The sequence below is a fragment of the Camelus ferus genome, chromosome 14 (assembly GCF_009834535.1).
Source record: "Camelus ferus isolate YT-003-E chromosome 14, BCGSAC_Cfer_1.0, whole genome shotgun sequence".
Taxonomy (NCBI): Eukaryota; Metazoa; Chordata; class Mammalia; order Artiodactyla; family Camelidae; genus Camelus; species Camelus ferus.
Window position 1 is genome coordinate 63,196,300 of NC_045709.1, and position 72,089 is coordinate 63,268,388.

Genomic DNA, 72,089 nt, shown 5'->3' on the forward strand with positions numbered 1-72,089 from the left:
AGCTTGGTGTATCCAATGTGGAAAACAGTATAGAGATTCCTCAAAAGACTAGGAATAGACTTACCACATGACCCAGGAATCCTGCTCCTGGGCCTATATCCAGAAGGAACCCTACTTCAGGATAACACCTGCAGCCCAATGTTCATAGCAGCACTATTTACAATAGCCAAAACATGGAAACAGCCTAAATGTCCATCAACAGGTGACTGGATAAAGAAGATGTGGTATATTTATACAATGGAATACTACTCAGACATAAAAACTGACAACATAACACCATTTGCAGCAACATGTATGCTCCTGGAGAATGTCATTCTAAGTGAAGTAAGCCAGAAAGATAAAGAAAAATAGCATATGAGATCTCTCATATTTGGAATCTAAAAAAAAAAAAAAAAGAAAAACCAAAAACAAAGCATAAATACAAAACAGAAATAGACTCATAGGCATAGAATACAAACTTGTGGTTGCCAAGGGGACAGAGGGTGGGACGTTATAGACTGGGATTTCAAAATTGTAGAATAGATAAACAAGATTATACTGTATAGTGAAGGGAAATATATACAAAATCTTACAGTAGCTCACAGAGAAAAAATGTGACAATGAATATATACATGTTCATGTATAACTGAAAAATTGTGCTCTACACTGGAATACGATACAACATTGTAAAATGATTATAAATCAATAAAAAATTAAAAAAAAAAGTAAATATAAATGAAGAAGCAGAGGAACAGCTTCTAATTAAAAGAACAAAAGTCCTCTGAAAGAATGATCAATGAAAAATACTTTAAGAGTTGCTAGACTGTGAGTACAAAATGGAGGTGTTAAAAGTATTGAAGGAAATAAAAGAGACTATCCACATAAATGCAGAATATTGTAAAAAGGAAATAGAAGCTATAAAGTGGAAGGAATTAAAATCTGAAAACTGAATTGTTGTGATAAAACCCAAGCTAAAGGCAGTCTAAAGCAGACTAAACAATGTAGAAGAATGAATAAGTGATTTATAAGACAGAATGATAGAAATCACCTAATCAGGACAGCTGATGTAAAAGCAAGTGAAAACCAAGGAAAGTACTAGAAGAGACCTATAGGATAATATAAAGAGTGCCAATCTATGCATAAGGTTCCCAGAAGGAGAAAAAAGAGAAAAGGAGCTCAAAAATGTATTTGAAGAAACCATGACAGAAAACTTCCCAAACTTAAAGAAGGAAATAGATATCCAAGTACAGGAAGCACAGAAGGTCCCAACTAAGATTAACCCAAACAAATCTACATCAAGATATGTTATAGTTAAGATGGCCAAAGTTAAAGAAAAGATTGTAAATGAAGCAAGAGTAAAACAAAGAGTTAGTTACAAGAGAACTCCCATAATATTATCAACTGATTTCTCTACACAAACATTGCAGGCCAGAAGGGTGTGTCAAGATATGTTCAAAGTCCTGAAAGAGAAAACCTGCAACCTTGGATTTTCTACCCTGCAAAAATATCCTTTAGAATAAAAGGAGAGATAGAGAATTTCTAAGGCAAGCAAAAACTAAAAGAATACAGTAGTACTAAACCTATCCTAAAATAATTATTGAAAGTTCTTTTCTAAGAAGAAGAGATGGAGGAATCTATAGAAAAAAGAAGATTATAATTAGAAATGTGATAACTACAACTAACAGTAAGAGAATAAACATGAACAGGTAAAAGAGGACATCAATATGATAAAACATGGGAGGGGCAAGGAAATGGAGATTTTTTTGTTGTTGTTCTATTTAGGATATATTTGAGCCTATAGGATTATCAATCTAAAGCAAATAAATATAATAATGGGTTAACATACTTGAAAAACAGGATAACCACAAATCAAAAGCATAAAGTAGAATCACAAAAATCTAAAAGAAACCAAGCTTATACCAAAGAGAATTATCAAACCACAAAAGAAAAAAGAAAACAAAGGAAAAAAAAAAACGAGGAAGAAATTCAAAGTCAGCTGGAAGACAATCGTGATAAACATATATCTATCAATAATTACTTAAATGTCAATAGACAAAATGCTCTAATCTAAGATATAGAGTGGCAGATTGGATAATAAAACAAGAGCCTAGAATACGCTGCCTACCAGAGATACACTTCAGGGTGAAGGACACACATAGATTGAAAGTGAGAGGATGAAAAATGATATTTGATACAAATCGAAATTTCAAGAAAGCATGAGTAGCAACACTCATATTGGACAAAATAGATTTTAACACAAAGGCCATAGAAAAACATAAACAAGGACATTATCTAAGAAAAAGGAAGCAATATAAGAAGAGATTTCACACTCATTAATATATATTTATTGCATGTCAGAACCCCAAATTATGTAAAACAAATACTAACATACATAAAATGGAAAACAGATCAAAATACAATATGAGTAGGAGAATTTAACACCCCAGTAACATGAATGGACAGATCTAGACATAAAATCAATGAGGTGATGGGCATATTAAATGACACAGTAGAACAGTTGGACTTGGTATTTTTAGGACATTTCATGCCAAAAAAACTGAATATACATTCTTTTCAAGAGCACATGAAACATTCTGTAAGGTAGGTCACATACTCAGACACAGAAGAATCTTAAATTTAGGGGAATAGAAATTATTTCAAGCATCTTTTCTGAACACATTAAACTAGAAATCAGCCATATAAAAATGAAAAAAAAAAAACTACTGCATGGAGAGTAAACAACAAGTTTCTAAAAATCTAATAGATCAAGGATGAAATCAAAGAAGTTAAAGAATATCTAGAGACAAATGATAATGCAACAACCACACACAATCTATAGAATACAGCAAAAGCAGTACTAATAGGAAAATTCATAGCAATACAGGCCTTTCTCCAAAAAACAAAAGCAAAAGCAAAAACAAAACTATCCTACTACCTAAAAGAATTAGGAAAAGCACAAACAAAACCTAAAAAAAAATGAAGAAAGAAAGAAAGAACAACAGAGAGAGGAAGAAAGAAAGAAAGAAAGAAAGAAAGAAAGAAAGAAAGAAAGAAAGAAAGAAAGAAAGAAAGAAAGAGAGAAAGAAAGAGAGAAAGAAAGAGAGAAAGAAAGAGAGAAAGAAAGAGAGAAAGAAAGAAAGAAAAGACCAGCCTCACCAAAAAGGAAAGAGAAGACACAACTACACAAAATAAGAAATGAAATTGAAGAAATTACAACAAACACCACAGAAATACAAAATAATAAAAAAAGAGAATTTATGAACAATTATATGGCAACAAATTGGACAACCTGGGAGAAATGGGCAATTTCTAGAAACATATGTTCCACCAAAAACTAAATCAAGAAGAAATAGATAATGTGAACAGACCAATCAATAGAAGTCAAATACTACCAGCAATAAAAAATCTCCTGGAAAATGGAAGTCCAGGACCAGCTGGCTTTTCTGGGGAATTCTACCAAACACAAAAGAAAACTCATATCAATTCTTCTCAAAGTCTTGCAAAAGATCAAAGAGGAGAAAATATTCCCAAACTCATTCTATAAAACCACCATCAACCTGACACCAAACCAGACACTATCAAAAAAGAAAGTTGTAGGCCAATGTCATTGATGAGCATAGATGTAAAAATCCTCAACAAAATTGTAGCAAACAGAATCCAACAACACATAAAAAAGTTCATACACTATGATCAAATTGGATTCATCCCAGGGACACAAGTATGGTTCAACATATGCAAATTAATCTACATGATACACCTCATCAAAAAAAGAAAGGACAAAAAACATGATCATCTCAATAGTTGCAAAAAAAATCATTAGATAATATTCAAAACCCATTTATGATAAAAACTCATACCAAAGTGGGTACGGAGGGAACATATCTCAACATATTTATGACAAACTTACAACCATCATAATACCCAATGGTGAAAAGCTGAAAGTCTTTCCCCTAAAATCTAGAACAAGGCAAGGCTTCCCACTCTCACCACTTCTACTCAAGATAGTATTGGAAGTTCAAAGCATAGCATTCAGACTAGAAAAAGAAAAAAAAAAAGTAAAAGAATTCAAATTGGAAGAGAAGAGTTTAAACTGTGACTATATTCAGATGACATGATATCATATATAGAAAACCCTAAAGGCTCCACACAAAAACTACTAGAGCTGATGAAATAATTTGGCAAGGTGGCAGGATGCAAGATTAATATATAGAAATCAGTTGTATTTCTCTACACTAACTATGAAATATAAGGAAAGGAAAGAAACAATCCCTTTTGAAATTGCATTCAAAAAATAAAACACATAGAAATAAGCCTGATCAAAGAGGTGAAAGACTTATGTGCAGGGAACTATAAAACACTAATTAAGGAAGTGAAAGATGATTTGAAGGAATCAAAACGTATCTTATGATCTTGAATTGGATGAATTAATATTCTTAAAAGAGCCATACTACCCAAAACAATCTATAGATTTAATGTGATCTCTATCAAATTACCCAGGACATTTTTTACAGGACAAAAACAAATAATCCTAAAATTTACATGGAATCACAAAAGACTCAGAATTGGCAAAGCAATACTGAAGAAAAAGAATGAATCTGGAGGAATAACCCTCCCAGACTTCAGACAATACTAGAGCTACAGTAATCAAAACAGCATGATATTGGCACAAAACAGACATATGGATCAATGGAATAGAATAGAGAGCCCAGAAATGAACCCACACATTGTCAATTAATCTTCAACAAAGGAGGAAAGAAAATACAATGGAGAAAAGACAGTCTCTTTAACAAATGGTGTTAGGAAAGCTGGACACCTGCATGTAAATGAATGAAGTTAGGACGCTCCCTCACACCATACACAAGAATAAACTCAAAATGGCTTAAAGTCATAAAACTAAGACAAGATACTATAAGCCTACTAGAAGAAAACATGAGCAAAATATTTTCTGACATAATTCCTAGCAATGTTCTCCAGGCATTAGAAATAAAAGCAAAAATAAGCAAGTTGGTCCTAATTAAACTTAAAAGCATTTGCACAACAAAGGAAACCATAAACAAAACAAAAAAGACAACCTATGAAATGGGAGAATGTATTTGCAAATGATGCAACTGACAAGGGGTTAATCTCCAGAATACACAAATAGCTCATACAATTTAATAATGACAATAACACACACAAAAATACCCATACAACCCAATCCAAAAATGGGCAGAAGACCGACAAAAGCAATTCACCAGTGAAAACATACAAATGGACAATAGGCACATAAAAAAGTGCTCAATATTGCTAATTGTCAGAGGAATGTAAATTAAAAGTACAATTATATATCACCTCATACCAGCGAGGCTGGCTATCAGTAAAAAAAATCCACAAATGATAAATGTTGGAGAGTATGTGTAGAAAAGGGAACTCTTCTACACTGTTGGTGGGGATTTAGTTTGGTGCAGCCATTATGGAAAACAATATGGAGATTCTTCAAAAAATTGAAAATAGACTTACCATATAATCCAGCAATCCCACTCTGGGGCATATATCTGGGGGGAACTCTAATTTGAAAAGATATATGTACCTCAACATTCACAGCAGCACTATTTACAATAGCCAAAATATGAAAAAAAAAAACCTGAATGTCCATTGACAGATGACTGGATAAAGAAATTGTGATGTATATGTACAATGGAATACTACTCAGCCCTAAATAAGAATAAAATAATGCCATTTGCAGCAACATGGATGGACCTGGAGACTGTCATTCGAAGTGAAGTAAGCCCAAAAGATAAAGAAAAATACCATATGATATTATTTATATATGGAACAAACAAACAAAAAAAAAGAAAGACACAAATGAACTTATTTACAATATAGTAACAGACTCACAGACTTAGACAACAAACTATGGGAAAAAGGGTGAGAAGGGCTAAATTTGGAGTTCAAGATTTTCAGATACTAAATGCTATACATAAAATAGGTAAACAACAAATTCATAATGTATAGCACAGGGAGCTACATTCAATATCTCATAGTAACTTACAATGAAAAATAATATAGAAAGAAATATATGTATGTATATGTATGAGTGAAATATTATGCTGTACACCAGAAATTGAGACATTATAAAGTGTATTTCAATAAAAAATAAAATAAAATAAAATAAAATAAAATAAAATAAAATAAAATAAAACAAAATAAAACAAAATAAAGCACTTATTTCTCTGAATAATGCATCTTTAATGGTTGCCTTTCAGTTAGTCTGGAATGATTAATGGAAGATAATTGTGAATAAGGAAATATTGCTGCTTCATCCACAGGAAAGACAGTAGCACCAGGCTGGTGGATGCATGATGTATAGATTAACTTGGTGCTTCATTTTCTTGTTCTTATATGTAATCTCTTTTTCTGAGATATAAAGGTTTTTAGAGAAACCCAACTTAAGACCCTTACAAAAAATTGCATCATTTTTTGGAGTAAATGAAGGATCCCAGGGAATATAATTTCTGTGGTTATAAGGTAAGGCATATTTTAGATACATATTTTGAAAATGGAATGCTTATTATAATCCCTAATATTGAAATTCTGCTTATAAATTGCAAGTGATCATGACTTGTAGTTTAGAAATGTTGCCTTTATTGTAACTATAATATGTATCTATTATAACTGTATGTTATATATATTATAGACAATATATAAATATTATAACTATATTGTATAACTAGAGTAAAACAAACTAGTACATTTGACATGGGAGAAATTCGCTGTATGGTAATCAGATAATGGATAGAAAATATCTTGATACTATTTCTTTTCACAGCTTAAATTGTCATCTCAAGTATCTGAATAGAAGTTAAAGGGTCAGAATAAATTTTTAACCCCACCATCAATAAAGATGTTTTAGGCTTTCCCATAGATCTTTATTATTTCAGTAATTAGTATGGTATTTTTAACCATTGTTTCAAGGCTCAATACATAAAACGAAAATATTATTCTCACTGAAAACATTCTTTGCAGTTTTTAGTGTTTGTTCTATTTTGTTTTGTTTTAATCCTAAAATTCCTGGGGTTACATAGCCAAACCCACTGTTTCATTTTCTGGTGCTATAATGACAGAGTAAAGAACTATAATCCACTTTTAACAGCAAACTTTAAAAATGCATCAAAGATCTAAAGGGAAAGTATGCTGATAATTTTAAGTTCTACTCAGTGTTGTCTCACTTGCAGGGTAACATTTATGTGCATACTTACATCATATCATTCCTCAAGAGAAGGAGACACCATGGATTGCTTTAGAGTCAACAGTGACTCACACACTAAAACCAGCATCAGGAAAGCATTAATATTACTTTTTAGAGTAGTTTTGCCAGATTTTAAAATTTGACCTTCAAAAGTGGCAGGTATTTTCACCATTCAGATATAAAATGAAATATTCATTAACTTTATAAGACTAAAATTTTATAAATTTGCCTGGAAGAAATACAGCACAGATTATCTAAAATTTAGGTAAACATTAAACTTATTTTTGTTTGTTTGTTTTTTGATCTTCCTCTCTCTCCTTCTTTCTTTAAATGTTCTCTTGAGCTAAGTATTCCTTGTTAGTGAGGCTAAGTCTACACAAGGGATGGAAAGCATGGCATTTGAAAAAGGCTGTCTTTTTCATCCCATATCTACTGATAACATGATGAGAAGCTAATAGGCCAGATACACTTGCCATTTACAGGTGTATGAGCCTCAATAGTGATTTCTTTTCACAGCTGTCACTCTGTGCCCCAAGATACACCCATTGTCACAACCTGTTTATTTAGTAAGTTTAACCTCTTCAGAATCCAAGCTTGAAATTTCAATCCATAAAGAGCAAGATTTTTAAGTGACAAGGATTTAACATCTGAAACTTGTCAGATATTTCCATAAGGCAGGGACATAATCAAGAAAAAATAGAACAAATGTACTAGAATCCTGGAGAGATCTAGTGAATGGACTGACTGACTTGACACAGCTCGTGTAGTTCTTCCGAAGATCAGTCCCTGTTGGGGTACACCAGTGTTATCAAACTTGCCTAATTATGAGGATTGAGTAGCTTGTGGTTAAAGATACAGATTTTCACTACTCAGCCATAAAAAATAAAATAAAATAAAATAAAATAATGCCACTTGCAGAAACATTGATGGTCCTGGAGATAGTCATTGTAAGTGAAGTAAGCTGGAAAGAGAAAGAAAAATACATGTTGAGTAATATAGCTTCTCTCTTCCAGACTCCCTATATAGACTGATTTGTGTTACATTTTAAATTTCTAATTATACTCTTAATGTGTTTAATTTTTGAACTTTAGTTTAAATAAATAAATGGTAGAGGTTTCAATCATATTAAAAGTCCAGAAATGAAGGTAGTTAAACATTAGGTATTTGTTTGCTCTTTATTTTTGTATTGGAAAGCTTTTGAAAATGCAACCTCTTTTTATGTATGTGTGTATGTATGTATGAATGTATTTATTTATTGTTCAAAGCCTTAACTTAGTGCAATTGTTTAAACAAAAAAACATTGAGCTTTAATCCTCTGAGGACAAAAAGAGATTACTTTTTCCTTTCACACAGAGAAATAAAAAGGAGCCAATCCCCTAGCACATGTGAAGCATCATTGTCAAAATACAAAATACGCTCAGAAAGAAGGCTGCCCACACACAGCACTAGTAACATTTGTTTTTCTTATTAAATCTATAGAAATACAACACAATTTTTATTTCCCTTTTCCAAAGTTTAATTTTAGAGCCATATATCCATATCATGATATTCAAGGTAGCTATTTAATACTTGGATTCTTCATTCAGATAAAGTACATTAGTGATCCTGAAGAAAATATAGTGACAGTTGTTTGCCTTTTCTCTGAAAATAAACTGGAATCACATATAAACAATACTTAAAAGTTATTTTCACAGGTTTCAAGACTCTTTGAGACAATCCACAAACAATAGACATTTTAGGTCTAACCTCAATAATTTTTGATTCAAGGTGGAAAACTAAACAAGAATAATAATTTTAAGACTTTGTAGAATGCATGAAACTAAAGGTAAAATTTTGCAGAAATAACAGGTAATCAATGTGTTCCAGCAATGTTAGCATACATCTCTTGTTTGCATTTAGTGCCATTTCTCTATTCCCACAATAATTGAGGGTATTCTTCCCACATACAGTGCTTGAAGAAAATAAATCATTACTTCATAACTTCCAGAAATAAGGCCAAGTTTATATCAAAATTTCTCTCTTGTAGCTATCTGATTTTCCAAATTGTGTACTTTTTTCTACAAATCCTTTTAAGAGAAAAAAAGTTACAGTTTTTTGTTTTTTTGCTACAGTTCCCCTGATTGAACAATTTTAACAACGATTTTTTCAGTCAACGTTAATCATTTTGACATTCTGACTGTCCTATTCTTGGGAAGGTTGATTGCTTTTTACTCTTTGAACTAGAAGTGATACATTGCTATATTTTTATACATTCATATCTCAGATTTTCTAAATTTTTCCCAGTGCTGTCTTTTTTGTTTTGTGCATTTCAATATGTAATTAGGAAAAAAATTAGCAGTCCTCAAAACACATTAATGAACCATTCATTATGATGATTTCTGTATTCAGCAAAAATTGGGAACAAAATATGTTCATAAATTTGGGCATCTATCTTATTGCAGTGGAATCTAGATTTGTTTATAAAAGTGGTGTGTGTGTATGTATGTATACGTGTGAGTGTACATAAATATGTGTTTTTTTCCCATTGCTGCCATAACAAATTATCACAAACTTAAAGACTTAAAACAATGAAAATTTATTAATTTGCAGTTATGTATGTCTGATTTGAGGCTGAAAACAAGATGTGGGCAGGGCCATGTTCTTTTCTGGAGGCTCTAGGGGAGCCTTTTACAACTTCTAGAAGCTGCCTATATTCTCCATCTTTCATCTTTAAAGCAAACAGAATTATAGATCCCTGACCCTTTGGTATTAGTTCTTTCTCAGACCACAATTGGGAAATGTTCTCCACTTTTAAGGACCCATAAGACTTGACTAGGCCCACTGTATTGCTCCTAGATAATCCCCCAATCTCTAGGTCTTTAGCCTTAATCACAACAGCTACATTCTTTTTGTCATTAGAAATTACTTACTCACAGGTTTTGTGCAATAAGGTACAGACATTTTACGTTTTGTTGATCTATCTGCTGTAATATGATATTTTATTATCTATGACATCTATTTATATATAATATGTGTATTACTTTTTTATTTTGAAGTATATCATATATATATATATATATAATATATATATATATATATCTTAAATAAAAATAATCAAATGAAATTACAGTTACCAACTACCTATACTAGAAAAGGAATATTTCTGATAGCTTAGAAGACTCCTCTCCCTGGTTTGCTCTCCTCCTATATACATACTCTTTACTTCTTCCCTACTTCTTCTAGAGGATGTTTATACTGGATTTTCTGTTAATTGCTCTGGTAGACATTAATAATGCTCACAAATTATTTGTGTAACTTTTTTTCCTGGACATATGAGAGACATAATTTCTAGTCCCTCCCCACACTGAATAAGTAGGCAAGGCTATGTACTACTAAAAATTAAAATATGGCTGGAAATGAAATTTCTTACTTCTCTATGAAGCAATGTAAAGCAGTAGTCACTCAAGTCTCTCTGGTCTTCTGTTAGGAAAAAGTGGTAGGGCACTAGATCAAGCAGCATGAATTGATGTTTCACCCCACAGAGGACCTAATTTTCATTGAACTTCACATTAGCAAAAATGAAACAAATTCTGAAGAGATATTTTTGCAAGTGAAGCACCTTACATATTTGACTAATATAATTATTACTTAATTTTCCTCAGAATTCTCCTAACTCTGCAAAAAGACCCTAAACAATAGGTTTAGTTTTCTTGTTTCTCAAATTAATACAAATGGCATGAAATTTATTTCTGTGGTTGCATCTTTTCCTCATTTAAAAAATATTTTCATGTAAAATGTGTGCAGATTTTTCATTATTCTTTACACATTTATAATATATCATTAGATTAATATATCATATTTAATATTTTCCATTGCAATTAATAGACATTTGTGTTATACTAGAAGTTTTTCTGGTATGAATTATTTTGTATAATCTTTTTACAAATATCTCCTGGTACATATGTAACATGATTTCTTTAGAATATAGATAAAAATAAATATATAGATAAAAAGGAATTGGAGGGTATAAAGAGATAACAACATTTTAGAATTTTTTTAACTTCTACCAGTTGGTAGTTCCCTCAGTTTTAGTGAGAAATGTCATTCCTACACATCTTTGACAATATTTTGTATTGAGAAAACTTTGAATTGTACCTAGTTTTGTAGACCTAATTTTTTTGTTATGGTCATCCTAATTTACATTTCTTAACTGGTAATGAGATTGAATATCCTTTAAATGTTATAAACCACTGAGGTGATAATTTATGTTAATTCTAGTCTTTTGACCATTTCCAAATAGCTTGCTTATTTATTATTGATTTATTAGAGTTATTTATACATTATAAATAAAAATATTTTGTCAATTACATATGTTATAAATATTTTTTCCATTTTTTGGAAGTTCTTATTGTCATTAAAGTGCTTTTTAATTTACAGAATTTATTAATTTTAAGGTGATGAGATGATTTGAGCTTTTTCATATGTATACCAACTTTGTGTGTTGTTACAAAGATTGTTGCCCATATCATGTTCATAACGATATTATTTCATATTTTCTCTAAAAGCCTTGTCTAATCTATCTGTAATGCATTTTCCATATAACGTAGAAATCCAATTTCACTCTTTCTCCTTTTTTGTATCCAGATGTCTTATCATTGTTTACTGAAAAATTTCTATGTAAATATAGATCTCTTTCTGGTCTTTCTATTCCATTGGTTTGTCTTCTTGCATTATGTACCACATTAACTTTATTTCTCGGTTTTCCTTTTCAGAAATGTCTTGCTTTGTCTCATTTTGGCTTTTAGTTCCTACATACAAATTTTAGAACTATTTCATTGAATTTCACATAACATCCCATACCTCTCACCCAGGGTTTGAGTTTCAAAAATTACCTATGAGCAATCCATTGAATACTTCCACTGTGGAGAATACAGTCATATGACAATGCCACGTAGACAGAAGTCTGATTATTGCATTTTGAAAAAAGAGTAAATGATTTATGTGAACAGCCAGCCAATTTATGCCACAATATTCTCTTCTTGATACCAAATCTTTATTTTGACATTTTTCCTGTACATAAAATTCTCATCACTTCTCCAAGGGAGACTATTTAAGTCCCCATGTAATCATTGCATTAAGTTTAATCTCATGCTTTCCATCTGATGTGTAGTCTTCTCTTTTATAGCTGAAACTGTTTCCCTTGCCCTGGAATCAAATGAAATTTAAAGAGAAAGTTTTCATTTCTCCTTGACCAATTAACAGTAGTGGCAGAGTCAATGACACTTATAATAAAGACTCTTATTCAGAAAAGGGAACCATTTGAGAGAAAAAGCAATCATTGGCCACAGTGATTATGAGATCAGGCTTGACCGGCCTTGTGTGTTCCTCCGCTCTCTTACTTTAAAGCGCCAATTTCTTTATTCAGCAGCTAGAAAAAACAAACCTTGCACTCTGTAAAAACTTGTCCTGTTTACATAAAGCCCAAAACATATGTTCTTATTTGATGGAGGACTCTTCTCCAAATAGATTCCTTCTATCTTATAATTTCACCACTTTTTCATATGAATTCCAGATTTGCTGTTTTATATCAAACTTACAACTATAATGAGAACATGGAGGATAATGAATGGGAGAATTTAATTGACTTGGCCCTAGAAAGAAATCACATAAATTCTGCTCAATTTCCAGTGAACTAGAACTTAGTTATATGGTAGTTTTAATTTCATGAGAAGCAGAGAAATTTAGTCAAGCTGTTGCTCAAAAAGAAAAGAAATTGATTTTACAAACATGTGCTTATACTTGCTTATATTTATTCATACATATAATTTTCCTTGGAGAACAAATCTTTGCTGCATCTCACAGAGAAGCAAAAATGTGAAGACAGAATCAAATAATTAAAAATATTAATAATTATACCGTACATTTTCTTCAGTTGATTGTCCCTGTGTGCCAAAGGCTATAAGATATTTAAATACATAACATTTAATTCTCATGACATCTGAAATAAGTACCTTTGTTATTTACATTTACAAATGAGGAAACCAAAGAGAAAGAAGGTATCTTGCCCAAACTCACATGGCCCAAAACATGATATTTTGTGTCTTGAACACTGTTTATCTGATTCTATAATTCTCACTGCTAAGTATTGAACATTACATCCAACAGTCAAGCACAGATGAAGGCATCTGCTGAGTATCAAGGAAGGAATTAAATGGGAGAAAGGATGATATCTTTTATGTTAGGAGTTGAGGTGAGCAAGTATCTGCTAAAACATGTAAAAATAATGTTTAAGGTTTCAGCACATGTAAAATGAAAGTATTATATTGTGCATGATATATCTTCAATAAACATAAATTGAGGTTAATGTGAGGTTTTCCTTTTATATTTTGATAAACATTCATAACTAAAACTTATTATTAACCATTTAAGTTTAGAAGGATTAAGTATATTCATAGAGTTGTTAAATAAATCCCCAGAACTTTTTCATCTTGCAAACTAAAACTCTAAGCCCATCAAACAACTCCCTTCACCACTCCCCACCCCCTAGTAACCACCATTCTACTTACAATGTTTTCAAAGCACTGTAATTTTGGAATGTAAGAGAAATGAAATGGTCAATAGGAAATAATCTTCCTTTATATATGGAAATCAATTCTGTCAATATATTTTCCATCTATATTCAAAAATCCTCAGTGTATCCTTGTGTATGAGAAACCACAAGTATCTACATAGGTTGGAAAAAAGTGTGATATAAAAATGTATTTTATAGTTAGTAAGAACTGAGTTCAAATCTGGTTTCTACTATATAACAATTATTGTCCTTAAATAAGCAACTTTACCTCTCTGAATCTGTTTCCTTTTCATAAAATGAGGTAAATTACAGTACCAGTCTAATAGAGTTATTATTATTAGGAAAACTCACTCTGTTACTTCCAAAGAAGTTGTTGTTTATTGCTTCCAGTAGCTGGTTAGCTAGAGGTGTTAGTTACTTGAGGTGGGAGTGGAAGGGGGCCTACAGATGTAAGATGTACAAGCAGAGCAAGGAATAGGGAAAAAATATAAAATAACATGAAAGTTGCAATTCACCTTAAGCCTAGTTCAATAAAATCTGTTTCCCTGATGCTTTCACACAAGGAAATATCCTTGTCTCCCTACAAAAATCCTTCCAAAGAATATTATGTCACCACATGCAATTCTATTTTGAAATGTTGAAATATAGAAAGAGCAGTATAAGTCACTGAAATCTTATCTATATCTTATCATAGACAAGTATGTCCATACAAATTAATAAAGTTAAATTGTCACTGTTTCCAATGTTACCTCTGTTTGTATTAAAATTCTTTCAGTTAAAATGATATATGACATATTTATAATTATTTGGCAAAATGTTAAAAAGATTTTTCCTTCAGAGGTTTCATTCAGAATTTAAGTTAACCGATCAAAATATTGACTATATTCTTCAATCTTGCTTTTAAATATTCTTACTTGTTACTTACCATGGGGTGAAGAAAGGGAAAATAGTATCTGTTCAAGAGGAAACTTTTGAATAATATACAATATATAAATATGTTATACATATTTAAAATAAAATTATATATAAAATTAATATATTAAATGCATATGAAATTTTATAATTATGTAATACATTGCATATTATGTTAGATAATATACACACAAAATTATATTTAGTGTAAAGAAATGCCACAGATTTCTGTATGGTAATCTTGTATCCTGCTACCTTGCTGAATTATTTTATCAGGTCTAGTAGTATTTGTGTGGAGCCTTTAGGTTTTTCTGTACATAGTATCATGTCATCTGCATATAATGACAATTTTACTTCTTCTTTTTCCAATATGGATCCCTTTATTTCTTTTTCTTGTCCAATTTCTATGGCTAGAACTTCCAATACTATATTGAATAGAAGTGGTGAGAGTGGGCATCCTTGTCTTGTTCCAGATTTCAGCAGAAAAACTCATCTTTTCACCATTGAGTACTAAGCTGGCTGTAGGTTTGTCATAAATAGCTTCAATTATGTTGAGATATGTTCCCTCTATGCCCACTTTTGTAAGAGTTTTTATCATAAATGGGTGTTGAATTTTATCAAATTTTTTTTTCTCATCTATCGGGATAATCATATGACTTTTGCCTTTTCTCTTGTTGATGTGGTATATTATGTTGGTTGATTTGCATATGTTGAACCATCCTTGTGTCCCTAGGATGAGTCCAACTTGATCATGGTGCATGATCTTTTTTTTTATGTGTTATTGTATTCTGTCTGCTAATATTTTGTTGAGGATTTTTACATCTATGTTCATCAATGATTTGGCTTATAGCTTTATTTTTGGTAGTGTCTTTGGCTTTGGTATCAAGGTGATGGTGGTTTCACAGATAAGTGTATAAAGATGTCATATATTTATACAATGGAATATTATTCAGCCATAAAAATAATAAAATAATGCCATTTGCAGCAACATGGATGGACCTGAAGAATGTCATTCTAAGAGAAGTTAGCTAGAAAGAGAAAGAAAAATATCATATGATATCACTTATATGTGGAATCTTAAAAAAAAAAGGCAAATGAACTTTTCTGCAAAAGAGAAGCAGACTCACAGACATAGAAAGCAAACATTGTTACTGGAGAGAGGAAGGATGTGGGAAGGGATAAATTGGGAGTTCAAGATTTGCAGTTACTATTTTACTATAAATAAAATAGATAAACAGCAAGTTTATACTGTTTAGCACACAGAACTATATTCAATATATTGTAGTAACTTGAATATGAAAATGAATATACGTATGTTCCTATATGACTGAAGTATTGTGCTGTACACCAGAAATTGATGCAACATTGTAAACTGACTATACTTCAATAAAATATATATTAAAATTATATTTAAGTTAAACATATAATTGTAAAATTGTGGAGCATATGTCTGCATAATTATGTAACTATAAACACATGATAAAGAAATAAATATATGTCACTTCTGGCTCAAGAGTTAGTGTATATAAAAAAAGATTTAAAAAAAGAGGGACAAATCAAAATAAAGAGGTAATATAAAAAAAGAATTAGTGTATATATAAATGATACATATAAACAAATACAGGTTCAAAAATTTTTTTTTGCAATTTGAGATTGTATTTTTGAGCAATTTTGAAGAAATTCCCTTTCTTCCCCAAACCGTCTTCTTTTGATAGCTGGGAACTGTTTGAACCTATAGAAGAATAGAGCTTACAGTACTGATATAATTCTTTTTCATATTGGATTATGGAAAAGACAGAAATATCTGTGAGGATTTTAAGATAAAATGACTAAGAAGATTTTCTTCTACAGGGAGATTATATATTTGGTTTCTTAATAATACTTAAGCTCACAGGTACTCAAACCTTTGTTATCTAGGAATGACTTAAGCAATATTCCCTACCAGATTGAATTTCTGCTGAATAGGGCATTCAGGAATTATTTGAGAAACATGCTAGTTGTCAAAGATAAAAGCAGAATTAAACAAAGTATTCTATCCTAGTGTTAGGGGAAAGAAGTCATCACTGACACTTTAAAGATACATATTGGTGAAAACCAGTAACTTAAGTTTGACAACTTTAGGGAACATTCTCTCTGCTTAAAATGCATGCACTAGTCTTAGTCTTGAGTTCAAATCCAGTTTCTACTATATAATAATTGTCTTATTCATTTTTTCATTGTTTGTAAGTTTACTTTCAACATCAAGAAGACAGTTGCTACATCAGTTTCTTCTCCATAAAAATGTAACATGTGATTATATTTAAAATGCATAATGAGTAGCACATTATCAAATGATATCCCCTGCAACTCCTGCTATATCTCAAAGCATCATTTTGGGAAGATAACACCTTGATTAACAACATTGAATGGACAAATATTCTTTTTTTTTTTTTTCTGGAGTGAACTTATAACTTCATGGTAGAATCCTTATCTTTAAGGGATTTTAGTTATAAATTAGAAAATCATGTCTTTTTCTGTAATAATAAAATTTTCATTGATCCTTGAATATGTGCTTAGAAATTTGGCTGCTGCATGAACTTGGCTCTGGACTGTATCAGTAATTTTCAGAATACAGAGTTGTCAGAGACCAAGGAGATAAACGTGTAGCAACAACTTCTTTGAAACAACTGGAATTGGCATAAAAATCAGCCTGTTGTTGCAACTTACAACTCTTTGTTTTCTGTGGCTCCACTGTCTTTTGAACTCCACTTCATGGTCGGGGAAACTTTCCTGAAAACCACCAAGAGGACTTCTCAAGGCATAAGACTTGAGCATCAGACTTTGCAGAGCTTTTTATCACAAATGGTTCTGAACACCTAAGGCATGAACTTGTTTACCCATAAGTAGCTTCAGTCTTTATGAGTCCCACTCTTGCTTTGTTCAGATACTGTCTTTCCAGGTGTTCCTCTCCTTCACACATATTTTAATATAAGAAAGTAACCAATTCTTCCACTATTTGGGGTTATTATTTGATGATAAATTTCAGAACCCAACCCACAAGGCATGGTTCTTCTGTGTAGGGTCGGGTTTGCCTTGCTTAAGTAGGACTTTCAGCTTAATAGTCATTATGTTTCAAAGTTTTATTTATCTATTACTAAAGTCTTCTACATATTGAAAAAATACCTATAAATGCAAGAAAAATCACAAGAAAGACCCACAGTTTACAGGGACCTCCAAAATATTAGCTCAATAAGGAATAAGGTGCTGGATGTGGAAAAAAATGTTATTCTCTAGTGACTTAAGGAGCAATTCCTGTTTTGGGGATGTGTTTGTCATATCTCCAGAAGCTAGATCTGGGCACATCACCATCCATCAGAGAATGGTTTGGAAGAAGGGCTTCAGCAGAATTTATGGTATATTTATGTCTTTATAATTTGGGAAAGACAGATTCTGAATAAAGGACAAAGTATTTTTAGGTTAAGTTAGTGAATTTTTCCATGTTTAAAATTGAGGAATTTATATCAGACTGAAATGTTATTGGGGGTATTATTGTTTCTCTGATCTTTCTTTTCTTGATACCTGAGCTAAAAGTTATCCTTTGAGTAACCCCTCATATTTCTATCTGAAAGGGAAATTTTCAGAGCCAAGAAAATATCCTACTTTTTCAGTTGTTGGGAATTTGGAAACATGGACCAGGAAAGGGATGAAAGCTGATACCCAAACTGGTGCTTACTGAAGAGCCAAGACCTAAAGGACGTGAGAACCTCAGTTTTAAATACAGTAGTTTCTCCCTCCCTCACTTTTAAATTTATGAAACTTGCATTGCTAGATTGCACTATTCTCTGTTACCTAAAAATTCACAGAAAATAAAATCTGAAAGTATCAGTACTTGCCACAATCAGAGAGCGTTGATTGAGCACTTTTTAAAATAGTATATAACACCAGTGGCATAAGATTTTTAAATTAATAAAAATAAAAATATTTAAACACTGTCAGGAACACAACTTACACGTGATTATACCAGCACATCGGTTTATCTGATTTACACTTTGCTAAACACTATCGTCTCATTTGTACCTCACAGAAGAAATTACCTGCCTTTTATGCATACAATTATGCAACCTTAGACAAATCAGTTAACCTCTTGGTGCCAGGCCCATTCTCTATAGAATAGTGACTGTGTGTCTATTACTTAGGATTATTCCTTCTATTACATTTTTATAATTTATTTGGCTACTAGAATTCTCAGGCTATAAAAACCAAAATGACAAACTCTGTAAAGCAAAATCTTACTTCCAAATTATGCACAACTACTCTTCTGTCACAGGTAAAACTGTAGAAATGCTCCCCAGTACTTGAATCTTATAAAAGCTACAATCCACTTCTCCATTCCACCTAGGAATTGAGACTTTAAAAGTGCTATACATTTTAGAGGTAATTGTTAATAGAACAAGTCACAGATTTGGGGGGAGTGGATTTATATCTCCTTGATATTCAGTGTCCTACAGGAAATATGCTCATGATCTGAAATAATAAATTTTAAATGTTAAACCCAAGCCACACAGTCATTGTCCACCAAGTTTGCACACACTCTTCTTTATTTTTCTTGCTTACTGCTCTATTTCTAAGTAGACCTGACATGTAAAAATAGTTCCAACAGTAAACCTTTGGTCTCAAAGTGCCTACCATTCCTCATGAGTGCTTTTATAACTATATCTTACTTTGTAGTAAAGTTGTAATGACAGCTGTCATCAAAAGGCTTTCATGAAGAATTTGCTGACCTTTAGATGCCTCACATAACAGGTGCTGTTCCAAAGTATTCAGGAGGCTCTTCAACACATTTTTTGCATGGTTAACCCTTAATATACTAAACAGAATCTGATGTATTTTATTTCCCTTATGATTCACTGAATTGAGTTCCTCTTATGAATCTCTCCTCTAACCAATAAATTCCAGAAAATATACTAGGTCCTAGATATGTAATGATGAATAACACAGTCATGCCCATAGCTACTTGGAAATTACCACCTAGTAAGGGTGCTAGACAGTAAATAAGCAAGCATACATGTGAAATATTATTATATTTTTGATAAACATCATAAAAATGTGGAAGGCATTGGGGGAAATAAAGGGGAGGACACTAATTGAGGCCTCAAATATAAATGAGGCTAAGACCTCTTGGAGAAGTAGATGCCTTAAGGAGGCAAAGAGGCTATCAAGATAAAAGGCAGGCAAGACCACTTCTTCTGAGCAACATAAATGGCCAGATGCAGAAACCCCAAAGTGGGCAACATGAGGTATTTTATAAAATTCAAAATTTTATAGGCTTCAGAAATTTTGGACTGACTAAATTGCATTCTTACTGATACTGCTGAAATAAACCTTAACTTTGGTGTTTTTAGATGTTTCAATTCTAAAGATTTTGTCAGATAAATTTTAAAAGAGAAGGTTCAGTTCTATTGACTATCTCAAATTTTAATGTTGAGAACTAATAAATTCTAAACATTTACCTCTGAGAAAAGAATCTGCATTTTTCTACAACAGTGTGTAGCTCTCCATTCCAGTATTGTAAGGAATAAATACATTCTCCAATAGGCAGAGTAATGCCCTCCATTAACACGTTATATTTGATGTTACAAGACAGTTTACTGTTAAGATCATGAAGACCTCGAGAGTAGGTAACAGTCAAGAAGGAAAATTTAATTCCTCTCCTCTGAGCAGCTGTTTCTGTTTGCTGTTTCTCCCACCCCTTCTTTATCAATTCATGACCTTGACTATATGATATTCCCATACTTCATAGCATGTAGTGATTTTCAGAATGTATTTAGATCATATTAATTCATTTCTCATAGCAATAAAATAGTGGTAAGAGGAATAGTATCCCATGGTTGGTAGGTGAGTTTACAGAAGATCTATAGAAGTTAATTTCTATCATATTCCTTAGAGAGCTGGGAAATTTCTTCCCAATTCCTATATCATTATACTGGTATTGCTTTCATCCACTTCAAAAATGTATAACTTCTCAAGTACCCCAGAGTAATTGGCAACTGATGTCCATTGAGGGTAGGAGAAACACTGACATATTAAAGGCTATGGATAAGAAGATCTCAAACAGTTGTTACCAAAATCCTGAGTGGACTGATAGAAAATTACATTATTTTAACAATTTTAAATTTATGATATCTGTAATTTTGCAAAAAGTTTAGACAACTTGATAATCTTGATGTCTGTAATCTAAGGAAGAGTGTGAGGATTATTTCAAAGTGCACTTTTATGTTTGAGCTTATGCCTGTGTTTTTGTATTTGCTCTGTGGAATGGCAATCACATAAAGTGTTGACCTTTAAGAATAAATTTAGTGTTTTCTAAATTGAGATATCATCATGTATTATTTGGTACTCAGACTATACTAAATTTAAATTCATTTACAAGTCTTCCCTTTTAATTTCATAAGGTAGAAATTAATATATCAATAGTAACTGTTGAGGAGGGTATTTTATTTCCATTTTTATAAACTAGTTTTCCCCTGAGAAGAGATTTTTACCCCTGACCACACAAAAAGTTTTTCACAGTAAAGAAAATAATTGTAGAAGAAGCAAACAAGTCAGAAAAGCCTTAGAAACTTCTGTCCCAAACTAGGAAATATAAATGCATAACCTACGTTAAGCTTGTAATAGAAGAATTAGCCCAGTGGGAAGCGACAGAAGACACACACTCGGAGGATCAGAAAAGACTGGTTTATTCCACGTGAGTTCTGGCCCAGAGGAGTCACCTCCAAAGGATGAGCCCTGGGCCTGGGGTTTGGTTGTCTCTTACACTTGTAACATTTGTGGGTATTTGGATGCAGTTAGTTTCCGCTCGACTGTTGCAGGCAGCAGCGGTTACAGACGCAGAAGTAAGCTATGTTACAGAGGCCACTGGGAGGGGTAACTTGTCTAATTTTTCCCTCCTCAAGCTTAACTATCTTATATATTGTTTGTTTGCTCAGATTTTAAAAATATGAAATATCACTGAAAAAAATTGTGTCACATAGGAGAAGCTATATCAACATGTTTTTAACCCAAAGTAAACTTTGTATGGCTCTTTGTCCTTGATTTTTCTAATTCCTTTATCCCCAAGTGACTTAGAAGTTTCCAGCCCTAATTCAGATTTAATCTTCTCGAGCCTCCTGTGAACAAGTATGAAAGATTGTAAAACTGAAGCTGCTCAATACAGTAGGGGCTCATTTACATTGTTTTAGCAAGCCTTTGTTTAAGCAGTTGTCTAACATGCGGCTGTAATTTGAATCCATACTTCTGAGCATGGTAATGACGGTTCTGCTTAATGTCAGTGTTTGTGATATAGTGAGTACTCTGCATTTAATGCAATCAAGAAGACTTTCAGACTCAAGTTTAATTTCACTTTGGATTAACCATTCTGTCAATACTAAAAAGTTTCCTGTGAATTCATACACCTCAAAAGGAGATTAAGAGGACATAATAAAATAGTATATGATTGGAATTTACTTTTAAAAAATAATTATTTGAATTTCTTTGGGGGAATGTCATGTTTTCCATTCCATCACTGCATTACTTATGTAATGTTCACTTATGTGTGGTTTAAGAGAAAGAGCATTTTTTTAAGCCAAAAATCTCACTTAAAAATTATAAAACCATTTTTTGCTGACATTAAATCCTCCAGTTTCAGAGCCTCCACCTTCCTTTGGCTTTGAGTTTTCATATAATGACTTCATTTTTCTCAAATCATAGAATAATCTATAGATATGATATGGATAGACATCACATAACTAAATATTTTATGAAACTAAGAAGGATAAGATTTACTGCATGTAAATTATGTAAGTTGTAACTAATTAAAAACAGAAAAGTTTATATAAAAATAGAAAAATATTTGTAAATATTTGCATGTAGCCAATAATTCTTATTTCCTTCCAATTTAACTCACAGCAAATTCTAATTTAACAATAGAAATTAAGCAAATTCTAATTTAACAATAGAAATTGAGTTAATTTTTTGTAAATTAATATTTTAATATTGTAAATAAATTATTTACAAAAAATAAAAAGAAAAATAAACTCACAGACATAGAAAACAAACTTATGGTTACCAAAGGGGAAAGTCAGGGAGAGATAAATTAGCAGTTTGGTGTTAGCAGATCTAAACTACTATGTATCAAATAAACAACAAGGCCCACAGGGACCTACATTCAATATCTTGTAATAGCCTACAATGAAAAAGAATATGAAAAAGAATATATATATATATATATATATATATATATATATATATAGTATGTATGACTGAATCACTATGCTGTACACAAGAAACTAAAACAACATTGTAAATCAACTAACTTCAAGTCAAAAAAAAACTTTTCTTAGATGATTCACCCAATTAGTTATTTAATGAGGAAAAAAACTAGCCAATTCTTCTAATGAATTGATTTTGTTATTAGATTGAAATAATTTAACTACCAACAATCACTATATTGTTTCTTAAAAATGTCACTCTTAACTATATATAAATAGGTAAAATGAGTTTTTTATAAAAGATCATAATATAATAGCTCTTTCCTTTGAGGAATCAATTGTGAATCTTCCCATTGTTACCCTAAAAGCCTTATGAATACTGATTTAATTAAGCCACATGTGTTTTAGATTGCATAGTTTCAATACACTTAAAAAAACAGAATTAATGTTCATAAAGGCTTTTTAAAAATGATTTGACATAGAGAAGATTCAAGATGGCAGAGTAGAAGGATGTTTATAGGTCATCTTCTTCCACAAATACCCAAGACTGACATCCACAGACCCACACATCCAATCAGAACACCTACTGAACTCTGACAGAATATTACCTTCTTCAAAAGACAAACTATGCCACCAATCTAGTAGGAGAAAAAGAAAAAAAGAGCAAAGCAAAAGGAAAATAGTGCAGGACCAGTCCCACTGAGAGGGAGCAACAAAAGAGGAATAGTGCTCCTATTCTGGATCTCCCCTTCTCAAATGAAGAGGTCAGTGAGACAGAGAGGATCCTCTGAGGCTCATATCTGCATGGAATAGCCTTTGATCCACAGAACTAAGTTAAACAGGTACAAATATTCCCCACAAAGCCCAGCCCTAGATGTGAACCTACAGGTTGTCCAAGCCAGGGGGAGGACCTGGGTGACTGTACCGAGGCAACCTTAGGGGACCAAAGTGTGCTATGTGTTGTTGCTGGGACAGATACAGATCAGAACAGCCTGGGTCCCCATAAAATACAAAAAAAAAAAAAAAAAAAAGCAACACTGCTGGTGTGCCATAGGGGGAGGAGCACCAGAGACTTTCTCTCCAAAGATGCACAGCACCATTGTTTGCTCATTCTTGGAGAAGAGAGACTGGGTTCAGCCACAACCACCATATTCTCTGTTGTGCAGCTTCCAGGTGGAGACAGAGAGGAAACCTGAATCCATACCTAGGGGCTCCCCAATTTCATAGGTAAGTCTGAGATTTGTTTACAGCTCCAGACAGATAGAAGAATTCTGCCCAGGTAACTCTGTGAACTCATACCTCTAAGGCAAATGAACAAGGAGTGAAGTTCTGGCACAGAGGCGGGGCAAGTGCTGGTGTGGCTGTTTTCTCTGAGTCTGCCTCTTAGAGCAGCACTGAACCAGGGAACAAACCCCTGCCTACCAGCACTGGACAAAGGCAGGAGCGGTGACAACCACAGAACAAAAGAGAGGCCCTGCTGAATAGCCAGAGTAGGCTATGGACACCAGAACACCAGCCACACCCCCAACCAAAGAGATAACAGTTAAAGGCATGGAAGGGAGACTTAGCAACCACCCATACTTAAGAAGGACCTCTCTACAAAATTATTAAGGTCACACAGTCTCCATGGGAGCATATTCACTTTTTTCTTTCTTTTATTTTTTTCTTTTTCTTTTTTAATTTTTACTTTAAAACTATTTTTGTGTTCTTATTTTTAATCACTTCTAAAATTTTCTTTTAAAATATAGTCATTATTATTATTATTTTAAATTTCTCTCAATTTGGTTTTTATTCTCCTTGTTTTGTTCTTCTGTTGTTGATTATACTCTATTTTCAAATCTTTTTTTCTTCTTTTAAGTTTTTTCAAAATTGATCTTGACTTAATTTTTATTTCTTCTCAATTTGTTCTTCTGTTATTGATTATACTCTGTTTTCAAATCTTTTTTTCTTTCTTAAAATTTCTTTAACATTTTTATTTCCACAGCTGATTTAGGTAGATAGATAAATAGATAGATGGATAGATAGGCAGATAGATAGATAATAGATAAATTCCTTCAGGACAGCAGCAGAAAACTGATAAGCCATAGTGTCCACAGACACAGGACAGAAAAACCTGGGCCCTCCATAAAAAAACATGGCTGATGTGCCCTGGGGGAAAGGGTGCAATACCCCCATCTCTGAAAACCTGCAGAAGGTTTTTGGGTGAAGAGAGGTGGGGCTCAGGCACAGTGGCCATATCCTCCAGTGCTTAGCACTCAAGTGGGTCCAAACCTGAATCTGTACCTAAGGGATTAGCAGCTTCAAAGGTCAGATGGAGACTTGTTTACAACTTGAGGGAGATAGGATCTTTCTGCCCTGGTACCTCAGGGAACTCATGCTGCCAAGACAAACAAGGAGCTGAGTTTTGGCATCAAGCAGGGGTGGGGCTGTTATGTGGTCTTCCCTGAGCCCACCTATGGACCGCAGACCTGAGGCAGAGTGGGCAGCTGCACAGAGCAATGGAGAGACTGGCGCTTTGAGAAGGCGGGTGGCCAGCTGACTTCCTGGCAAGAACACAGCACCTGACCATGGTTCTAGGAAGAGGCGTGATCTGCCTGCCTAACTTGCCTGAGTGCATCATCTGACTGCAGCATCAGGAGGGGGAGTGAACCTCCTGCCCATCAAGAAGGAGAACAGCACCTGACAACAGTGTGGGGAGGGGACAGTTTCTGCTTGCCGACAGGCACAGGAAGCAGCACAGATGAGGACGCCAATGGAGAGCCTCTGGAAACAGCAAGCTGAATTAGTGAAACAGGGCAAAGACAGAAAGACTTCACGATAAATGCATTAAGAGCACACAGTCTCTATGAGAACACACCCCCCTTTTCTTCATCTTTTTTTATCTGCTCTATTTTTTTACCTTTTTAATTTTTACTTTTTAAATGATTATATATGCTTCCAGTTTTAATCCCTTTGAAATTTTCTTTTAAAATATTTTTCTTATTATTATTTCTAAAAAATTCATCTCATTTCATTTTTATCTCTCTTGGCTTTGACCTCCTGTTATTGATTATACACAGGTTTCAAATATTTTTTCCTCTTTTCTCCTTTTTTAAAGGTTTTTTAAAAGATATCTCAACCCAATTGCTATTCATCTTGAACTTGCTTTTCTATTACTGATTATGCACTGTAGTCAAACCTGTTTTTCCTCCCTTCTTTTAAAATTCTCTTTTTATATCTTTTTTATCTGTTATGTTTTCAATTACCTTTTTAATTTTTACTTTCTAAACAATTGTATATGCTTCCAGTTTTAATCCTTTCTAAATTTTTCTTTTAAAATATGTTTATTATTATTAATTTTAAAAATTGACCTGATTTCAGTTTCATTTCTCTTGTTTTGATCTCCTGTTATTGATTATACACAGGTTTCAAATATTGTTTTTTGCTTTTTTCCTTTTTTTTAAGGTTTTTATAAAGACGTCTCAACTTGATTGCTAGTCTGATTCAACCTGCTCTTCTATTATTGATAATACACTGGGTTCAAACCTTTTTATCTCCCTTCTTTTAAAATTCTCTCTCTCTCTCTAAGAAATATTCCTGCATAGCTTTTACATAGATAACAAAATAAACTCCTTAAGGACCACAGTAGATAACTGATACAACATAAGCCACAGTACCAGAGAGATATGAGCAAGATGAAGAAAAAGAGGAAACACTCCCAATAAAAAGAGCAAGATAAATCCCCTGAAAACACGATCAATGAAATAGACATTGATGGCCTACTAGGTCAAGATTTCAAAAAAGGAGTGATCAAAGTACTGAAAGAACTAAAAGAGGTAGTGTTTAGAGATATAAAATATGTCAAAAATGAAACTGAAGCTATAAAGAAGAGCCAAATAAAATTGGTAAACACATTGGCTAACATGAGAACTGATCTAAAGGCTGTAGAAAGTAGACTAGATAATGCAGAGGAATGAATAAGTGACCTAGAAGACAGGTCAACAGAAAGCACCCAATCAAAAAAATCAGAAAGAGAGGAAAACAAACAAAGAGTAATGAAAACAACATAAGGGACCTATGGGATAATATAAAATGTGCCAATCTACGCATAATAAGGGTTCCAGAATGGGAAGAAAGAACAAAGGGGATTGAAAAGGTATTTGAAGAAATCATGACTGAAAACTTCCCAAATCTAAAGAAGGAAACAGATATCCAATTACAGGAAGCTCAGAGGGTCCCAAACAGGAAGAACCCAAACAGACCCACACCAAGACATCATACTCAAGTTGGTCAGAGTCAAGGAATAAGAAATGATCCTAAAGGCAGCAAGAGAAAAACAAAGTGTAAGTTACAAGGGAACAATTCCCATAAGGCTCTCAGCTGATTTCTCTACACAAACACTACAGGTCAGGAGGAAGTATCAAGATATATTCAAAGTCCTGAATGAAAAAAAAGGTGCAACCTAGAATACTACACAGCAAGGCTATCCTTTAGAATAAAATGAGAGATAAAGAATTTCACAGACAAGCAAAAACTAAGAGTTTAGCAACACTAAACCCATGCTAAAAGAACTATTGAAAAGTCTACTCTGAAAAGAAAAGAAGCAGGGTGCTACAAAAATGAGAAACTTGTAACTGGAAAGCTGATAACTACCATGAATTACAAATAGAATAAACCTGAAATTGTAAAGGAAGACATCTGAATCATTAAGACTGGGAGATTTTTTGTTCTAAGGAGAATGGGTTTGACACTATATTACTATCTGTTTAATAAAATCAGTTATAATAATAGGCTAATAGACTTAGTAAAAAGGGTAACCACAAGCCAAAAATTTACAAGGGGGTCACAAAAACTAAATAAAATCCTAGATAATACAAAGGAAAATTACCAAACCACAAAAGGAAGAAGAAAGGAACAAAGAGGAAAACCCAAATCACCTGCAAAAATAAGTTCAAAGTGGCAATAAACACACATCTATCATTAATTACTGTAAATGTTAATGGACTAAATACTTCAATCAAAAGACATAGAATGGCAGACTGGATAATAAAGCAAGAATCTTTGATATGCTGTATATAAGAGGCCCACTACAGGGAGAATGACATGTATACATTGAGAATGATAGAAAGGAAAATGATATTCCATGTAAATGGAAAAGCCATAAAAGCAGGTGTAGCAGTACTGATTTCAGACAAAATAGACTTTAAGACAAAAGCATAAAGAAAGATAAAGAAAGGCATTTTATAATGATTAAAGGTGAAATAAAGATGAGGATATTACACTTATTAATACATATACACCCAATATAGGAGGACTTAAGTACATAAAACAATTACTAACAGAGATAAAGGGGGATATTGATGGGAATACAATCATTGTTGGAGATTTTTAACACCGCATTAACATCACTAGACAGATCTTCCTGACAGACAATAAATAAGGCAACAGGGCAATTAAATAATACAAGAGAAAAATTAGACTTGGTGGATATTTTCAGAGCATTATACCCCCCAAAATAGGATATACATTCTTTTCAAGTGCACATGGAACATTTTCTAGGATTGATCATGTACTTGGGCACAAAAGGAGCCTCAACAATTTTAAGAAGATAGAAATTATCTTAAGCATCTTTACTGACCACAATGCATGAAACTAGAAGACAACTACAGAAAAACAAAGGAGAAAAAAAGGAAAGAATGGAGATTAAACAACATGGTATTAAAACTACAATGGGTCAATGATAAAATCAAAGTTGAAATTAAAAAAAAATATCTTGAGGCAAATGAAAATGAAAGCGCAATGACACAAAATTTATGGGACAAAGCAATGTCAGTGCTAAGAGGGAAGTTTATAGTGATAGAGGCCTTCCTCAAAAAAGAACAATCTCAAAAAAGTAATCTAACCCACCAGCTAAAAGAATTAGAAAAAGAAGAGCAAAAAACCTCAAAAGGCAGCAGCAGGAAGGAAATAAGAAAGATCAGGGAGGAAATAAATAAAACAGATTTTAAAAAACAGAAAAAAATCAATCAAACCAAAAGCTGTTTTTTTTTTTAAAGTAAATAAAATCTACAAACCTCTGGCCAAACTCACAAAGAAGAAAAAAGAGAGAGTAAAAAAAGAAAAATAAGCAAGGAAAGAGGAGAAATTACAGCAAACAACATAGAAATACAGAATATCATACAAGAATATTACGAAAAACTATATGGAACCAAAATGGATAACCTAGAGGAGATGGATAAATTTCTAGAAACATACAGCCCACCACTAAATCAAGAAGAAACTGACCACTTGAACAAAACCTATTACTAGAAATGAAATTGAAATAACAATAAAAATCCTCCCTACAAATAAAAGTCCAGGACCGGCTGGCATCACTGGGGAAGTCTACCAAAAATACAAAGAACTCATACCAGTTTTTCTCAAACTCTTCAAGAAGACTGAAAAGGAAGGAATACTTCCAAACTCACTCTGTGAAGCCACTATCACTTGGATATCAAAACCAGGCAAAGATACTACAAAAAAAGAGAATTATAGGCCAACATCACTGATGTAGATGCAAAGATCCTTACCAAAATATTAGCAAATAGAATCCAACAGCACATAAAAAAGATTATACTTCATGACCAAGTGGGGTTCATCCAGGGACACAAGGGTGATTCAATATATGCAAATCAATCAGTGTAATACATCAGATCAACAAGAGAAAGGACAAAAATCACATGATCATCTCAATAGATGCAGAAAAAGCATTTGATAAAATTCAACACCCATTTATGATTAAAACTCTCACCAAAGTGGGTATTGAGGAAACATATCTCAACATAATAAAAGCTATATATGACAAATCTATAGCCAGCATAGTACTCAATGGTGAAAAACTCAAAAGCTTCCCACTAAAATCTGGGACAAGACAAGGCCATCCACTATCACCATTCCTATTCAACATAGTCTTGGAAGACCTAGCCACAGCAATCAGGCAACAGAGAGAAATAAAATGGATCAAAATTGGAAAAAAAGAGGTAAAAGTGTCACTATATGCTGATGACACATTACTATATGTAGAAAACCCCTAAAGGTCCACACAAAAATTACTGGAGCTGATCAAAGAATTTAGCAAGGTAGCAGGTTACAAGATTAACATACAAAAATCAGTTGCATTTCTTTACACTAATGATGAATCAACAGGAAAAGAAAGTAAAGAAACAATCCTCTTTAAAATAGCACCCAAAGTAATAAAATACCTAGGAATATAACTAACCAAGGAGGTGAAAGAATTATACAAAGAAAACTATAAACCACTGATGAAGGCAATTAAAGAAGTGTTTAAAAAATGGAAAGATATCCCATGCTCCTGGATTGGAAGAATCAATAATGCTACCATGATCACACTGCCCAAGGGAATCTTCAGATTTAATGCAATCCCTATCAAATTACCCAGGACATATTTCATAGAAACAGAACAAATAATAAAATTTATATGGAACCACAAAGACCAAGAATTCCCAAAGCATTGCTGAAGACAAAGGAAAAGGCTGGACGAATAACCCTCCCAGACTTCCATCAATACTACAGAACTACAATTATCAAAACAGCATGGTATTCATATAACAACAGACATATGAACAAATGGAATAGAATAGAGAGCCAAGAAATGAACCCACAAACTTTTGGTCAACTAATCTTTGACAAAGGAGGCAAGAATATAGAATGGAATCAAGACAGTCTTTTCAGCAAATGGTGTTAGAATAACTGGACAGCAGCATGTAAATCAATGAAGCTAGAACACTCCCTTATACCATACACAAAAGTAAACTGAAAATGGATCAAAGACTTAAACATGACAAGATAACAATAAACCTCCTAGAAGAAAATATAGGGAAAACATTATCTCACATACATCTCAAAAATGTTCTCCTAGGACAGTATACCCAAGCAATAGAAATAAAAGCAAGAATAAATAAATGGGACCTAATGAAACTTACAAGCTTCTGCACAGCAAAGGAAACCATAAGTAAAACAAAATGACAACCTACTTAATGGGAGAAAATTTTTGCAAAGGAATCTGATCATGGCTTGATCTCCAGAATATATAAGCAGCTCATATGACTTAATATGAAACAACCAAACAACCCAATCCAAAAATGGGCCAAAGACTTAAACAAGCAATTCTCCAAGGAAACATACAAATGATCAATAGGCACAAGAAAAAATGCTCAATATCACTAATTATCAGAGAAATGCAATTAAAAATTACAATGAGGTATCACCTCACACCAGTCAGAATGGCCATCATCGAAAAGTCCACAAATGACAAATGCTGGAGAGGCTGTGGAGAAAAGGAAACTCTTCTACACATCAGGTGGGAATGCATTTTGATGCAGCCACTGTGGAAAACAGTATGGAGATTCCTTAAAATACTTGGAATAGACTTACCATGTGACCCAGTAGTCCCACTCCTGGGCATATATTCAGAAGGAACCCTACTTCTAAAAGACACCTGCACCCCAATATTCATAGCAGGACTATTTGCAATAGCCAAGACATGGAAACAGCCTAAATGCCCATCAATAGATGACTGGATAAAGAAGTGGTGGTGTATTTATACAATGGACTATTAATCAGCTATAAAAACTGACAATATAACGCCGTTTGCAGCAACATGGATGCTCCTGGAGAATGTCATTCTAAGTGAAGTAAGCCAGAAAGTGAAAGAAAAATACCATATGAGGTCGTTCATATGTAGAATCCAAAAAAAAAAAAAAAAACATACAAAACAGAAAGAGACTTATTGACATAGAATACAAACTTGTGGTTGCCTAAAGGCTGGGGATTGGGAAGGGACATATTGGGATTTCAAAATGTAGAATAGATAAACAAGATTATACTGTATTGTACAGGGAAACATATACAAGATCTTATGGTAGCTCACAGCGCAAAAACAATTGACAATGAAAATATGTATGTTCATGTATAACTGATAAGCTGTGCTCTACACTGGAATTTGAGAAAACATTGTAAAATGACTATAACTCAATTAAAAAATGTTAAAAAATAAATAAAACAAATAGTAATATTAATGGTTAATATACTTAAAAAAAAAAACAGGATAATCACATGCTGTAAACTTACAATAGTCACAAAAACTAAAAAAGAAACCAAGATAATACAATAGAAAAGTATCAAACCACAAAAAGAAAAAGAAAGGAACAAGGAAGAAATACCAATCAACTGAAAAACTAAGTTCAAAATTGCAATAAACACACATCAATCAATAAGTACTGTAAATGTAAATGAACTAAATGCTTCAGTCTAAAGACATTGAGTGGTAGACTTGATAATAAAACAAGAACCCACAATATGCTGCATACAAGAGATCCACTGTAGAAAGAAGGACACACATAGATTGAGAGTGAGAGGATGGAAAAAGATATAAAATGTCAATGGAAATTAAAAGAAAATAGGAGTAGCAATACTGATTTCACACAAAATAGACTTTAAAAAAAGGCCAAAAAGAAAAATAAAGAAGGACACTTTATAATGTTTAAAGGAGAAATGTATGATGAGGATATTACACTCATTAACATATATGCACCCAATATAGGAGCACCTAAATATATAAAGCAAATAGTAACAGATATAAAGGGAGAAACTGATGGGAATACAATCATTGTAGGAGAGTTTAACACCCCCACTAACATCATTGGACAGATCTTACAGACAGAAAATTAATAAGGCGAGAGAGAAATTAAATTATATAATAGAATAATGACTTAATTGTTATTTTCACATTACATCCCCCCAAAAGACAATATACATTCTGCACATGGAACATTTTCTAGGATTGATCATATACTCAGGCTCAAAAGAAGACTCAAAAATTTAAGAAGATAGAAATTTTTTTTCAGCATCTTTTTGGACCACAATGCCATGATACAAGAAATCAACTACAGAAAAACAACGGAGATAAAAATGATAGAATGGAGATTTAATAACATGCTAGTAAAGAACCAATGGGTCAATGATAAAATCAAAGTTGAAATTTAAAAATACTTTGAGACAAATAATAATGAAAACATAACCATACAGAATCTATGGGATACAGCAAAGGCAATGTTAAGATGGAAGTTCATAGCAATACAGGCTTTCCTTAAAAAATAAGAAAATTTCAAGTAAACTATCTAACCTACTAGCTAAAAGAATTAGAAAAATAAGAGCAAGGAGAACTAAAAGTCAGCAGAAGGAAGGAAATAATAAAGATCAGGGAGGAAATAAATAAAATAAAATAAATTTTAAATGATATAAATAAATCAATCAAGCCAATTACTGGTTATTTCAAAGAGTAAACAAAATTCACAAACCTCTGGCCAAGCTCAAAAAGAAGAGGAAAGAGAAAGTACAAATAAGCAAAATAAGAAAGTAAAATGGAGAAAGTACAATGAATACCACAGGAATACAAAATATCATATGAGAATACTATGAACAACTATATGGAAACAAAATGGATAACTTAGAAGCAACAGACAAGTTTCTGGAAACATACAGTCCACCATGCTTCTGGAAACATACAATCTGCAAACCTACAGCAGTATAGTACTCAATGAAGTAAAATTGAAATCTTCCCACTAAAATCTGAGACAAGACAAGGTTGACCACTCTCACCACTTCTATTCAACAGTCTTGGAAATCCTAGAGATAGCAATCAGGCAAGAAGAAAATAAATAAATAAAAGAATCCAAATTGGAAAAGATGATATAAAATTGTCACTATATGCAGATAATATTATACTATATATAGAAAACCTCAAAAGCTCCACACAAAAAGTAGTAAACTAATTAAAGAAATTAGCAAGTTAGCAGGATTAACCTGCAAAAGATAATTGCATTTCTTTACACTAATGATGAATCAACAGAAAAAGAAAGTAAAGAAACAATCCCCTTTAAAGAAGCACCCAAAGTAATTAAAATACCTAGGAATAAATCTAACCAAAGAGGTGAAAGACATACATGGAGAAATACAATACATTGATTAAGGAAATTAAAGAAGATATTAAAAAATGGAAAGATAGCCCATGCTCCTGGATTGGAAGAATCAGTACTGTTAAAATGGTCATACTGTCCAAGGCAATCTACAGATTTAATGCAATCCCTATCAAATTACCCAGGACATATTTCACAGAACTAGAACAAATCATAATAAAGTGTATGTGGAATCACAAAAGACCCAGAATTGCCAAAGCACTACTAAAGAAAAAGAATAAGGCTAAAAAATAACCCTCTGGGATTTAGACAATATTACAGAGCTACTGTAATCAAAACAGCATGGTTTTCATACAAAAACAGACAGATGGATCAATGGGACAGAATAAAGAGCCCAGAAATGAACCCACAAATTGTGGTCAGTTAGTCTTTGATAAAGGAAGCAAGAACATACAATGGAATAAAGACAGTCTCTTCAGCAAATGGTGTTGGGAAAACTGGACAGCAGCATGTAAATCAGTGAAGTTAGAATACTCTCTCACATACCATACACAAAAATAAACTCAAAATGGCTTAAAGACTTAAACATAAGATAAGACACAATAAATCTCCTAGAAGAAAACATAGGCAAAACATTATATCGCATACATCTCTGCAATGCTCACCTATGGCAGTCTACCCAAGAAATAGAAATAAAAGCAAAATTAAAAAGTGAGATCTAATTAAACTTATAAGCTTTTGCACAGCAAAGAAAGCCATAAGCAAAACAAATTGACAACTTATGGAATTGGACAAAATTTTTGTAAAAGATGAGACCAACAAGGGCTTGATCTCCAGAATATATAAAAACTCATACAACTTAATAAGAAAAACAAACAAACAACCAAATTCAAAAATAGGCAGAAGACCTAAACAAACAATTCTCCGATGAAGACATGTGAATGACAATTAGGCACATGAAAAAATGTTCAATATCACTAATCATCAGAGAAATTCAAATTAAAACTACAATGAAGTATCACTGCACACCAGTCAGAATGGCCATCATTCAAAAGTCCACAAATGATTAAGGCTGGAGAGGGTGTAGAGAAAAGGAAACCCTCCTACACTGCTGGTGGGACTGCAGTTTGGTGCAGCCATTTTGGAAAACATTATGAAGATTCCTCAAAAGACTGAAAATAGACTTACCATATGACTCAGCAATCCCACTCCTGGGCATATATCCAGAAGGAAACCTAATTCAAAAAGACACCAGCACCCCAGTGTTCATAGCAGCACTATTTGCAATAGCCAAGACATGGAAACAACCTAAATGCCCATCGACAGATGATTGGATAAAGAAGTAGTAATATATTTTTACAGTGGAATGCTACTCAACCATTAAAGCTGACAACATAATGCCATTTGCAGCAACATGGATGTTGCTGGAGAATGTCATTCTAAGTGAAGTAAGCCAGAAACAGAAAGAAAAATACAATATGATATAACTTATATGTGAAATCTAAAAAATAAACAAACAAACATATATATAAAACAAAAACAGGCTCATCGACATAGAATTCAGATTTGTGGTTGCCAGGGTGGAGGTGAGTGGGAAGGCATAAACTGGGAGTTTGAGATTTCCAGATACTGACTGGTATATATAAAATAAAGAAGTTTATACTGTATAGCACAAGGAAATATATTCAATATCTTGTAGTAGTTAACCTTGAAAAAGAATATGAAAATGAATATATGTATATTCATGTAAAAGTGAAAATTGTGCTGTACACCAAAAATTGACAGAACTTTTTAACTGACTATAACTCAATAAAAAGAATACATAAGTAAAATTAAAAGAAACAAAAAAAAATTTAAAAATAAAATGATTTGACAGCTAATGTCATGTCAAATTTCCAAAATGTTGTAATTTACATAGGAAAAACTAGTGTGTCGAAAAATATATATTAAGAGTTTCATGTTTCAAGATTTAAAACATTTCAAAATAGTATTTATTTATGTTTACAATGCCTTTACAGTGGGAATAAGTTACATATGGAAACATTTGAATAAACATGTTTTATTCTAATATCAGAAAACTCTGTTCTTTGAATATTTGCCATCTGATGCAAAATTTCCCCACTTGTAATATGAAGGTAGGAAGACATAGATGGATGGTAACAAGTCTTGCAATTTGATTAGATCTATGGCTTTAAAAAAATCACATTAATATAAAGTGGATTCTAAACGTGGAGCAGGAAAAGAATGGAAATGACAAGAGTGTAGTTTTCTTAGCCAGACGATGGTAGTTTTGATTAGTGAATGGCAGTGGAGATGGTGAAAAGCAGAGTAATAGGATATATTTATTGTATTAGAAAAGCCAATAAAGGTAACTTAAGTTAATAAACAAATCCTCATTGTAGCCATGAACCTAAACCCTCATTCTATGAATTATCTTATGCAAACTGCTAACAACTACATATGTAAACTTAAGGCCCCTGGTCTTACTGAGGAGAAATCCCAAAGGCAGTAATATTTATTAACATAATTCTTCAAATCTTGGTGTCTCTGACTTCCATGTGTTTTACAAGTTGATTTTCAATCTTTTATAGAATCTTCCTCTTAACATAGTCCTGAAAATTCACAAGGAGGCTGACCTGTGTAATATGAATTTTCAATAAGTAGTATGATTTCAGGATCATGCAATATGACACACCTAAAATTAGGCTGGGGATTGGAGAGAAAGTAGGAGAGTAAGGGATCCTAGCAGATAGTGGAGGCCACTGGAGAACCTGACTGGGAGGATAGCTGGGGAGAAACCAGAATGGGTGGCATGGGGAGAGGGTGGGAAAAGAAGGGCTGTGGGTGAGCAGTTTTGCTATGTAGTGAAACAGAGAAGTGAGGGGCAGTGGGCTAGAGGGGCTGGAACAATGGTTTGGAATAGGCAAGGGACTTAGAGCAGGAAGCTCTTACAGTGTTTAAACAAGACTGGGCAATTTTTAGTGCACAGAGGATGCCCTGGGAGACAGGGTAGGAGGACCAGGTGGATGCATTCAGGGTCAAGCTCTTGGAAGAGGGTTGCAAGTTGCTAAAGAGACGAGCAGGTGGGGTGAGCAAAGAATACAATACAATTTCAGATCTCACTAATCCCAGGATCCTCCTTGGGGTACATTTGCTTCCATATGCTTTTTCCAGACAAAAATACTGAGGCACAGAGATGTTAAGTAACTTTCCCACAGTCACATAGAGTTGAGTTTGGAAGAGTTTGGACATGAGTTCAAGGTTTGGGAACCAGCTAGCTTGGGAGCCAAGAAGGGAGGGACAGTATTCTTTCTGCTTGTCCTGTGGTAGCTTTGGTCTAGGAGGTGGTGGGAAGGGCATCCCTGCCTAGTCACAGGACAGGCTACCCAGGGAAGAGAGCTTGGGAACCAAGGTATCACTCACCAAGATATTCACATACGCAGGATTTCTAACAAGTTGAGTGGGTCTTCAAGTAGTGCAGCACTAAGAAGAAATGAACTATCAAGCCATGAAAAGACACGGAGGAACCTCAAATAAGTCAATCTGAAAAGACTACATACTGTATATTCCAATTGTATTACATTCTGGAAAAGGCAAAATTATGGTGATAGTAAAATGATCAGTGGTTACCAGGAGTAGGAGGGACAAGTGATGAGTAGGTGGAGCACAGAGAATTTTTAAGGTAGTGAAATACTCTATAAGATTTTATAATGCCATTATACTTCTATCTACACCCACAGAATATATAATACCAAGAGTGAATCCTAAGAAAAACTATGGACTTTGGATGATTTTGATGTGTCAATGTAGGCTCATCCTGGGTAAAAATGTACTATTTTAAAATTGAGTTATAATTAGCATACATTATATTAGGTTCAGATGTACAATATAATGATTGGATATTTCTACATTATGAAAAATCCCTGAAATAAGACCAGTTTCCATCCATCACTATATAAATTTGTTACAGTATTATTCACTGTATTCTCTCTTTGTACATTATACCCTGTGACATTTATTATATAGCTGGAAGTTTGATGAATGATGCTGATAATGGGAGGCTATGCATGTGTGGGGACAAGAGTTAAATGGGAAATCTTTCTACTTTCCTCTCAATTTTGTTGCAAACCTAAAAATGATCTAAAAAAGTATTTTTAAAAAAACCTGTTCACTACTTCAGTTTCCTAATCTCTAATATTTAGTAGTTTTAGCCAAGAAATAATGAGTTAATAATATAGAAATAATGCAAACTATAAAGTGGAACTTTAGACCTTTACACACACAGTACCTGAATTTCATAGCATTGGGTGGAAAATTTTATTTAAAATTTGTTTAAATAAGTAATTTCTAACCAAAAGTGAATGATCTAAAAGGTAATTATAAAATTAAACATGAAGTGTAACTAGAAAAATAAAAGTCATAAAGTTTTTCCCTTGAAATAAATAAGATATATTTCAAATGAACATTAATACAACTGTTGGCAGCATTGGAAAAAAGGCAAATAAACTGTAACTGCATTTTACAATTTCATAAGCTATTAAATTGTATTTGATTTTCCAAGTAGGTCACATTTTTATTTTTAAATTGTTAGCATAAAATTTCTAGGACTTACTCTACAGAAAACACATTGAAACTCTCAAAGAATAGTTGTCCTTGAGAGAAAATATCTGGATAAAATACATTAGAGAAAACTTACATTGTAGACAAATTTTAGATTGATGGTAAAAAACCATACCACTTGATGTGTTATTTTTATTTCAAATTAAGTGACAGATAAGAACCTACAGAATGGATAGAAAATGAGTGGAATGTGAACTAGGATATATTGTACTGTGTAAAGGAATGTATTGTACAACATTTTAACAACAATTTTGTATGACATTAACCTTATATCCAATTTATTTACTTCCTTTGAGTGGCATATTAGACCTGTTGCACTTTTTTTTTATTATCTTGTGAATGTTCTAATTAACTTTTATATTGTTTTATAAATCATTAGAATGCCAAATAAGACAAAGGTTATTCATTATGTCAATATGTTCCATCAATAATGCAGCTCTTTCTCTAATCACTACCTCCAGTCCCTACATGCTATCTACACACCATGTCACAACCCAAACCACTGCTGGCAATAGCCTTTTTTTTTTTTTTTTTAATATCACTTGTTTCTCTGCTTACCCAGCCTCATAACCATCTTCTTTTTTTCAGTTAACTCATTTTTATCTCCAATGGCAATATCACTGACATTGTTTTCTTTCTTTCATGCTCTGTATGAAGATCAAACCTCATCAACTGATAATAGTCCAATAAGTTTGTGTGTTCTCTTAAATACTCAAATAGTCAACATTTCTGGAAGAAGACAGGTTATGCTAATCTTCAGTAGCTTTAGCTGTGTGCTTTGCTTCTTCCTGTTCATTATTGTCATTCTGCTACCTAATTTTACCTGTTTATTGTTGTTTTCAGCATTCTATGTAGTCCACTGCCTTCTCTGAAAATAAGAATCATGCAACAAGGAAAAATTCTCAGTATAGGGTGTCTTTTACTTTGTAACCACACTGGGTATCCAGCAACTTGAACCAATTCCACCACTGGCCCTACCCAAATGATTGGCTATCCTCCAACTCTTGAAAACATAAATTATTATGCATACTCCGTTCTTTCTAACTTTTAACTTTTACCTACTGCAAACTCTTGACTTTTCAAAAGAACTGTTTCTGTCTTGTCTCCAGTGATTACTGTGAGGTTGGGAGGAAGATATTTTCAAGGTTTTTTTTTTTACCACAGCCAAATCATTAACTCATTTTTACATTCATTACTATGAGTTCTCAGTTAGCTTTCCTACATGATATATGAACCTCCAAATCAGCCTTTGTGCATATGATTTTTCAGTTACAGCTACCTCCCCAAAGAACTATGAGTAACTTTCAACCAAAATTCCACAGCAAGAAAATTTTAGGCTAGTTCATTACACAATAATAACGAATATCATACTAATGTATTCTGGCTTATTCCAATGATTATTTTTAACATACTCCTTAATTTTAATTTCAATCAGTTTCACTTCATTTCTCAAGCTATGTTACCTACTTATGAAATGTATTTTTTGTCTGCTCTTATCTCTTTAAGGGATATTTGAGAAAACATTTTACCATGTCTCTTGCTTAATTTATGGTTAAGAAGGTTTTTGTTTTGTTTGTTTTTTTATTCCTCTTACCATACACATTAATATTTTATTTTGAATACAATGTATATATTAACTTTGAAAAATTCATCTTACATATAATCCTGGTTTACTTCATTCTTCTTTTTTAAAGCTAAATATGATACCTTTGTATGATATGTTTCTGTATTTATTTTTTTATTATTTTATTTATTATGTAGGGTCTCAGTTGGCAAACATGGAATCTACATAGTTTCCTTTGCATAGCATCAAAAATAAGTTCAGATTTTTGTCTCATTTTTATTTAGTCAATATATAAATGTAGATAATCTCTGTTGTCATTTTAACCTCTGGTTTATACCTTTTAAAATTCATTTTAACTCATTTTCAGTAAAAATAACTCTCCAGATTTTTACTTTTCCAAAGGTAAAAATGGATCAAAGACTTATGCTTGCTACTTCAGTACTTTATATGATTCTTGAGCATAAAGTGAGCATTTATTAAATATTTGCTGTATGTGTTAATAAAGCAGACTATAAGGACTTCAGGATACCAAGTAAAATTGGTTATATAGCAAAAGTTAGCCAGTTTTATTGAACTCATTTCTCTCCTTACTGAGAAATACAAGCTTTATATTTTCCAGTGCCCTAGATAAAAAAGGGCTTTGTTTCAAGTAGGACCAACATGATCTTAAAATATTACCTTCAGAAAAATACTTCTATTTTTCTGCCAGAAATATGGCACTTATTGAAAATCTAAATTAGGTATGAGTAGAAGTGCTTTTATGAAATACTATTATGGCTTGAAATTGCAGTCTGATAAGGAATCACATCACAGGACACTACTAGATGGTAATTGGTGAGCTACTGACATTTCTGGTTTTAGACCTTAATGCATAGGAAACAAATCATTATTCAAATGACAAGATACTTCTAAGTCTCCTCTTGCTGAGAACCACATATTCAATAATTAAGCTTTTGACTGTTCTGTGGCTTTCTTTTCAGCCCTACTTATTGTTGTATATTTATGTTTATCCAAACTGTCATTTGTGTACACGGGAGAAATGAATGATTAATTCTTGATCTGTTGTTTTAAGAAATGTACTTCATTAAGAAAAGTTAGTTTTCCTCTAAACGGTAGAAAGAAAATTAATTGGGAGCAGTGAAATAGTATCTTTTAAAAATAATTTTCTTAAGCAAAAGTCAGGCATTTTTAAAAATTTCCTACATTGTACATTTCAAACCCATGACTCATTTATCTTGCAACTGGACATTTGTACCTCTTAAAATCTCCCACCTATTTCTCTCCTCCCCTCATCCCTCCTCTCTGGCAACCACTTTTTAGTCTCTGAATCTATATCTCTGTTTCTGTTTTGTTATGTTTGTCCACTTATTTTATCTTTTAGATTCCACATATAAGTGAAATCCTATGGTATCTATCTTTCTCTATCTGATTTATTTCAGTTAGCATAATACACTATAGATCTAACCATGTTGTAACAAACAGCAACATTTCATTCCTTTTTATAGTTGAGTAATATTCCATTACACACACACACACACACACACACATGTACATACATGCCACATCTTCTGTATCTGTTTATTGACTGATGGGCATTTAGATTGCTTGGCTATTTTAAATAATGCTGAAATGGACATGAGTGCACATATCTTTTTAAATTAGTGTTTTCATTTTCTTGGTATAAATACCAAGGAGTGAAATCCTCTCACACAAAAACAGATGCATAGATCAGTGGAATAGGATAGAGAGTCCTGAAATAAATTCACACTAAATGGGTAATTAATCTACAACAAAGGAGGTAAGAATATACAATGGGGGAAAAGACAGCATCTTCAATAAATGGTGGTGGGAAAACTAGACAGCTACACTCAAAAGAATGAGACTGGACTACTCTCTCACACCATGCACAAAAATAAGTTCAAAATGAATTAAAAATTTAAATATAAAAGCCAAAACCATTAAACTTCTAGCAGAAAATATAGGCAGTACACTATTTGACATTGGCCTTAGTAATATGTATAATTTTGTATATTTCTTCCCAGGCAACGGAAAAAAAAAACAAAAATAAACAAATGGGACTACATCAAACTAAAAAGCTTTTGCATAGCAAAGGAAACTGTCAACAAAATGAAAAGACCCCTATTGAATGGGAGAAGATATTTGCAATTGATATATCCAGTAAGGGACTAATATACAAAATATACAAAGACCTTATGGAACTGAATACCAAGAACAAGCATCACAATTTAAAAAGCAAGTATGTCTTGAAGAACATGAAATAAAAATATATTTTTTAATTTATTTGATATAATAGACACCTAGAAGAAAAGCCAAAATCAGTAGCCCAGATAGTTTAGAAATGTGTTTCTCAAAATGTATCCAAGAAAATTTTTCTTTAGATTATTTTTAATGTAGATTTCTTGGCTTCATCTCCACTACATCCTCAGCATCTTGTTTTCTTAAAATTGTCACTTAAATTGTTAATGAATTCTTAAAGGTTAGAATCACTATTTATGCTATACCTCTGGTTTTTGTTTGTTTTCTTTGTGGAATTTGGAGGTATTATGCTTGGGAAAATGATTTTCAATACATGCAGTGGTGTAGTATACTACAACTTAGGGATATTCTGGGATATTTTTCTAGTTAGTATTTTGCACCTTGAAAGCTAATAGCTAGAGTCTACAAAATTGTGAGGAAAGGTGAAATGTTTTTTTAAAAAATCTGGGAAGAGGAGAGTGTACACTTTTCAATGAGTTGGTGTCTGGACAATCTGTGAATCATTGTATGATATAAAAAAGTTTACATGATTGTCTTTTTAATTCCTTTAAGAGGCTTTTATTTCATTAAGCACTACATGTTATTATCTTTCAATTACTCATTGATATACTTTTTTTTAAATTTCAGATATGAATCAGTTATTTTTTTATTGCAGTACAGTCAATTTACAGTATTGTGTTGATTTCTAGCATACAGAATAGTGATTCAGTGGTACATGTATATATTTATATATACTTTTTCATATTCCTTTCCATTATAGGCTATTATAGGCTATTACAAGATATTGAATATAGTTCCCTGTGCTCTACAGTAGGACCTTGTTTCTCGTTATTGTTGTTTTTATTTTAACTTTAGTAGAATTTATTCTTTTACAGCAATTTCAGGTTCACAACAGAACTAAGCAGAAAATAAAGAGTTCATACATAGCCCTCCCCACCCACACATATATACTCCCCTACCCTCAATATCCCTCATCAGTGTGGCATTTTTGGTACAATTGATGAACAAATATGGGCACATTATTATCAACTATAGGCCATAGTTTACATTAGGGTTTACTCTTGATGTTGTACATTTTATGGGTTTTGACAAATTCATAATGACATGTATCCACTACAGTATCATACGGAACAATTTAATTGCCCTAAAAATCCCTTGTGCCTCATTTAGTCATTGGTCCCTCCCTCCCTCTCCACAAACCCTTAGAAAACATGATCTTTTTATCGTGTCTTTAGCTGTACCTGTTCTAGAATGGCATTTGGTTGGAATCATACAGTTTGTAGTCTTTTCAGACTGGCTTCTTTCATTTAGTAATATGTCTTTTAAGTTTCTTCTATGTCTTACATAGCTTAGTAGATCTTTTATTTTTACTACACATATACTTTTAAATTTACATATATGTACTGTTCATTGTTTCTATGAATGTTTAGAGCTTTGACTTTTTAAACTTACATAGTTATCAAAGGAATAAAGACAACCACAAAATAAGAATTAATTCAAAAAGACACATACACCCTGCTATTAACAGCAACATTATTTATAATTGACAATACATGGAAGCATCCTAAGTGCACATCAATAGTTGAATAGATAACGGATATGCAGTGTATATATATATATATATATATGTATATATATGTATATATATGTATATGTATATATGTAATGGAATGAAACTCACCCATAAAAAAGAAGGATATTTTGCCATTTGGGGCCCATTATTCACTTTTTTTTTCACTTCAAAAATCAGAATTTTATAACTGGCAGAGACATTTCCATTACATCAAAAACAACAAAATACCTAGAAAGAAACTTAACCAAGGATGTTACCTGTACCATGAAAACTGAAATGACACACAAAAAAAGGGAAAGATTTCTTGTGCTCTTGGATTGGAAGAATCAGCACTATCAAAATGGCCACACTACCTGAAACAATCCACATATCAACACAACCCAAATCAAAATACTCATGACATTCCTCACAGAACTAGAACAAACAATTCCAAAATTAATAAGGAACCACAAAAGACCCCGAACAGCCAAAGCAATCTTTTGTTTTTCTCTTTTTTTGTTGTCTTTTTCTCTTTCTTCTTTTTGTTCTCTTTTCTTATGGTTTGATGACTAGAGAAGTTCCTTTAACACTTGTTGTAAAGCTGGTTTGGTGGTGCTGAAATCTTTTAGTTTTTGTTCATCTGTGAAGCTTTTGATTTCTCCATCAAGTCTGAACAAAAGCCTTGCTGGATAGCGTATTCTTGGTTGTAAGTTTCTCTCTTGCATCACTTTAAATATATCATGCCATTCCCTTCTGGCCTATAGAGTTTCTGCTGAAAATTCAGCCAATAATCTTATGGGAGTTCTGTTATATGTTATTTGTTGCTTTTCTATTGCTAATTTTAATATTTTCTCCTTATCCTCACTTGTTGTCAATTTGATGACTATGTGCCTTGGTGTGTTCCTCTTTGGGCTGATTCTGTGTGGTACTCTCTGCACTTCCAGGACTTGGGTGACTAGTTTCCTTCCCAGGTTGGGGAAGTTTTTGGTTATTATCTGTCCCAAATTTTTCTCAGGTCATTTCTATCTCTCTTCTCTTTCTGGGACCCCTATAATGCAAATATTATTGTATTTCGTGTTATCCCAGAGTTCTCTTAAACTATCATCATTTCTTTTTATTCTTTTTTCTGTTCTGAAGTAGTGATTTCCACTAATCTGTCTTCTAAGTCACTGATCCATTCTTCTGCCTCATTTAGTGTATTCTTGGTTCCTTCTAGCATATTGTTCATTTCAGTGATTTTATTCTTCAACTGTGTTTAGGTATTCTTTATATATTCCAGCTCTGCTAAAAACTTCACTGTGCATCTACACTCCTCTTGAGTTCTCTGAACATTTTGGCCATCATTAATTTAAACTCTTTCTCAGATAAATTACCTATCTCCTCATCACTTATTTCTTCTTCTGGGATTTTATCTTCTGCCTTGGCCTGGGAGATATTCCTTTGCTACTTTATAATGTCTGTCTTTCTATGTGTCTGTAGATTCCTTCCACAGGCTTTGGGATTATTATTATTATTATTATTATTTTTTTAATTTCTAGTATCCACCATTGGTGGATGTGTTTAGAGTAGAGGCTTATGCAGGTTTCCTGGCAGGAGCAGCCACTGACTGTCCACTGCTGGGTGAAGCTTGGTCCTGGACCTCTGGTTGGTAGGGCTGTGTCTTTAGGTCTTTGTGGCTTAGGAAGTCTGTTGATGGATGCTGTGGCTGTGTTCCCAGCCTGTATGTTGTTTGGCCTGAGGCTTCCTTACAGGGGGTTGGGTGGGGCTAGGTCTTGGTGTTAATGATCTTATCAAGATGTCAGCCTCCAGGAAAGCTCTTGTAGATTAAGACTCCTGGAATGTCTTCCAGCAGCTTTGATGTCCCCTGAGTAAGCCACAGCCATCCCCCATGTCCCTAGGAGACTCTCCAAATCCATCAGGCAAGTCTGGCCCAGGTTCCTATGAAATTACTGCCTCTGCCCTTGGACCTGGTGCTATTGAGTTTCTGTGTATGCTTCTCAAGTGAATGGAGTCTATTTCTCCCAGTCCCATGAGGCTCCAAGAGCCAAGCTTCACCACCCTTCAAATCCAGATGTCCTGTTGTTTCCTTCTCTTCCCAATGACAGGACCCAGGCTGGGGAGCCTGATGTGGGGCTTAGAGCTCTCACTTCTGTGGGAGGGTCTATGCAAACTAACAAATATTCAGCTCATGTGTTGCTCAAACTGGGGGTATGGGGCTCAATTACATCACGAGCACGCCCTTCCTACAATCCTGCTGTAGTTCCCTCTTTATGTTTCCAGTTGCAGAAGATCTTTTTTTTTGCTAGGTTCCAGTCTTCTTTTAATGATTGTTTAGCATTCAGTTGTGGTTTCATTGTAGTCATGAGGAGAGGCCTGCTTGTGGTCCTACCACTCCACCATTTTGACCAGAACTCTACTAGTTGATATTCTATTAAAAAAATAAATATTATCTAGGTTAAGTCAAAGCCAAGCCTACAAAGAAAGGCTAAAATTAAACATGACTAAAGTGATGTTACAAAATTTCCCCTGTATTCTGTGAATTTTCTACTAAGAAAAATATGCATGTGTACTTAAGGTATCAATGTTGCAATAGTTTAATAATTAACCTTAAAATAGAATCCTTACCTTTGAAAAGGTAATGAAGTGTTTGCTAAATTTATTAGGAATCAAGCAGGAAATAGCATATGACAAATCACACAGCACATGGTCTTTTAATGCACTATTAAATTACAACTGTTCCTGGTAAAAGAATTATACATAAAGACTGTCAGGACCCAGGAGAGCTTAAAGTAATATATCATCTCATAAATAATCATTACCTGTCAACATAGAACTACTTTGTGTGCAGTTCTTCAATTCAAATTAAAGAGTAGTGCTTCAATTGACTGTATATATGTATTTTTTCAGTATATATTCAGCTACTACTTGTGACATGAAAACTTAACTAGCACATAATTTTAAAAAACTCATATCTCCAGTTTTAATGCATCCTATTTAAGCACTTTGTAACTGCCTGGTAGACAATTGTGAAATTTTGAATTGAATTACACCATTTTATTTTATTTTTAAAAATAGATTGCTCTTGGGACTTTGCCATATATTAGACACTTTTTAAATTCTTTCAATGACTTTCATATGAAGTACAGTTTAATAATACATTATTATAGTGTTTCTTTCAATGATAATGATGCTCATAAAGATTCCAAAACTCATCCAATGTAACATATCAACTACATTTTGGAGGATGGATTCAAACCCATTTCTGTTGCATTCTAAAGACTTAAATATTTCCAAAACATTATATGCTCCATTCATGTTCTATATTGAGCGACTATGCAATAGTCATCAATAAAACATTCTGACTGTAATATCTGAAGCTGCATTTCTAAAATTATTCTGACTTGAAACTTTATTGGTTAGTTGAAATCTGGGTTAAATAGAAAAATGAAATAAAGTTTAGAAACCTCTTGATGTAAAAAAAGTTAAAATGTTAGTTTGATAGAAATGTTAAGTAGATTTATCATATCAGTGCATTCTGGCCAACCCAAATTTGTTCCACAAGAGAGTACAAAATATATCCTTTACTTTGTAGATTTGATGCGTATATTGTTGAAATGAGTATTAGTAACATTGAAAATAATTTTAAGGTTAGTGATGAAAGAACTATATTTCCATTGGAATGAAGTCTCAGATTTCACTGGGGATGATGAGGTTTCAGATGATCAGAATAATGCAGCAACCAGGAACATTGGCGTGATTGTCACAGTAAATAACAATCAGTATAGTCATCAGAATGGTAGAAAAATAGGCAAATACAATATTGAAAAACTGATCTTGGTATCCTAGGATAAAAATAAATAGGTATATCATACTGGAAAACTAGAAAACTTCCTCCCCCATTTTTTGTCAACTAAAAAAATTTTAAATGAAATAAATAAGATAAGTAACAACAACAAAAAAGTCATCCCAAAGATTTCTTGTCCCTATTAAATTTTCCCATTGTGTGTTAGTTTTCAGACCTAGAAACCCTTGAATAATGGAAAAGTTTCCTTGAAAAAAACTACATTTTTATCAAAAATTTATATTATAGAGCTCCCACCTGACATTCTCTGGAGTGATCAGTACAATGTACCAGGTACCCAGTACTTATAACCAAGGTAACTGCACCAAGGAGAGAAACATGGCAATCATTTCAGTAATTAATGATCAAAACAAATATTGGTAGCTTAGGATCCAAATTGCTACTTGGACAAATCAAATTTGGTCAAATTGATCTTTTAGTGAACCCAGTAGTTTGTAATCACAACCTGTGTTTATTTTCTCAGTTTCTAAATGTATAGTTGGAATGGATATATAAAGCCATTGTCACAAACACAGCAATCTAGCTCATCTTGCCTACCAATATGATTAACCAAAATAAATATCTTGTCAAAGATTATGAACTTTGTGTTATATCCCCACTTAAATAAATTTGGTTTATTTTGTGCTATGCAGTATATTAGAATATGACTTCCACAGGGAAAGGCATATTGCCTCACTTTAATCACTTATCCAAAGAAAGTAGCATAGTACATAAGGTGTTTTAAATTTGGAAGAAATCCTTAACTCTAATCCATCTGATGCATTGTCTGTAAGGTTACTAGATTTGAATAGTGGACCTGGAAACAATGGGTGTATGGCCCATACTAACTTAGAGAACACAGTGAGACATGAGGTATCAGTCATTGACAAGCCCTTTTGGAAACATACAACAATTGGTTTTGGTGCAAGTTAATGCTTTCTTTAACAAATTTTATTCTTTTTAAACACAGAATTCTGGCTTATTATTTAGTCCCCACTGAGATTAATACAAGAGCATGGAATAATAATTGACTATGTTATGTAACTGTCCATTATGAACTATATGCTACTTGACTCATCAAGTTAAAAAAGAACATAGGTAGCATCATTCCATCTTCCAGTGTATGTGACTTGACCCAGAAGACATCCTACAGGTACATGAAAGCTACATGACAAGATAACCCAATTACTCAGTCAGTTCCTCTTGTCCCACCACCATCTCTACCTCAGTTCATAAATGTATGACGGTTTTTCCTAAGATTAGTTGACTCAGGAAGAAAAATGAGTCTAATTTTTAGAGCATATTGCCTGATTGAAATATTGAACATTTTCATATTAATATCCTAAAGGAAGGAGCAACTTTTTAATAAGACAGAATAGTATATCTATGATGATAACTTTGTCTAGAAGGGGAGATGGCCTTATGTACAGATCTGTGCTGATTCATGGTCTGTTATTAATATTTTGTTGAGCTGCTCAGGGATTTGTAGAAACAGGATTAAAGAATAAGGAACTAGAGCACATGATTGAAAACAATGAACTTTAGAGAAAATTATATGGGTAAATTTCTATTTTAAGAAGTAAACTGTAAATAATGAAACTGTTTGTACCTTGTATAAATGCTCAAAAAGACCTAAACACTTTCAATTATCTGACTAAGTTCTCTTACTTTATGGATGTTGGTTGATTTATTTCTCCAGTCACCACTGTATTCATATAACTGTTGTATGAACAAAGAAGGCACAGAAGTAGAAAGTAAGTTTCACATGCAAAAAGTGATATGAACTTTTTCTCACCAAGTTTGCCCTGGTTACTGTTGCTATTGAGTGCCCTACTTGCCTATAATAGTGACCAACTATAAGCCCCTAAATAAATATATTGGTGTCAGGTTGATTACATTGGATCCATACTATTATGGAAATGGAAGAGGATTATCACACGGAACAGAACATTGATCTGTCTTCTTTGCCAACTCTGCTTCTCCTAGAACAATAAGCTGGAAACTTGTTGAAAGCTTAATTTATCATCTTATCCCATCCAGCATGGTTCTGACAATGGAACACTTTCTGATATTGAAGAAAAATGTTATTTAACAAACTGAAGATTATAGAATTTATGGATTTTAGTATTCTCATTGTCAGAAATAGCTGATCACAAAAATCATCCTCTGGTGTATGAAAATTGAGTTTATGTTCCAGGTGGTAATACTACCTGATGAGTGTGGGATACTGTCCTACAAGATGTTGTCTATGCCATTAGCCAGTACACTATATAGGTGCTGTTTCAACAATAGCCAGTACACCAGAACTCAAGAAACAAAAGTGTAAAATAGAAGTGATGCTGAACACTATTTCTACCTCATAAAATTAAAATGTTTGTTTTCTGTCCCTGTGACTTTATCCCCTTCATTTTATAAGCTTTGGTACACAAGGGAGGAAAGTTTCCACTATGCAGGTTAACAAATATATCCATTAAACAGAAATTTGCATTTTCCTTCCAGTAATTTGGGACTTTTCATATCACAAAGCAGTAAAATGTGTGGTTACTATGTTAGATGAGGTGATTGATCTTGATTAACAACAGAAAATACAAGTATGTGCACAAGAGAACTTAATGAAATGTTTACAGATCATCTTGGTTTCTTCCTTCACTGCATGTCTGCATTAAAAGAAATTAATTTGATCTTGAAGTATAGGTTTATCTTTATTTACTTTATTTAATTAAACAAAATATTAAAAAGAAGTCTCTGATTGAAACAAGGTACTTTTCCATTGTTGCAACTCTTCAAGCTTTCTTTTGAGAAAGGCAATGAGATCTTGGACTGTGCTGTTAAAAAATTATGTATAACCATCCCAACATGTCCCCCATATGTTCTAGATTCAAAAATGGCCAAAATACTTTGAAAATTTTCCCACAGGTAGATAAAATTCATTTCTCTAAACCTTGATTAGGAGCTGGCTTATGACTTGCTTTGGGTGATCAGACACATGAGTCCCACTGTGAAAATTATGCCAATTCTGATCCCAGATCTCAAAGGCCTTCTACACACACTATTTTGCTTGGAGCCCTATGGCCATAAAATAAACATGATAGGCAAGAACAGCCTACTAGAGAATAAGAGACATGTGGAAGAGATCCAGTTTGTACCAGCTTTCCTGCCATCACAAATCAACCTGCTCAGACGATCTAAGAATGAGCCCAGTACAAAGTTGAATGAGTTTGGCTGAGTACTGCCCAGTTCAGACTAAGAACAGCACAAATGGCGGACCTAAGAATCATGACTTAATTACGTAGCTTTTCTTTAAAGACATTAAGATTTGAGGGGTGGTTTCTTACACAGTAAATATTAACAGATACACCATGTAAAAGACAAAACATTGTATAGCTGCATCAGTATTATTTGACTTCACATGAAATAAAAAGAAACTTCAGAGAAGCTCTTACACCACATACTAAACAACAAGCTTTCAGTATTCAAATTAAATTCAAATTCTTTTTTTAACATTTTTTATTGATTTATAATCATTTTACAAAGTTGTGTCAAATTCCAGTGTTCAGCACAATTTTTCAGTTATTCATGGACATATACACACTCATTGTCACATTTTTTTCTCTGTGAGTTATCATAACATTTTGTGTATATTTCCCTGTGCTATACAGGGCAATCTTGTTTATCTATACTACAATTTTGAAATCCCAGTCTATCCCTTCCCACCCTCCATCACCCTGATAACCACAAGTCTGTATTCTGTCTGTGAGTCTATTTCTGTACTGTATTTACGCTTTGTTTTTGTTTATATGTTTGTTTTTGTTTTTGTTTTTTAGATTCCACATATGAGCGATCTCTTTTTCTTTCTCTTTCTGGCTTACTTCACTTAGAATGACATTCTCCAGGAGCATCCATGTTGCTGCAAATGGCGTTATGTTGTCAGTTTTTATGGCTGAGTAGTATTCCATTGTATAAATATACCACCTCTTCTTTATCCAGTCACCTGTTGATGGACATTTAAGCTGTTTCCATGTTTTGGCTATTGTAAATAGTGCTTCTATGAACATTGGGATGCAGGTTTCATTCTGAAGTAGAATTCCTTCTGAATACAAGCCCAAGAGTGGGATTCCTGGGTCATATGGTAAGTCTATTCCTAGTCTTTTGAGGAATCTCCACACTGTTTTCCATAGTGGCTACACCAAACTGCATTCCCACCAGCAGTGTAGGAGGGTTCCCCTTTCTCCACAGTCTCTCCAGCATTTGTCATTTGTGGATTTTTGAATGACGGCCATTCTGACTGGTGTGAGGTGATACCTCATTGTAGTTTTGATTTGCATTTCTCTGATAATTAGTGATACTGAGTATTTTTTCATGTGCTTTTTAATCATTTGTATGTCTTCCTTGGAGAATTGCTTGTTTAGGTCTTCTGCCCATTTTTGGATTGGGTTGTTTATTTTTTCCTTATTGAGTCGTATGAGCTGCTTATATATGCTGGAGATCAAGCCTTTGTCGGCTTCACTTGCAAAAATTTTCTCCCATTCTGTAGGCTTTCTTCTTGTTTTATTTCTGGTTTCATTTGTTGTGCAGAAGCTTGTAAGCTTCATTAGGTCCCATTTGTTTATTCTTGCTTTTATTTCTTCTAGGAGAAAATTTTTGAAATGTCTGTCAGATAATGTTTTGCCTATGTTTTCCTCTAGGAGGTTTATTATATTTTGTCTTATGTTTAAGTCTTTGATCCATTTTGAGTTGATTTTTGTATATGGTGTAAGGGGGTGTTCTAGCTTCATTGTTTTACATGCTGCTGTCCAGTTTTCCCAACACCATTTGCTGAAGAGACTGTCTTTATTCCATTGTATATTCTTGCCTCTTTTGTCGAAGATGAGTTGACCAAAAGTTTGTGGGTTCATTTCTGGGCTCTCTATTCTGTTCCATTGGTCTATATGTCTGTTTTGGTACCAATACCATGCTGTCTTGATGACTGTAGCTCTATAGAATTGTCTGAAGTCTGGGAGAGTTATTCCTCCAGCCTCTTTCTTTCTCTTCAGTAATGCTTTGGCAACTCTAGGTCTTTGATGGTTCCATATAAATTTTATTATGATTTCTTCTAGTTCTGTGAAATATGTCCTGGGTAAATGGATAGGGATTGCATTAAATCTGTAGATTGACTTGGGCAGTGTGACCATTTTAACAGTATTGATTCTTCCAATCAAAGAGCATGGAATATCTTTCCATTTTTTAAAATCTTCTTTAATTTCTTTCATCAATGGTTTATAGTTTTCTGTGTATAATTCTTTCACCTCCTTGGTTAGATTTATTCCCAGATATTTTATTACTTTCGGTGCTATTTTAAAGGGGATTGTTTCTTTAGTTTCTTCTTCTGTTGATTTATCATTAGTGTAAAGAAATGCAACTGATTTTTGAACGTTAATTTTGTAACCTGCTACCTTGCTGAATTCTTCACTCAGCTCTAGTAGCTTTTGTGTGGACCTTTTAGGGTTTTCTATATAGAGTAACATGTCATCAGCATATGACACTTTTAACACTTCTTTTCCAATTTGGATCCCTTTTATTTCTCTCTCTTGCCTGACTGCTGTGGCTAGGACTTCTAGGACTATGTTGAATAGGAGTGGTGATAGTGGGCATCCATGTCTTGTCCCAGATTTTAGTGGGAAGCTTTTGAGATTTTCACCATTGAGTACTATGCTGGCTGTCGGTTTATCATATATAGCTTATATTATGTTGACATATGTTCCCTCTATACACACTTTGGCGAGAGTTTTTATCATAAATGGGTGTTGAATTTTATCAAATGCTTTTTCTGCATCGATTGAGATGATCATGTGGTTTTTGTACTTTCTCTTGTTGATGTGATGTATGACATTGATTGATTTGCGTATTTTGAACCAGCCTTGTGTCCCTGGGATGAACCCTTCTTGGTCATGATGTATAATCTTTTTTATGTGTTGTTGGATTCTATTTGCTAAAATTTTGGTGAGGATTTTGCAGTCTATGTTCATCAGTGATATTGGCCTATGATTCTCTTTTTTTTTTTTGTAGTGTCTTTGCCTGGTTTTGGTATCAGGGTGATGGAGGCTTCATAGAATGAGTTTGGGAGTATTCCCTCCTTTTCAATCATCTGGAAGAGTTTGAGAAGGACTGGTATGAGTTCTTTTTATGTTTGGTAGAATTCCCTGGTGAAGCCGTCCGGTCCTGGACTTTTATTTGTAGGGAGGTTTTTAATTTACTATTTCTATTTCCTTTCTAGTGAAGGGAATTTTGAAGTGTTCAGATTCTTCTTGATTCAGTTTTAGTGGACAGTATGTTTCCAGAAACTAGTCCATCTCCTCTAGGTTATCCAGTTTGGTTCCATATAGTTTTTCATAATAATCTCATATGATGTTGTGTATTTCTATTGCATTTGTTGCAATTTCTTCATTCTCCTTTCTTATTTTGCTAATTTGTGCTCTCTCTTATTTTTTTCTTTGTGAGTTTGGCCAGAAGTTTGTCGATTTTATTTACTTTTTCAAAAAACCAGCTTTTGGTTTGGTTGATTTTTTCTATGGTCTTGTTAATCTCTATTGTATTTAATTCCTCTCTGATCTTTATTATTTCCTTCTTTCTGCTGCTTTTTGGGGATGTTTGCTCTTCTTTTTCTAATTCATTCAGGTGGTGGGTTAAATTGTTTATTTGAGATTGTTCTTCTTTTTTGAGGAAGGCCTGTATCGCTATAAACTTCCCTCTTAGCACTGCCTTTGCTGTGTCCCGTAGGTTTTGAGTGGTTGTGCTTTCATTATCATTTGTCTCAAGGTATTTTTTAATTTCTGCTTTGATTTCCTCTTTGATCCATTGTTTTTTCAATAACATATTGTTTAATCTCCATGCTTTCCTTTTTTTCTCCATTGTTCCTCTGTTGTTGATTTCCAGTTTCATGGCATTGTGGTCAGTAAAGATGCTTGAGATAATTTCTATCTTCTTAAAATTGTTGAGGTTTCTTTTGTGCCCAAGTACATGATCGATCCTGGAAAATGTTCCATGTGCACTTGAAAACAATGTATATCCTATTTTTTGGGGGTATAATGCTCTGAAAATATCCACCAAATCTCGTTTTTCTATTGTAGTATTATTTTCTCTGTTGCCTTGTTTATTTTCTGTCTGGAAGATCTGTCTAGTGATGTTAATGCAATGTTATAAACTCCAATTATGATTGTATGCCCATCAATATCCCCCTTTATCTCTGTTAGTAATTCTTGTATGTACTTAGATGCTCCTATATTCGGTGCATATATGTTAACGAGTGTAATATCCTCATCTTGTATCACTCCTTTAATCATTATAAAATGTCCTTCTTTATCTTTCTTTTTGGCCTTTGTTTTAAAGTCTACTTTGTCTGAAATCAGTACTACAGCACCTGCTTTTTTGTCTTTTCCACTTTCATGGAATATCCTTTTCCATCCTTTCACTCTCAATCTATATGTATCCTTCTCCCTAAAGTGGGTCTCTTGTATGCAGCATATTGAAGGTTCTTGCTTTATTATCCAGTTTGCCACTCTATGTCTTTCGACTGGAGCATTTAGTCCATTAACCTTTACAGTAATTAATGACAGATGTGTGTTTATTGCTATTTTGAACTTATCTTTGCAGTTGAATTGGTATATCCTCTTTGTTCCTTTCTTCTTCCTTTTGTGGTTTGGTATTTTCCTTTGTATTATCATGGATTTAATTTAATTTTTGTGACTCCCTTGTAAGATATTGGCTTGTGGTTACCCTTCTTTATAAATCTATTAACCCATTACTATAACTGTTTTTATTAAACTGATAGTAACATGATCTCAAACCCATCCTACTTTTAAAAAAATTTTAAAAAGAAAGAAAAAAATATTCTTTATTTCCCTGCCTCCCTTTCCCACTCTCAGTGATTTGTATGTCTTCTTTTATAATTTCTTGTTTACTTTATTTGTAATTCATGAGTTATCACCTTTCTAGTTGTGAGTTTCTCATTTCTGTAGCATCCTGCTGCTTTTCTATTTAGAATAGCCCTTTCAATATTTCTTTTAGCATGGGTTTAGGTTTGCTAAACTCCTGCAGCTTTTTTTTTTTTGTCATGAAACTCTTTATTTCTCCTTCTATCCTAAAGGATAGCCTTGCTGGATAGAGTATCCTAGGCTGCATTTTTTTTCATTCAGGACTTTGAATATATCTTGTCACTCCCTTCTGACCTGTAGTGTTTGTGTAGAGAAATCAGCTGAGAGCCTTATGGGGGTTCCCTTGTAACTTACTCTTTGCTTTTCTCTTGCTGCCTTTAGAATAATTTCCTTACCCTTGACTCTGGCCATCTGGATTGTGATATGTCTTGGTGTGGGTCTATTTGGATTCTTCCTGTTTGGGACCCTCTGAGCTTCCTGTACTTGGATATCTGATTCCTTCTTTAAGTTTAGGAAGTTTTCAGTCATGATTTCTTCAAAAACCTTTTCAATCCCCTTTGATCTTTCTTCCACTTCCGGAACCCTTACTATGTGAAGATTGGTATGCTTTTTATTAACCCATATGTCCCTTATGCTATTTTCATTATTTTTTATTTGCTTATCTTGTAGTTCTGAATGGGTGCTTTCTATTGCCCTGTCTTCTAGATCACTAATTCGTTCCTCTGTTTTATGTAGTCAGCTTTGCACGGCTATTAGATCATTCCTCATCTCTGTCAATGAGTTTACCCATTCTACTTGGCTCTTCTTTATAGCTTCAATTTCATTTTTGACATATTTTATATCTCTAAACACTATCTCTTTTAATTCCTTCAGCAATTTGATCACTCCTTTTTTTGAAATCTTGATCTAGTAGGCTGTTGACGTCTGTTTCATTGATCTTTCATTCAGGGGATTTCTCTTGTTCTTTTAATTGGGAATGGTTTCTCTGCTTCTTCATCTTGCTCATACATCTTTGGCACTGTGGTTTATGGAGTATCAGTTTTCTATTTTGGCCCTTAATGATTTTATCTATCTAATGCATATTTAGGAATAGAAACTAGGAAAAAAAGAAAAAAAAATAAGAGGGAGAGAGAAAGAATTTTAAAAGAAGGGAGAAAGATGTTTTGAAAACAGTGTATAATGAATAATAGTAGAGCGAGTTGAAGCAAAGTATTAATCGGGTTGAGACGTCCTTTTAAACCTTTTTTTAAAAAAGGGGGGGTGATGAATAGATGTATTTGAAACCTGTGTCTAATCAATAACAGGACATCAAAACCCAAGAGAAATAGAAATGAATTAAGAAGTAAAAATTAAGAGAGTAAGAGAAAATAGAACAGGTAAAAACAGATTTAAAAAAAAAAGGGGGAGGTTTGTCGGTGTTCTCCTGGAGTCTGTGTGCTTTTAATGTGACGTCTTTCTGTCTTCGTCCTGTTTTGGAAGCTCAGTTTGCTGTTTTCAGAGGCCCTCCGTTGGCGCCCTCTACTGTGCTGCTCCCAGCACCTGTTGGCAAGCAGATTGCGCCTCCTCCTAACACTGGGTCAGGTGCAGCTCTCCTCTGCTGTGGGCGGGTGGGTCACTGCCCCTCCGGATGCCGCAGTCAGATGTTGCAGACTGGCCAGTTTGGAGGGCGGGTCATGCCCCCTCCCAGCACCTGGGTCAGGGGCTGTGTTCCTGCCCAAAGTGTTGGGGGCTGCTCTCCCTCTACCTGCACCGCAGGTAGCTCCGCTGCTCTGTGTGGCTGCGCGCTCCGCCCTGGTCGGCACTCCGCAGCTGGGCTCGGGGAAGACCGAGGGACAGCCTTGTCCCTGCTCTGAGCCAAAACCCAGCTCCTTGTTTGTCTTTGTGGAGCAAGTTCTCTGAGGGACCAGGATGGAAGGATCCTATCTGCCCTGGGCTGCAGGCCAGTCTCAGTCTGGCCTTTGAGGCTGCTAAGCCCTTCGGTGCAGATGCAGGTTTCGCCCTCTCCCCCGCCTGAGAGCTAATTGCTGGAGGATATGGCGGCTGTGCCTGCCCCCCACCTCTCTTCCCTCAAAAAGTTTCTGTGTGTTTTCAGAGATGGGGGTATGCACCCTTCCCCCGAGAGCACATTAACCTTGCTGTTTTATGGAGGGCCCAGGTTGTTCTGCCCTGTACACCCACAGCCACAGCGCGCCTCCCCTTCTAGTCCCCCAGGGCTGCCTCCGTGCAGCCGCCACAGTCCTCCACCTGGCTTGTGCAGCCTGGCCCTGCCCGCCACTGCTGGCCAGCATCTCAGGCTGGGTGTTGGGGGACTCTCTGTGCCCGTTTAACTTAGTCCTGTCAGTCAAGGGCTGCTCTGTACAGATCCGAGCCTCGGAGGCTCCCCCTCCTTCCCGCTGGCCTCTCAGTTGGAGAGGGGAGACCCAGGGAGCGAGCGCCAGTCCTCCTTTGCCGCTCCCTCCCCGTGGGACCCGTCCCACGCTGCTTTGCCTTTTGTTCTTTCTTTTTTCCTTTTCTCCTACCAGATTTTTGGCGTCTTTATCTTTTGAAGAGGGTGATGTTCTTTCGGAGTTCCACAGTGCTCTTGTTGGCTGAGTGGGTCTTTAGATGTGGGTCTTGGTGTATTTGTGGGAGAGGGTGAGCTACGAGCATCCTTCTACTCCGCCATCTTCTCCGTCTCTAAACGCAAATTCTTTTTAAGTTATTTTGCCTTTCCTTAAGTGCCAAACATTGTCTAAATTTCAATTCATTCAAAAAACAAATAATATGAACATTTTAAATTGATACTTAAAAATCTTCAGTCACTTCTACAGAAAATTTATCAATATGAACAAAGAAGTTGTGCACATATTGAAAAAAATTGGGTCTTTTTTCTTATAAAGCAACTTATAATAAGCAGGATGGATATTAGAACTGAGGCTTTATATTCTTTTATCTTTTTAGGTAGGTACAAAATTAATTATACAGTTTTTAACTGTTTTCAAACTCCATGAAGTAAGACTCAGATGATGTTTCTTAAACTGGAAAACTAGATATGTTTATGTCATTTATAAATTTCTCAATTTAATAAAGAAAAAAGTATAATATGCAATTAAAGTTTGGAATAACTGAATTAAACCCTTCTAATGAGAGAATTAATAAAATGATGCTTTATTCTAAGAATCATAGAAAACTTTACATTGTAGAAATTGATAGAGTATAGCTTTCTAATTGCCGTGTTTGTGTGTGTGTGTGTGTGTGTTGTATGACATTTAGGTTGGGAATTCCAGGATGGAAATTACAGAGAGCATAGAAAGTATAGTAGATCATGGCAATGTCCTTGGATTCTGAGATTGAGGAATTACAGATAAATCAGTTATAATTGCCCATAGTGAATGGGATATCTTCCAAGCAGTTATTAAATATGTATCTAGGTAATGGAGGCACAAGCTTTCCAAACTGGCACTTTCATGTCTCAGAATCTCTTCACTGATTGCTCAACTAGATAACAAATCTCAGAGACTCCAGATTTAGTAATAATTTTACTGATCATACTACTGAATTCATTTTCAGCCTCTAACTCATCTTTTTTTGTAGCAATCTGTGCCACAAAATTTTTTACATTATATTGTTGGAGCATTTCCAGCTTCTTACATTTTTACGACATTTGAAAGGGGGAGGTCATGGTCTAGGTGATATCTAATTTTATTTGAAGTATTTTATCTTAATAGCATGTAAATATTCCTTGGTTTGTGAATGTAATAAGTTTCTGCTTTTATAATTTTAGTTTTTCACAATATTTTCCAAAATAATATCACCCTGAAACACACACAAAACACAAAACAGAGGAATATTGAACACAGGTGACATATAAAGGGCTTCCTAAAACACTGTCATTCAGTATTTATCAAAAATAACTTCACCTAAGAGGAGTAGAGAACATGTTGGATTTTCAGTCAGAAATATTTTCTCTATCTGTTCTCATTTGTAAAATTCTTCTAAATGTTAAAATGTTTTCCATTCTTGCAAAATTCTGTAACTAGTTTAGATTTGTCATTGTTTGGATATTTTAATACAGTATTACCTGCAATGGAATATATTTTGTCATTTTAGTGTCATGATAGTTTTCACTTGCAATAACAGAAATAGGTTTATTTTTAAGGATTTCACTGGACTTATGCTTTCTGTAGAATAATACTTTTACACTATTCCTTATTAAATTTTCACAGCAGAGAGTAAAATTACCAGTGTTTTAAAATTAAGAGTATTTTGTTTTCATTTCATTTTTGGACAATCACTGAAGGAATTATGAGGAGTTTAATTCATTTAAAATCATGTGTATTACTTTACCTAAGTCTTATCAAGGTTACACAGCTTGCTGCTCTTTGAGACACTGCTGCTGCTAAACAAAGCATCCACTAAAAAAAATTTAACTGGTAAGAGAGTGTCAAAAATAACATACATCTTATTATGTAATTAAAAAAAATGTATTTTTGTCATTTAGGTCACTAATATCTTGCAGTTCTAATATCAATCTGAAAAAAAACTGTATCCTTTTATAAACAGTATTTTTCAGTCCTTTATTTCAAATAATAATTGAAAATATACTAACATCTGGGAATTAGAACAGGAATTATAGTGTTAGATTCTCTTAAATGAATGAAAGTAATTCATGAAACAATATATATTAAGTAACACTAAGTAACACTTCTATGCTTGAGATTAAATATCTAGACTTAAAACATATACTCATTTTCATAAACTAACAAGTTGATATCAAGACTTATACCAATGCTTATTCCCAGATATTTGTGAGCTTGAATTTCAATAAATAAACTACTTGAAGAACTCTGGTGGGTTTGACTTCCAAATAGAGTCCATTATTTTCTAGAACAAGTACCAAGATCATTTAAATGGTATTCAAGCATTTGGCTTAATTCTTCACCTTATTTACCCTTCTAGTCTGTCATCTTCTTCTTCCTTGTTGTTTTGCAGCTAAAATCAATAACTTAAAGTTTCTACATGTGTTACTCACGGCCAAGTCTTGGTTCATTTCCATTCTCTATGTCTCTGTCTTTGTCTTTCTCTCACATAATATATGTAGAATATATGTATATGTACATAATATTAGAGGCATAAAAATAAGTATTGCATTTATTTTTTAATAGCATGCTTTTCTCATCTTTATAAATCCGTCATTTTAACTGATACTTTTTATAGCCATTTTTAATTTGTAACTCTGTTTACAATTATAGCTGCATTATAACCTGTCATCTGTTTTTATATCTAACTCTGTTTTATTTAGACTTTGACAACATTATGAACTTTCTTAAGGTAAGCACTCAATTTTTTGCACATTATACATATATGTTGCCCAGTCTATCCCATTGATTATGTATTTTTGATAAAGTTATCATTATTGATTTCCTGGATAATCTATGATATAATTATACTGAGCTTATTAAAGCTGTAAATTTTAATTGCTTATACTCATTTTGTTTTGGTTGGAGAATTTCATCAATTACTTGTTATTCTACAGTTTGGATTGTCTGGCTGAAAATTTCAGTGTAAACCTTTTATCATTGATATCTCTAAACTCTTTCCATCAAAAAGCTATTATAAATTCTAAACTAAATAGTACATTGACATAGGGATTGAGTACAAATAAGTAATTATAGACAAAGCCAAATAAAAGCACAACAACATATGACATTACTGGAAAACAAACCTATCATTGTTTAAATATTTGGTTCTCACTCATTTGAATAATTATTTTAACATTATTATTCTTTTAATAATTTATGGCTTCAATTCATTTCTATTAAATTTGCATTATTCAATAAAACAATAAGCCATAATAAACACTTTTTTTTTTACCTTTAAGAAAGTAGGAGATTGTTTTTAAAATCAAATATTAATACAGGGGGTGAGAAAGGGCAGACTGGGATTTCAAAATTTGTAGCTACTGACAGGCATATGCAGAATAGATAAACAAGGTAATACTGTATAGCACAGGAAGATATATACAAGATATTGTGGTAGCTCACAGGAAAAAAAAGTGACAATGAATATATGTATATTCATGTATAACTGAAAAATTGTGCTCTACACTGGAATTTGACACATTGTAAAATAACTCAATAAAAAATGTTTAAAAAAAGTAAATGTATAATGACATTAAGATAAGTGCTTAAACACAGGATATAATGTTATTAGTGGGTAGAATGGCAAAACCTTATATAGCCTAGAGATTTAAGGGAAGGATTCCTAAAGGAGGTAGAGTTTGAGCTGAGAGTGAGCTGAGAACAGAGGTAAGGAGAAGACAATGAAATTTGAAAGAGGGTATGCACTCAGTGTGTCTGGGACCTATTCATCAAGCATGGCCATACAATATGCCAATCACTTACAAGATGCTGAGAATCTAGAAGTAAGAAGAGAGCAGAGCTTATTTTCAAAGAAAACATTCTAATGGGGGAGACAAATAAGAAAGTCAGTGATTATATGTGTCATAATAGTCATTCATGAGTTGGGTCACAAAAGTTTATAAGATATATAAGATTTTGTGGAATACAAAAGAAGGTTTAGATAAAGGCTAAACAATATTGTGCTAGGAATTGTATTTCAAGTTTTATTTATTTACACCACAACATTTGTTGAACACTTACTAGGTGACAGACACTAATTAAGTTTTTGGGGATGCCAGGATACTAAGGACAGATATGATACCTGTTACTAAAGGACTTAGATCTAGCAACTTTTATGTCTGAAAAGCAGTTCTAGAATATTACTGGATAAGTTAGAAGAACAAACTAATGAAGAGAGACTATCAAAAGTTTTCTGGACGCCAGGAAAAACAAGTTCTGTAATGGGACTAAGTTGTACCCAGCGGACAGCTGAGCATGGCAGGTCTCACTCATTATCAATGTAATACTGCTCATTAATGAAGAATGAGTCAAAGAAAAATAGAAGGACTGCCATGTACCTTTTCTTCTAGACCAGTCATCTAGGGACTAATATTTGACTGCTTATATATTTATAATATTTGAATTCTAAAGCAGTACTACACAAAGTGGTGGTCTGTTTCCTGAATAACCTTCAAAATCTGGAAACTTGTTAAACATCTATCGATGCAGCCCTACTAAGTCAAAATTTCTGGGGTTATTCCCAGGAATATGATTTAATAAATTTATATAAATCTTATGCATGCTAAAGATTTAGAAGTACTTCATAAAACATAATCTATTAAGTACTGAATTTACCAAAGAAAGAAAATGAATTAAAACTTGTTTTCAAAATAACATCTTATAAAATAGCTGTATTTGCCTTGTTTTGTTTAGGATGTTTATTCTCTCTTTGTGAATTATTTAATGCCAGACTAATAATCTCATACCTCTTTTGATATCTCTTCTAAAGTGTTTCTTCTTCAAAGAAGACAAAGCTAACTTTGAAAAAATAAGCTGAAAAATAAACAAGTATACTCATTGCCTATATATAACATTGAACTTTTTCTTAAATTTGAAACTTTTCTTTCAACTCAAAAAGTTTTACCTTCTGGTCAGTGCTTATATTAAAATTTCTATTCAAATGATAAGATACTTAATTACATTGATTTGATATCTTGAACTATTTGAAAAGTGGTATTTGGTAAATAATGACAAAGGAAAATATAAGAGTATAGTGAACTAGAGAAAATGTATTTTATATTCAGTATCATGCCATAACTTTATGTACAGAGCACTTCAAACATCACACATACTGTGATTTGATACACAGAACTAAATTCTAGTTGGAAGGTGGTGTTACCTACTATAATATTTACAGGGAAGTAAATGACATGATGTTGTCTTTCCAATTAGGAAAAATATGACACAAGGTGGCTTTCCTCCACTCCAAATAGAAATTGTGGAACATAGGATTTGGGATACTAAATCATCAAGGGACAACTGAATATTTCAGGCACATGATGGATGAAAAATTTCCAGTGGGGATCAAAATCTGTCAAGGAGAGTGGCTGCTATCATCAATCACTTCCCTGAAGTGCCTGGTTCTGCAGTGACTTAAGAGTGTTCAGGAAGCCCAGTGGTGGTAGAAAGTAAAAAGAGAAAAAAAAAATCAGTATTTTCTAAATGGTACTCCAGGCCAGATGATATAAAACCCAAAGTTTATGCAATAAGTCAAGGAGAATGAGGAGCACAGATGAGGATTTTAGTTAGAATAACTTCACCATGGTTTTACCAGCCTATGAGGCATATACTGTAACAGCACTAAATAGAGAAATTGTGCCATTACTGTAATTTATGAAATTGTGTTTTTGATTAATACCTTGAATTCCATCAATCAAAAGGGTCTCCAAAATAAGGTATAATTTGAAATTTGTGACCTGCAAAATTAACTAACTTTACTTTGAGACATCATTTCAACAGAGTATGCTAAGAATAATAATAATTTTAATCATTTTTTACACTTTTTAACATGAAAATATCAGCTAGGATTGTTTATAAAGTGCTTTAAGCTGATACAGCTTTACTTTTTTTTTTCCTTTCATAGTTCAGAATTAAAACTAAACTATTAAAAAAAAGTATTCATATGAAGAAGAACAGTTCCAGTACATATACTGATGCACATGTCAGTTTGAATGAAAGGGAGATGAGGAAGTAAAGACAGCCAAGGATGAAGAAAGAAGAAAAACATGACCATAGCTTTAAAAAAAAATCAAGAAAAAGAATCTGGTAATGCACTGAGTTGTTTTTAAGTTGCCAAGAGGAATAATGAGATTCCAAAAGATGACAGTAGGAAAAAAATGTATTCAGTCTCGAATATCCTCCTACCTACCCAACCTATTCCCAATATTGTTTCCAAAACGTATTTTCTGACACATATATCAAATTGTGTTATTTCTCCACTTAAAAACCTCTAATAATTATTCAACACATAAAGTTCAAACTCCAAAAACTATTGTTTCATTCATTTATATTTTAAATGAAAATGTAATATATTCTCTAAAGCCATGTCTTTCACTGGTTATACAGGAGCTCAGTTATTGCAGGCATATGGTTTTGTATTTTGTTTAAACACTTATTCTGAAGTTATGTTTCTTTAACCACTTTAATCCAACAGTTCTCTGCACAGATAATTTTTATTTTCTACATGTAAACATATTCCTTCTTGCTTTTAAAATTCTACTTTCTTTTTTTATTTTTAAAATTCTACTATCTTTTCTGCTCTTCTTCCTTTTATAAATATTTATAATTCCTTTTCTAGCATCTAACACTGCTTTTGTCTAACATTCAATGTTTGTAATATGTTATTTATCATTTCATTATATATGTACATATATAGAGTCTATTTTATATTATAATGAAATACAAAGCTTCAAAGTTTATTTTTCATTATGAAAAATGCCTAATAAAATTAGTATTACTTTCTTTAGATAACATTTAATTTCTCCCCAAATGTATTTCAAATAAAACAATAGGGCTATGTCAGTGGAAATGCATATAGACATAACAAAGTGTTATTTTTTTTTCTTTTGTAGTTATAGATTTAAAATCAATTATATGTGGGCAAAGGAAGCCTGAGGATACCAACTGAGTCAACACAGTTTTATTGATCATGGCTTGACTTTAAAACTGAAACAGATTTTAGTCATATGTCAATCGTATCCTAACTGCAAAGTCCTCTGTTATTTTTCTCTAGATTATTACTTTCTTCTCAGTTTAAATGGCTTGGAAAATTGAAATGCTATTTTACATTTCTGCCTCCAAGAAAAAAAGTAGAATAATCTAAAATGATCCAGCCAGCAACATATCAACTTTGTAAATCACTGTTGACATAATATTCAGTTCTATCTGTATGCTAATATTGATTTATTTCTGGAAATGTACTTTTAAAATATGTCACCCAAAAACTGGAAACATCACTATTGTTCCCAGGAACAAATATGAATAATTTTTGCAATATATTATCAGCAATTTTATTCTGGTAAAATTTAGATTAAAACCAAAAATCATTAAAATCATTTCAGAATTTGTCTACATTTATATTGAATTTTAGTTTTAGAGCTATTCTTGGAGCCCCAAATAATAGATACTCCAAGCAATATTCTGCTGTAGTTAAATGGGTTATTAAAGCATACTATCTTCATGATAATAGTTTTAAAATAAATGTTTGTTAGTTTTATAAGTAAAATGATACTGGTCTATGTTGTTTGCACACTTTTTTGAAGAAAAGGAGATAAACACCCTTAGATTTTGATTTATTCTTTTTCTTCAATAACTAAATTTTTAGTGAATTAAAAAAATCCATTATGACTTTTAAATGAAATCTTCATTTACATTACATTGTTGCAATGTATTACAACCAGTTTATGAATGGTGATAAAATGCTTTGACACTTTTTGTTAACTTAAGCTTAAAAGCTAAATTTTTATAACAAATAGTCTGTTTTGAAGAGCCTGCTTTGATATTTCAATCCATTTTTTTGATATTATAAACAAACTATTTTCCTTGCCCTTTTTTGTCTAACTTAAATAACATTTTATTAAAAAAAAAAAAAAGCAAACTCTGTGAACCTGCTAGAAAGAAAAGAAAACTGGAAAGAAAAGAAAAATAAGAGTCTAATGGAAAAGTTTCCCTGATTTCTATTGCTTTATCATTATTAAAATTTCACATAAATACTGTTTAAAAGGCTATATAAAATAGAAAATCAAAGTGTAATTTAATACTTTAGAGGTAAACTGAAGCAATTCAGACACAGCAATTCTAATAAGATAAAAATAAAAATGATATAACCTTAAACATAAAAATGTTGTATGCTTGAATTTTGTTTTATGACAAAGTACATGGAGTTTTAAAAACATTTAAGTTAATATTACTGGCTTTATCATTTCTTCTTCACATCCCTTATCCATTCAAAATTGGTCTGTTTTACTCCATGGTGTCTGGTTAAACTACCTTTCTCTAAAACATGGGTTTGAGAAGTTGAATGTGAAAAATGGATAATCACTTATGATGAAAATGTAGAAATGGACAGGGTAAAGCTTATTTTGTCCACATTAAAATACTTTAAAAATAACAGATTGGAGATCAAGATGGTGGAGTAGAAGGATATAGAGCTGATCCCCTCCCACAAACACATCAAAAATACATCTACATGAGGAAAAATTCTCACAGAAAACCAACTGAAAACTGACAGTTCTCTTACACAACCACAACTCTAAGAAAGGCCCCCACGTAACTGGGTATGACTGAAATAAGTTGCATTGGGATGGGACCTGCACATCTATGAGGTATCTGTGAAAAAGGAAAAGTTCTCTCACCTGAGAACCCCCTTCCCCAACTAGAAGGTGTACTGGAGCAGTTTGGGAGCTTGGAAGGGACCTGATTCTTCTCCTGAGGAGTGTGGTTGTTGGCTTGCTAGCAGTCAAGAAGCCAAGACCTGTGCTGACCTCTGCCAGTCACCTCATTTTCCATCCCTAAACCCTTGCCAAGCAAGGCTGCTAGTAAGCCCAGCAGCTAGGTGCTGAAACTGGGACTTTAGTGGATGAACTCTGGAAGAAGAGTCAGTCTTGTTGCCAGGATTCAGTCTGAAAGGCCAAGAGTGTGATCAGGATCTCGCTGTTAGAGTGTACAAGTCAGGGTGTAGGTCTGCCATAGGAGCCACATCATCAGCATGTGAGGGTGGGGCACAGATCTCCCATTAAAGCCCCACTTTCAGTATTCTCACTGGAGCATGACTCCAGCTGTTGTCAACTCTGTGAGCATGCAATCACCAGAGATCCCACAGTAGAGGCAAGTCCAGAGGTGGGTATAGCAGCAGAGGACTCTATTGGCTTATGCACTGGGTGGCAAGCAGGGCTACAGAATCCCATGGTCCCAGCAGACTGCCCCTGGGGAAGAATATGCAGTAGTTCCTTTCCTGGTGTGAGCACTCCATTCCCACATACTTCACACCATGGCTTGGAGCCAGATCTGGTCTCCAATGAGAGGATCAGACCCTGCCTTGAAGAGGGCTACAATAGCCACAGAGCAAAAAGAAGTCCCTGACAAACACCTAGTGCAGGCTTTGGTCACCACAGTGACAATCATGTTCCCTATCAAGGGGATGATGTCCAGCACACTCTGAGGAAAGACTTGGAAAACATCCATATCAAAAACAACCCTTACACCAAAAATATCAGATGCATACAGTCTACACAGGGATGCTCCCAAAATAGCCTTTCAAGGTAACAGTAAGCAACTGTTTTCCTAAACTCACAGAAGCAGAGAAATTTAAGTAAAATGAAAAAGCAGAGGAATTACTTCCAGTTAAAAGAACAAGAAAAATCAATTTCCTGAAAGAATAAACAGTAATACAAACTTCTCTGATCTACTAAAGCACAAAAGTTCAAAAAAGAGTAATAAAATTGCTAAAGAAATTAAGGAAGATTATAAATAGAAACGCAGATCACTGTAACAAAGAACTAGAAAGTATAAAGAGAAACCAATCAAAATTAGGCAACTCAATGGCTGAGATAAAAATAGAGCTAAAAAATGAATAGTCAGCTAAATAATGCAGAAGAATGAATACATGATCTGGAAGATATAATAACATAATTCATTCAATCAGACCAATAGACAGAAAGACAAACTAAAAAAAATATACAAGATAAGTGGTATAATGTAATGAAGATATTATGGCTGAAAACTTACCAAAACTAAAGAAGGAAACAGATTCATAGGTACAGGAAACACAGAAGGTTCCAATCAAGATGAATGCAAACAAACCCACAGCAAGACATATAATTTAAATGGCAAATTTAGAGAGTGGATTCTAAAAGCAGCAAGAGAAAAACATAAGTCAACTAATCCCCATAAGTCTATAACCTGATTTATCTATAGAGAATTTGCATGCCAGAAGAAAATGGCATGTTATATTTGATGTCCTGAAAGTGAAACATCTATAATTTAGAATAATCTACTTAGCAAGATAATCATTAAGAATACAAGGATAAATAAATTAATTAATCAAACAAGTGAAAAGTAAAAGGATACAACAATACTAAACCTAACTTAAAAGGAATATTGAAAGTTCTTTTCTAAGTATTAAAGAAGCAAGAATCTATACAAAGGTAATAATACAATAAGAAAGGCAAATATATAAAAGGATTGATGATAATTTCAATAAACCATTACCTATAGTAAAAAAGTCAAAATATGTTTGTAAAAATAATCATACCTATGATTAACAGCAAAAGGATAAGCATGAAGATGTAAAGTAGGACATTAAAATTGCAAAATGTGGGGGATGGGATTAAAAAATGTAGACCTTTTAGAATATATTTGAACTGATATGATTATTAGTCTAAAACAAGTAGATAAAGTTATGGATTAACATACTTAAAAATCAACATAACCACAAATAAAAAATATACAATAGAGTCACAAAACAAATAAAGGAACTCAAGCATAATACAAAAGAAAATAATTGACCACAAAAGGAAAAACAACAAGGGACAAAGAAGTACTACAAAATAAAGTGTAAAACAAAGATTAAAATGGCAGTAAGTACATACCTATCAATAATTATTTTAAATGTCAATGGACTAAAAGCTCTAATCAAACAACATAGTGTGGCCGATTGAATCAAAAAACAAAACTTTATGATGCTGCCTACAAGAGACCCACTTTCGGGTAAAAGAGACACAGATTGTACTTAAAGAGATTGAAAAAGATATTTAATGCGAAGGAAAATGACAAGAAAGCCAGGGTAGCAATACTTATATCAGAAAAAATAGACCTTAAAACAAAGTCTATAAAGAAAGGCAAAGAAGGACACTATATAATGATAAAAGGATCACAAAAATAAGAGGATATTACATAAGTTAATGTATTTGCATCCAATATAGGAGCAACTAAGTATATAAAACAAACATAAAAGGAGAAATAAATAGGAATACAATAATAGTAGTGGACTTTAACACCCCACTGATATCAATGGCAAAATATTCCAGACAGAAAATATATAATATATCAGATCCTAAATGACACAAAATAACAATTGGACTTAAATGATATCAAATGATATCAACACGACACTACATCCAAATAAACCCAGAATACACGTTCTTTTCAAGTATGCATGGTACATTCCCTAGGATTAACCACACACTAGGACATTTGAGAACAATCTTTAAAAAATTTAAAAAGAAAAAAATTATTTCCAGCATCTTTTTTGACCACAACAGTACCAAACTAGGAATCAACCTCAGAAAAATAAATAAATAAATAAATGGGGAAAAAATGGTTACATAGAGACTAAACAACATACTACCAATAGGTAGCATTGGGTCAATGGATCAATGATGAAATCAAAGAGTAAACTAGAAAATACCTCCAGACAAATTACAATGAAAACACAATCTTATAAAATCTATGGGATGCAACCAAAGTACTTCTAAAAGGAAAGTTAAAAAAAAAAAAAATCTCAAACAACCTAACCTACCACCTAAAAGAATTAGAAAAAGGAGAACACATAAAACCCAAGTCAGCAGAGGGAAGGAAATAATAAAGATCAGAAAAGAAATAAATAAGATGGAGATTAAAAAATAGAAAAAATCAATAAAACCAAAAACTGATTTTTTGAAAGGGTAAACAAAATCAACAAACCTCTTGGGTCACCAGAAGAAAAGAAAGAGGACCCAAATAAACAAAATAAGAAATGAAAGAGGAGAAATAACAATTGATATCACAGAAGTATAAAAATCATAAGAAAATACTGTGAACAGCTACAGGCCAACAAATTGTGAATTCTAGAAAAATTGGACAAGTTTCTAGAAAAATGCAAACTGCCAAACTGAGTCAAGAAGAAATGGATAATATGAACAAACCTGTTACTAGAAATGAAATAGAATCTGTAATATAAAGACTCTCTGCAAACAACCAGGACTGAATGGCTTCCCTGCAAAATTCTACCAAACATACAAAGAACTTACACTATTCTTCTCAAACTATTTCAAAAGATTAAAGAGGAAAACCCCCCAAAGTCATTCTATAAAGCCATCATCACTATGATACCAAAAGCAAAGGCACTACCAAAAAAAAATTACAGGCCAATATCTTTGATAAGTATACATCCAAAAATTCTCAACAAAATATTAGCCAAACAAACCCCAAAACACATAAAAAGGATCATACACCATGATCAAGTTGGATTTATTCTACGCTCAGAAAAATGATTCAACATACACAAATTAATCAATGTGATACACCACATTAACAACAACAAAAAACACATGATTATCTCAACAGATGCAAAAATGCATTTGCTAAAATCAACATCCATTCATAATAAAAATCTCTCACCAGAGTAGTTGTTAAAGGAACATGTCTCAATATAATAAAAGTCATTTATGACAAACCCACAGCCAACATGATACCTAATAGTTAAAAGCTGAAAGCCTTCCCACTAAAATCTAGAACTAGACAAGGATGCCACTCTCACCACTTCTATTTAACATAGTGTTGAGAGTCCTAGCTACAGCCATTAGACAAGAAAAATAAATAAAATGGATCCAAATTGGAAGAGAAGAGGTAAAACTGTCATTATATGCAGATTTATATATGTATAAAACCCTAAAGACTCCACACAAAAACTATAGAACTAATAAATTTAGCAAGGTAGCAAGATACAAAATTAATACATATGAATCTATTGCATTTCTTTAAAAAAAAATCAGATAGAATTGTTTTAATTCCATTTAAAATTGCATGGGAAATAAAATAAAATATCTGGGAATAAACTTATCCAAGGAGGTGAAAGGCCTATAAGCTGAGAGGTGTAAAACAATGATAAAGTAAATGGAACATGATTTATAGAAATGAAGAGATATTCCAGGCTCTTGGACCCGAACAATTAATACTGTTAAAATGGCCAAAGCAACCTATAGATTAAATGAAATTCCTATCAAATTACTCATGACATTTTTCACAGAACTTGAACAAATAATTCTAAAATTTATATGAAACCACAAAAGATCCAGAATTGCTTAAGAAATCCTGAGAAAAATAACAAAGTTGGATGCATAATCCTCCCTTACTTCAGATATTATTACAAAGCTACAATAATCAAAGCAGCGTGGTATCAGAGAAAAAAAAAAGACATTTAGATCAATGGAATAGAATCAACAGCCCAGAAATAAACCCATATACCTATTGTCAGTTAATCTTCAACAAAGCAGTCAAGAATATACAATGGAAAAAAGATGTTTTTTCAGCAAGTTGTGTTGGGAAAACAGGATAGCCTCATGTAAATCAATGAAATTAGAACACACCTACAAACCATACACAAAAATAGACTCAAAATGATTTCAAACCTTAAATATAAAAGATAACATTATCAAACTCCCAGAAGAGCATATAGGCAAAACATCCTCCTACATAAATCAGAGCAATATTTTCTTAGTCTTCCAAGGCAAAATAAATAAAAACACAAATAAACAAAGGAGACTTAATCAGACATATA